At 41.1% G+C, this 72,089-nt stretch overlaps 1 protein-coding gene across 1 annotated transcript; it reads right to left on the reverse strand.

Annotated features, from left to right (window-relative positions):
• Window positions 1-27,753: 27,753 nt before the first annotated feature.
• On the reverse strand, window positions 27,754-53,752 carry LOC145391421 (uncharacterized). Its single transcript, XM_080266033.1, has 3 exons — window positions 53,744-53,752; window positions 36,138-36,314; window positions 27,754-29,915 (listed from the first exon to the last, which is right to left on the reverse strand). Exons 1-3 carry the CDS (start codon window positions 53,750-53,752, stop codon window positions 28,044-28,046), a joined length of 2,058 nt encoding a protein of 685 aa, XP_080122159.1. The 3' UTR covers window positions 27,754-28,043.
• Between the last annotated feature and the right edge of the window lie 18,337 nt (window positions 53,753-72,089).

Below are 72,089 nucleotides of genomic sequence, written 5' to 3' on the forward strand. Positions count from 1 at the left end.
TCCCGTGTATACGTACCAAAAATCACTTGTGAAATTTGAAAAGTGTGCAAATGACAGACCTTGCAATTGTGGCGCATTTATATACATCAATCGGAGTCACAGTGATAAAACGTTCGGACATATATATACGTCAATGGGACGCGGCGGATTAACCCACATGCCAAGATTTTTGAACCAGAATCGGAATTAAAACGGTCACAGGCATCAGGTAAGCATGATACACTGTTGGTCAGTGGACATGAATATACTAAAAAGTGTGGTAGATATTTTGTCATCCAAAAACACAAGTGAATTGCCTCGCCCAGAGCCAGAGATTTTCAAAAGAGATTATTAGAGTTTCCATCCTGGATAAAGAATTTTGAAATATAGAGTCGCAATTAGTCACCAATCCAGCAGAGAAACTTTTTTTTACCTAGGAAGGTACACTGATGGGGAAGCCAAAGAAGCTATTAGAAGACTGTTGTGTATCCATAATGAAGAAGCTTTCAGTAAGGCTAAAAGTATACTGAAAGACAGATTTGGCAATGAATTCATAGTGGCAAATGCTTATAGAAGAAAACTGAGTGAGTGGCCAAAAATCTCAAATAATGATGGTCAAGCACTACAGAAATTATCTGACTTCTTGCAGAACTGTTTGACTATAATGAACTCAACAAATTTCCTTAATGCTTTTTAAATGATCCTCAAGAAAATAACAAAATCTTACAAAGTTACCCTCACCTTTAATTGATAGATGGAATTCAGTAATCCACACCTGGTTCTCCACACACGTAGAATACCCTCCATTTTATGCCCTTTGTCAATTCATTGCAGATGAGGCAAAGAAAGCTTGTCATCCAGTCTCATCCTATAGTGCAGTAATGGCAGTGAGTCAAAAGGATAACACAGCTGCTTCAAAGGGAAAGAAGATAAAGCAGAAACTAACAGATTTGGGGTAAAAAGTCTTGTAGCCAACACAACTGGAGTGAAGGAAACAGAGACACAAAAGAATCAAAGGGACAATGGTGACAAGAAACAAAGGAATCAAAAGGACAAGGATGACATTAATCAAAACATCACAAGGCCACAGTGTATCTACTGCAAAGAACATGAACTGGACACTTGTAAAAGGTTCAATGAGCTTAGTAATAAGGATAAGGTAGAATATGTACAAAAGTAATTTATCTGTTCAGGGGTTGTTTAAAGTATGGACATATCATGCAAAACTGCAAAAGAAGGAAAGTATGTACAGTATGTAAGAGACGTCATCCAACATCTCTTCATGAAGCCATACTTGAAAGAATCAAAGAGAAGGAAACTGAGAAATCACAACAATCCAAGACAACAGAGGACAGTGCTGTCTCAAATAGAATTAAAATCAACAGGTCGTTCGTAGGAGATACACACAGCATGATTGTTCAGGTGTAGCTGTACCACAGCAGTGATACATCAAACAGTCTTGGTTTATGGTTTATTAGATGATCAGTCTGACGTTTGCATTATTAAAGGGACTACTCTAGACAATGCTAAAGTAACTGGAGCGCAGGTACATCTGCAGTTAGCTACAGTGATGGGAGATGATACTGTGCTTTGTACCAAAGTACAAGGGCTTGTGGTAAAGGGAGTTTATGAACAGAAAGAAGTGTTCCTTATACATACTCTATAGAATATATACCAGCCAGACGAGATCAGATACCAAGACTTGAGACTGCAAACAACTGGCCACATTTGAAAGGAATAGCAGACAAACTGATGCCATATGACTCTAATGCAGAAATTGGTCTCATCATAGGACTCAGCTGTACTAAAGCACTGAAGCCAAAGGAGAATATCCCAGGAAATGAAAACGATCTTTTTGCTAGAAGGACAGAGTTAGGATGGGGTATAATAGGAAAAGTCTGTGGCGACAGAAGCACAGAAGATAACATTGTACAGGTACACAGAACTATGGCCCAAGAAGTCGTCATCAATAATGAAAGGAAAGTTAGCTTCCTAGTTGTTCCAACTCAAGTAAAGGAGGTTGTCAACCCACAGCAAATCAAGAAAATGTTTCATCTGGACTTTAATGACAGACAGACAGATGAGGTTCCTATTTCATATGACGACAAACTTTTCATAAAAATGAAAGAGGGAATATACAAGCCAGAAGAAGAACATTATGAGATGCCACTTCCTTTCAAGAATGAAAATGTCAAGTTTGAAAACAAAAACTTAGCTGTTTACAGACTAGATAAAATGAAAAGAAAGCTAAAAAATGACAAGAAATATTATCAAGATTATGTGAAGTCTGTGCAAGACATGATAACACATGGGTACGCAGAAGCGGTTCCAGCCAAGGAGTTAGCAAGAGCAGATAGGTTTGTGTGGTACGTACATCATGGGGTGTATCATCCAAAGAAACCAGGCAAGTTAAGAGTAGTATTTGACTGCAGTGCAAGCCACAAGAAACAGTCACTAAATAGTCACTTATTACAAGGACCAGACCTCACAGTCTCATTGGAGTGTTATCCAGATTTCGTCAAGAAGAGGTAGCATTTGTATGTGATATTTCTGCAATGTATCATCAGATGCATGTGTCTCCTGAACACAAGGACTTGCTACGCTTTTTGTGGTGGAAAAATGGAGATTTGGACAAAGAAGTGATTGAATATAGAATGACTGTGCACTTGTTTGGAGCTACTTCATTGCCAACTGTTGCAATTTTTACATTAATGAAAACAGCTGATGATAATGAGCTTGAGTTTGGAAATGATGCAGCTAAGTTTGTCAAACATGATTTTTATGTAGATGATAGGTTAAAGTCTACCTACTGCAGCTGAAGCTATCCAACTGATTAATAGCAGTAAGGCAATGTGCTTGAAAGGAGGCTTCAAGCTTCGTAAGTTCTTGTCCAACAGCAAGGAGGTATTGGCAGCCATCAGTCCAGAAGAAATGGCAAGAAGCATCAAGAGCTTAAATCTCAGCAAGGACTAACTGCCTATTGAGAGAACACTAGGAGTAGAGTGGTGTGTTGAATCTGACTCATTTCAGTTTAGAATCAATTTTAAGTAGTAAGCCTGTAACAAGATGAGGCATTTTGTCAACTGTAAGCTCCATATTTGATCCCCTAGGTTTAGTATCTCCCTTCATTCTAAATGGAAAAAGAATACTCCAGGATCTTTGTAAAGATGGGGTAAGTTGGGATGATGCTGTACCAGAAAACATGAAGTCTGTGTGGGAACAGTGGAGAAATAAGCTGCACTTGTTGCAGCAAGTGAAAATACCAAGATGTTACAAGCCTGAAGCATTTGTTGAAATTAAAGCAGTTGAGTTTCATCATTTCTCAGATGCTAGTCAGGAAGGCAATGGACAGTGCTCTTACATTAGATTTGATTAATGACAAAGTTCAGATGCATTGTGCACTTGTAATGGCAAAATCAAGAGTAGCACCCCTTAAAGCGATCACTATTCCTAGGTTAGAGCTGGCAGCAGCAGTTGTGTCAGTAAGAGTTCACACAATACTGAGAAGACAGCTGAATTACCAAGATGTCAAAGAAGTATTTTGGACTGATAGCAAAGTAGTGCTAGGCTATGTCTGTAATGATGCTAAGAAATTCCATGTGTAAGTAGCAAACAGAGTTCAACAGATACGAGATGAAACATCACCAGCACATTGGAAGTATATAAAACAGAAAATACCCCAGCTGACTACGCATCACGAGGCATGCTGGTACAAGCCATGATTCACAATTCTAAGTTGTGGAATGGACCAGACTTTCTTTGGCAATCGCTTGACACACCTCAAGCATCAGTAGAAGAGATCGTTGTTGCGGAAGATGACCCTGAAGTGAAGAAAGTTGTATCATGTCTCACAGAAGCTCAAGAGCCATCATCATTCCTAGACAGACTGAAGTATTTCTCAGATTGGCATCGTGCAACCAGAGCTACTTCAGTATGCCTCAGACTTCAGAAAAAATTCAAAGGCAAAGAGCAAAGTAAGCAATTTGTAAAAACAGCTAAACAAAACTTTGTAAAGTCGAGTACATTCCTGTGACTGCAGCAGAACTGAGAGAAGCTGGAAATGAGATACTAAAACAACTTCAGGCACAAGCATTCCCAGAAGAAAAGGGGGCACTGATGAACAAGTAATCAAGGAAGAGATCATTTGTGGATTTGGAAGAAACAAGAAAAATGTCTTAAAGAAATCAAGTCAGATGTATAAGCTTGATCCATTCATGGATGATGGGATCATCATAGTAGGTGGAAGGATCAGAAGAGCAAATATGCACAAAGACAGAAAGCACCCAGCCATATTACCAAAGAAATCTCACAACTGATTTGTTGATTTGTCACTACCATAAAAAGGTACAACATCAAGGTAGAGGGATCACACTAAATGAGATTAGAGGGTCTGGGTATTGGATTATAGGAGGATCTTCTTTAGTAACTAAGCACATTTCCAGGTGTACCATTTGTAGAAAAAAAAATGGGAGAAATGGAGTTCCCCCGAGCTAAGCCCTGTATTGGACTATATAGCCCCGCTAGGGCTACAGGAGGGAGCTACCCCTCCCGGCACGGCAGCCCGGGCGAGGCTCGAACTTGCAATCCCCCGATCAGAAGTCCAGCGCGCTACCACTGTGCTGCCGTGTCCCCCACCATTTGTAGAAAGGTTAGAGGAAGTACACAGGAACAAAACATGGCGGATCTTCCTACAGATAGGTTAGAACCTACTGCTCCTTTTACTTATTCTGCTGTTGATTTCTTTGGACCCTTTTTTTGATTAAGGAAGGACGTAAGGAACAATGGCGTATTGTTTACTTGCATGACTTCGCATGCAGTTCACTTAGAAACAGCCAACACTATGAACACAGACTCATTCATCAATGGCTACCGTCGCTTCATAGGACGGAGGGGACCTGTACTTCAGTTATCTGATCAGGGTACAAACTTTGTAGGTGCTAGGAATGAGTTGTTGATATGTTTAAAAGAAATGGATCAAGAGAAAATAAGGACAGAACTACTGAAAGATCATTGTGACTGGATAGAATTTAAAATGAATACCAAATGCAAATCATATGGGTGGCGTATGGGAAAGACAAATATGTACAGTGAGAAATGTACTTTCAATATTGCTTGATCAGCATGGGTCACAGGTAGATGATGAATCTTTAAGAACTTTCATGATAGAAACTGAGTCTATAGTAAATGGTTGTCCTCTAACTGTAGACACATTGAACTCTCCTAAGCACATAGAACCACTGACACCCAATATGTTATTGACCATGAAATCTAAAGTTGTACCACCTCCTCCAGGCAGTGACAGGGTAGCTGTGTATTCAAGGACGTGCTGGCGTAGGGTGCAGTACTTAGCAAATGAGTTTTGGTCAAGATGGAAAAGGGAGTTCTTGCAGTCTCTCCAATTGAGAAATAAATGGGTAAAGCCACATAGAAATTTGCAAGTAAATGACATAGTGATTGTAAAAGAAGAGACTTTGGCAAGAAATAATTGGAAGTTAGGAAAAATAGTAGAAGTAAGGTGACCAGATTTATTGGAGCTAAAAGCGGGATCATATTGTCTCGTGTACTGTATATACTGTATATATATATTGTTACATAGCCTATGATTTCATCATCCTTTGTGTAATTCTAACGTACAGTATGCTGCATGTTTGATCACGAGCGTGTTCTACCTCACTCCCCCCTTCTACCCTTATGGTGGAGTAAGTCGTTCTTTCTGTTGTTCAGAGCAGGAGTGTCAACTCTTTGTCCCCTATGGCTTCATTTGCGCGTCCTACTTACAAGTTGTATCAAGCTCTGCCGGCCCCTATATAATGAGCTCAGTGTCTGCATTAATTGCCACTTAGATCTACTCCTCATTTTATTCACATCTCTGTCCTCCCCTGTACAGTTGTTATTATTGTGAGTGCTCAGGAAGTCTCCAGCCATCTAGCAGCTGTGTAATTTGAGTATAAGTGTTATTACATTTTGTTCTTGTACTGTATAGCATAAGGTGTTGATTCGTAGGCCTAGTAAAGTTTTTGTGACATAATTGTCAGCCAGTGGTAATAATATTTTGTATCTGTAATAATATAACTTGCATTCACTGAGCATTAGCCGGTTTTCTCGTTTTATCAGGGCTGACTTAGATAAATTTAAACTTGCTAATTTCGTGTTAATAGAGGCTATTGCAGTTACCCATATATTTAACCTGTTTTTTGCCATTACATTATCCTTATGAGTCCTCAATGTTTTGTTGTTAGTTTGAGCATTAAACTTTAACTTGTAATTTTACCTAACTCTTTTGTTTTGAACCTGGAACTTTACGGGACAGTAGTGATTTTTAGTATTCTCACTTAAAGTGTACATTATCTTTCTCTGTTCTGTAACATAAATTTGGCGACCTCTTATCAGGATATTCAGGATATTATCATAAGGATATTGCTTGATATTTTGTGACTATGATTTATTCATGATGTCTGCTATTACTACACTTGATGAAGCCAAAGATTTTTTGTCAAATATGCAAACAGTGTGTGATGTAGAAAACAGAACAAAGAATGAACTTAAGCTTGTTGCTCAACAATTGGGAATTGCAGTTCACTCTCATCATTCTAAAGATCAAATTGTTGGCATGATTAATAAAAGCTTGTTTAATGTAACTCCTCCAAATGAGCAAACGCAGATTGAAATAGCTGTTACAGCTAGCTCTGCAGGAGGCTCGTGTTAAGGAGGCTGAGTTTCAGGCACGTGCTAAGGAGGCCGAGTCTCAGGCTAAGGAGGTGGAGTCTCAGGCTCGTATTCAGGAGGCTGAATTTCAGGCAAATGCTAAGGAGGCTGAATCTCAGGCTCGTATTCAGGAGGCACAGATACAGGCTCAGGCACAAATTGAACTTGCTAGGATGCAGGCAGACCATGAGTATCGCATGAAACAAGGTGGAACTGGATCATCTAGCTCTGATGATTTTGATGTGGCTAAAAATGTTAAACTTGTCCCTCCTTTTAATGAATCTGATTTAACAAAGTATTTTCAGTTGTTTGAGAGGGTAACTACAGGTTTTAATTGGCCCAAAAAGTATTGGCCAGTACTCCTTCAAACTGTTCTCACCGGTAAAGCTCAAGTAACTTATGCATCTTTGCCTCAGGATCAATCTGATAATTATGATGTAGTTAAGAGCTTGATTCTTAAGGCCTATGAGCTTGTTCCTGAAGCCTATAGAGTAAAATTTAGGACAACTTATAAGCAAGATAAGCAATCCCATGTTGAGTATGCAAAAATCAAAGAAGATCTGTTAGAGCAGTGGTTAAATTCTAAGAATGTGGATTCTGATTTTGACAAATTTAAGCAGATGATTTTGCTGGAGGATTTCAAAAGGTGTATTAATAATGATGTAAGCCTATATCTTGATGAGAAAAGAATAGATAATTTGTCTGATGCTGCAGTCTTAGCTGATGAATATGTTCTCACTCACAAGAGATATTCTAGAGAAAAAAGGAAAGCTGAGAGTAAGTACGTTGCCTCTACTCAGAGTACAGGTAATAGGAAAGAGAATAAAGATGATGTTTCTCAGGAAGTAAATACCAGCTTCACCTCTAGATTTCAGAAAAGTAAATGTACTTATTGTAGTAAGCTTGGTCATACTATGGAGAAATGTTTCAGGAGACAGCGTGATGTGAACAAAAAGGAGTCTTTAAATATTCAGTCAATTGGTCTAGTGTCCACCCTTGAGAGTTCCCAGAATTCTTTAACTGAGTTAACTGAACCTGCTTTGAGGGGTAAATTAAATCCTCATGATGAAGCTCCTCTTTTGAGCAGTAACGTGGGTGACACTCTCAAGAGTTCATATGCTATTTTCCTGTCTGATGGTTTTGTCAGTCCTCTGGACAGTAATAACAGGAAATCAGTTAAAATATATCGTGATACAGGTGCTTGTCAATCCCTTATGCTGACCAGTGTTCTAGGCTCTAATGTTAATTCCTCTGATGAAACTGTAATCTTACAAGGTGTAGGGAATAATTACTTCTCTGTCCCTCTGTGCAGAGTGAATTTAGAGTCTGGTTTTGTTAATGGTTCCGTTATGGTTGGGTTGGTTGAGACACTCCCAATGTCAGGTGTAACTTTCTAACTTGGAAATGATATTGGCGGAAGTCAAGTGTGTCCAGCTCCTCAGTTGTCTAGTGAACCAGTGACTGCGACCCTGGATTGTGATGTCCCTGATGTGTTCTCTGCATGTGCTGTCACTAGGGCTTAGTCTAAAGTTACTGGTGACTTAGAGGATAATGATGATGATGATGTTATCCTAGATGACACTTTTCTTGCTAATTTGTACCACTCACCAGATGAGGCAGTACCCCGTAGTGTTGATAATTTGTCTCGTCAAGAGTTGGTTGAGTTGCAGGTTGCTGACCCTGAGTTGAAAGGTCTAGCTAACTCTGCTTGCAGTGAGGAAGAGTCAGCTGGTGCTTCTACTTGTTATTATACAAAGTCAGGAGTACTTATGAGGAAGTGGAGACCCCCAACAGCATCAGCCGACTGTGAATGGGAGGTTGTACATCAAGTTGTCATCCCTCGTGTTTGTAGGCAGGATATCATTAGAGTGGCTCATGATTCCAGTTTGGCAGGACACCTTGCAGTGAGGAAGACTGTGGCACGCATTTTGAAACATTTCTACTGGCCAGGTATCTTCAGGGATGTTTCCTGGTATTGTAAGTCTTGTCACACCTGTCAAGTTGTGGGGAAGTGTAATCAGACCGAAGAGGTTGCACCTCTAGTTCCCATTCCTTCTTTTGAGGCGCCATTCACCCGTGTGTTGGTGGATATTGTGGGCCCTCTTCCTAAGACTTCTTCAGGATTTTCTTATGTGTTGACCCTGATTGATATGGCTACTCGTTATCCTGAAGCCATTCCACTTAGAAATATCTCAGCAAAGAACGTGGTTAAGGATATGCTAGGGTTCTTCGCAAAGTTTGGTCTGCCCAAGGAGGTACAGTCAGACCGGGGAAGCAATTTCATGTCAAATGTTTTCAAGCAGTCTCTGAAAGAGTTGGGCATCACCCAGATCACGTCTTCAGCTTACCATCCCCAGACCCAAGGAGCGTTGGAGAGATATCATCAAACATTCAAGTCGATGCTCAAGAAATACTGTTTGGAACATCAGAAAGACTGGGATAAAGGTCTTCCATTCGTTGTATTTGCCACAAGAGAATCTCCAAATGAATCACTGGGCTTCTCACCCTTTGAACTACTGTTTGGCCATGAAGTAAGAGGACCCCTTAAGCTACTCAAGGAATGCTGGCTGTCGGAGGAAGATGACGTCAACCTGCTGGAGTATGTGATGAAGTTCAAAGAACGGCTGTCCACTGCTTTACAGCTGGCGAGAGAGAATTTAGGAGCTGCTCAGGAGAAGATGAAGACTTGGTATGATAAGAAGTCCAGGTTACACCACTTTCAGCCAGGAGATCAGGTTTTGATTCTGCTACCGGTGCATGGGCAACCTCTTCAAGCCAAGTTTAGTGGTCCTTATTTCGTGGAGAAGAAACTCAGTGATGTCAACTATGTCATCGCCACACCAGATCGTAGAAAGAACAAGCTACTTTGTCACATCAACATGCTAAATTTATATCACAGGCGGGACGAAAATAACCCAGTCTGCACTGTAGCTGTTCCACCCGAGTCTGCAAGTGAAGTTCTCCCATGCAGCATGAGCCTGAGTGATAGTTTGGGGAAGAATCCTGATATCATGAATGATCTCCAGACTAAGCTTTCTCATCTACCTCCCGAGGAAAGGCAGGAGTTTTCGGCATTACTGCGGGAGTACCCGCAAGTGTTCCGTGCCACTCCAGGAAGAACCACTGTGTTGATGCATGATGTCGATGTTGGAGACGCAAAGCCAATTAAACTGCCTCCTTACCGTGTGGACCCAGTGAAAGGTCCTCTCATCCAGAAGGAGCTTGGCTACCTGTTGGACCACAAGATGAATGAGCCCTGTCAGAGCGAGTGGAGTTCTCCTGTCACTCTAGTCCCTAAGCCAGGTGGGTCACAGCGGCTTTGCATCGACTACAGACGTGTTAATCAGATAACCAAAACAGACACTTACCCTCTCCCTCGCGTGGAAGATTGCATAGACAAGATCGGAAAGGCTAGGTACATAAGTAAGTTTGATTTGTTAAAGGGATACTGGCAAGTACCTATGACTGAACGTGCTAGGGAGATCTCATGTTTTGTAACACTAGGAAAGACTTTTGCATGTTCTGTAATGCCATATGGTATGAAGAATGCACCAGCCACTTTTCAGAAGCTCATGAATGTTGTAACAGAGGGTTTGGCAGGGTGTGTTGTTTATATTGATGATGTATTAATCTTCAGTGACAACTGGAAAGATCACCTATGTCATGTCAGTAAATTTCTTGAGCGTTTGGTTCAGGCTAATCTTGTAGCTAATTTATCAAAGTGTGAGTTTGGTCAAGCTAAAGTTCAGTACCTTGGGTACGTAATTGGTGATGGACACGTTGCACCACCAGGAGCTAAGGTTCAGGTTATAAGTGATCTTCCCAGACCTAAAAGTAGGAAAGAGCTACAAAGATTTTTGGGAATGGTAGGTTATTACAGGAGATTTGTTCTTAACTTTTCAATTCTTGTATCACCACTTACAGACCTACTGAAAAAGGGAGTTAAATTTGTCTGGACCGATAGCTGTGAATCCTCTTTCAGCAAGCTTAAAGCTATCCTATTAAGTCAGCCAGTGGTCGCTACTCCAAATTTTGCTAAGCCTTTTAAGATGGCTGTTGATGCAAGTGATACAGGAGCTGGGGCTGTTTTGCTGCAAGAGGATGATCAGGGTATCGAACACCCTGTATCTTATTACAGTAAGAAGTTCACTCCACCTCAAAAGAACTACTCAACTATTGAGAAAGAGCTTTTGGCCTTGATTTTGGGTTTACAGCATTTTTCATTTTATTTGTGTTCTGGTTTTGACCCCATAGTCATTTATACCGATCATAACCCACTGAAATTCCTTAGTAAGTTTAAAGATAAAAATCAGAGATTGACAAAATGGAGCCTACTTCTTCAGGAGTATTCATTAGACATACAACATGTCAAGGGGAAAGAAAATGTTATTGCAGATTGCTTATCTAGACTTTAGACAGATTGTTTTAGAGTAATAAGAAATTTCCTTTGTAAATTTCTTTTTTCTTTGTGGGGAGGTGTTACATAGCCTATGATTTCATCATCCTTTGTGTAATTCCAACATACAGTATGCTGCATGTTTGATCACGAGCGTGTTCTACCTCACTCCCCCCTTCTACCCTTATAGTGGAGTAAGTCGTTCTTTCTGTTGTTCAGAGCAGGAGTGTCAACTCTTTGTCCCCTACGGTTTCATTTGCGCGTCCTTCTTACAAGTTGTATCAAGCTCTGCCGGCCCCTATATAATGAGCTCAGTCTCTGCATTAATTGCCACTTAGATCTACTCCTCATTTTATTCACATCTCTGTCCTCCCCTGTACAGTTGTTATTATTGTGAGTGCTCAGGAAGTCTCCAGCCATCTAGCAGCTGTGTAATTTGAGTATAAGTGTTATTACATTTTGTTCTTGTACTGTATAGCATAAGGTGTTGATTCGTAGGCCTAGTAAAGTTTTTGTGACATAATTGTCAGCCAGTGGTAATAATATTTTGTATCTGTAATAATATGTCTTGCATTCACTGAGCATTAGCCGGTTTTCTCATTTTATCAGGGCTGACTTAGATAAATTTACACTTGCTAATTTCGTGTTAATAGAGGCTATTGCAGTTACCCATATATTTAACCTGTTTTTTGCCATTACATTATCCTTATGAGTCCTCAATGTTTTGTTGTTAGTTTGAGCATTAAACTTTAACTTGTAATTTTACCTCTTTTGTTTTGAACCTGGAACTTTACGGGACAGTAGTGATTTTTAGTATTCTCACTTAAAGTGTACATTATCTTTCTCTGTTCCGTATCAAAATATATATATATATATATATATATATATATATATATATATATATATATATATATATATATATATATATTGTCACGTACTGTATATATATATATATATATATATATATATATATATATATATATATATATATATATATTGTCACGTACTGTATATATATATATATATATATATATATATATATATATATATATATATTGTCACGTGTACTGTATATATATATATATATATATATATATATATATATATATATATATATATATATATATATATATATATATATGTATATATATATATATCGACAGGCAAGTGACAGTGACTGCTGCTGTGGTGCACCTCACCTTGAGACTGCTGATGAAACACTAAAGTCTCAAACGAACTTCCAAAATACCGTACGGTACGGTGAACGGGCCAATCACAGTTACCAGTTAATGAGTACAGTATTAGGCATTTTATATTAACATTTCAGTATCTCATTTGGTTCGGATTGTGCATAATTTTACTAATTGATCATAATTTCATAAAACAAGGTTATATCTAACGTAATAGTAATAGTGTAAAAGCGGGACATTTAGGATAATTTGCTGCAAAAGCGAGACATTTTAGTCACAATTTAACAAGTGGGACAGACGTAAAAAAAGCGAGACTCTGGTCACCTTATGTATAGACAGTCTGAAAAAATTGTTTAATACCATAGTGGCATCTCAGCAGTATGGCATGACCTTTTTGCTAACTTGGTCAGGACCATCTTGAACTGTTTTTTTTTTTTTTTGGAAAGTTGTGTAGACTTGGAGGATGTAATAACCCAACTGCTAGGGAGTTCAAGTCTGCATATAAGAGAATATTAATATGTAATAATATACAACATAAATTATACTTCGAGGAAACTCTCTTCTACTGCAGACTGTTCCAATTTTAACTGTTTCTAGTTGCTGCTTTGATGAAAAGAATGTTGATTCAGAACCACCGCCAATTCAAGCAATAAATTCATCATCGGGAAGAAATAGAATACTCGGTGATTGTCTCAGAATCTGCCCTTCAGGATCATGATTATTTTTATGTATCCAACTCTAACCATTTATCACTGTGTTCACAGAAAATTGTTGCTTATATAGGTGGATTTGTGGTATTTAAGTTGAAACAGTTTTTGCAATGCGAGACCTGTCTAGATGCTTTAGTGAGCACTAGTTACACTCCTATTAATTCTCTAGTCTTGCTGAAGAGTAAAGGTGCTTTGATTTTTCCCTCGGATGATGTAACTGATGTATGCATGACATGTGAACGGGCTTGTAGAGTACATGAATCTTCTTTTGTGAACTCAGGGGAAAGTCTTTCCAAAGTAACTTGTAATAGTCTTATGCAGTCAGTGGTGCAAACTTACTTGGGGGAGGCGGTGGCTGAATCGGTAGAGAGGTGGCCTGCAGTCCTAATGGACCCAGGATCGGATCCCGGCTGGGGCAGGGAACAGTTTAAGGATTTGAATTTCCTAAAAGCAGACTTTCCTGGTCTACCACATGACCCGCCGACATGTCGTAAAAATACCCCCGCTAATACCAGTACACCAGTTCTGTATGAGACAGCCCTATGGTCCTTTCGCAGCAAGAAGTCCGTTCAGAGTGTGGCAGAATTTGGAATTCCCCTGAGTGCGACGTTGCCAATTTGACCACCAATTATCGGATTATCACTCTGTCTCCCTACCTACCCCCATCACACCTGTTTCTCTCTCTCTCTCTTTATATATATATATATATATATATATATATATATATATATATATATATATATATATACACATATACATATATGTATATATATTATTTATTTCCAATTTTTTTTCCACACCATTTATGAGGTAAAAGTCTAGGCGCGTTTTATTTTTAAGAGGTTTCCCCTGTAGGCCTAATCCTCTCTCTGATCTTTAATCATAATTTTCTTCGTCATCAGAACTTTGTTATTTTGACGAGAGAGAGAGAGAGAGAGAGAGAGAGAGAGAGAGAGAGAGAGAGAGAGAGAGAGGGAGAGAGAAACAGGTGGGATGGGGGTAGGTGATAATCCGATAATTGGTGGTCAAATTGGCAACTCTACGGCGTGGCAACATGGGAAAAAAGCCCTGCCACGTGTCATAGAATTCATTCAAATCGTTGTTATAATTCTAAAGAGTGATACTCAATGTACTATATAGCTTCCTTTACTATATACAGAATATAAAAAACAATTTCAAATAGCACATAGATGGGAAATAAGAGAGAGAGAGGCATGTAACGTGATTTGGCAGCATCGCTAGAGGTGATTCACCAGGTGGGCCCCACCCTGAACGGACTTCTTGCGGTGAAAGGACCATAGCATGTATTTAGTATGGATGGTGGGTGTTAGCGCCGAAGTGGTGACAGGTGGAGGTGTAGGAGGACTACTGGGCCTTGGAATAGGTCACTGCCCCCCAAGAATTAGGCCCTGAAGCCTTTGCCCAGAGTCGGACACGTAAAAAAAAAAAAAAAAAAAAGCCTATATTCACAGACCTTGACAGTCACATGAAAGAATGTGGACCAGTAGAAAATCACCTCATTTTTCTGATTAAAGCCATTACGGAAAAGTACATCCAAGTCAGATGCCATTATGTTGGGAGACGTTATTCAGAAAATTTAGTGAAAAGGGTACCTAGAAGTCACCAGGAATATACTAAACTTGTGTTATTCTCAGGTATGTAAAACGATAAGGCAACCAATTTCAAAAATGTAATTTTCAGTTGTATTATTTGTATTGTATTCCTTGAGAATAATTGTTCTATAATATTCTTTAAATATATATATATATATATATATATATATATATATATATATATATATATATATATATATATATATATATATATATACAGTATTTCATATTCAGATGTTTCACTAGAGAATGTGTTGCTGTAACATTATTATTATTATTATTATTATTATTATTATTATTAGTGTGTGGTGGAATAAGTTTCATGTCATATTTAGTTCTGTTTAGCCTAGGTTTGGTTAGGTTGTGGTAATCATAATATTAGTAAGGTTGTAATTTTATGCAGCCTTATTTAGAATTGATTGAGTTGGGTAAGGTTTCGGTGTAAGTTGTTTCCAATCAGATGATTACAGAAACCGTGAAGTATCTAGAGATAAAAAACAAAATTAATATATAGTAGTACCATTTATGATTATTATTGACATAATATGGACTTATATTTATTTACAGCGTTTTGTAATGTGAAAGAAAAACAAGTCTTAATATTTCATATTCAGATTATTTCTGTGTATTTGTGGGGTGAACAAAATAAGAACTAAACATTTTCACAAGACAGAGAGGTAACTGGTGTTTTTCTGTAATCTAGATCATTAACAAAGAATGTCGGTGTCTCTATTTGTAACGTGTATATAAAATAACATTTCAAAGAAGTTTTGTGTGTTTGAACTCCAGAAACAATAAAATGCAATAAATCGCCTTGAGAAACTGCAATGTTTCGAGTCAATTCCTCTCCATCGCAGATGATTTGTGATTATTATTGGCCTACATGGCTGATTTATATTTATCTATAGACACTACAGTATAATATGAAGTCAAAACAACACGTTGTTAGCGTTTCTTATAATGAACATTAATGATTATCTGTGGAGCGAACAAATCAAGAACTTTACATTTTCTAAGTATAGTGTGGTGTCTGGCGGGTTTTTCAGGGATTTACATAATTGACAATGAATGTCTTTATATATATCTTGCATATCATATAATATTTCTCCAAAACTGTGTGTGTAATAAGTCTCCTTGCTAAACCGCAATGTTTTGAGTCAATTTCCCCCCACCCCCCTGGGCCATAAGCCCCGCCCACCGGCTTCACTCGCGCGGATAGAGGAAGACCCAAGGTAAATAGATATTAAAGGTAGTTTCAGGAGGGAGGAGCCTTGATTCAAAATAAGAGAGGAGTGCATCGGGAGTGACGTGGCGTCACAGGGTAGAGAGACGGGGGGGTTAGTACAAGGGGGGGGGTGTCTCTCGGCAGCAGTCCACATATGTCTTCGGAACTGCAGATCGCTCCGTTGTTTTTTTTTTTCTTTAATATGCCTAACTGTATTGTTTGGGGTTGTAAATCTCTTCATTTTAAAGGAAGTACCATGCAGTTTCATAAGCTCCCAAGAGATGAAGAACTCAGAGAAAAATGGCTTCGTTTGTGACGCCACAAGTAACGGTAACTGGGGTCGTGGAAATGATCTAGAAACAGCACACCGTTTGTCTCCTAACCATATAAATCTTCAAGGTGCCAGAAAAATGAATGTTAAACTTGCTGCTCAATTAATGTCAGAAACCACTGCTAAATCCATAAAATTTTTCAGAAAGCAAGGACTCCTTTGTAGCAAAAACTAGGATGAGACCAGTAAGTTCATAGAATTAGTTGATTCTTGGTTTGATACATTTAATTCTAGAGTACCTGTAGACAAAAAGAAATCCAGAGCAGCGTTTGGCATTCACTTATCAAAAACAACCTAATATCTTGCAGTCAATGATGAACAGAATGCAAAATATGAAAGTAGGGAAAAATAACAGTTTGCTTCCATTTCAAAGAGGAATACTTGTCTTATGCCAGTCTTTGTTGAAGCTGTATGAATTCTTGACCACAAAATTTGGATTAAAGTATATTATAACATACGGATTAAATCAAGATGGCCTTCAACATTTTTTTGGTTACATCAGACAAATGTGAGCCTCATATCAGCATCCAAGTCCAGTTCAAGTAAAATTCAGACTCAGATCATATCTTCTTGGTAAGAACTGTGAGTTGGTGGGAAGCAAGTAAAACACAGAAAAAGAAACTAATGAGGGCTCTCTGTCAGAAATGTCTTTTTCTAAAAATGCTGCTGCTCACTCTGTTTCTAAAAATGATGCTGCTCATTCAGAACTCCCAGAAACTGAATCACTTGAGTCAGAACTTACGCTTTCATTTATGCTTTTTTCTTCTGATCCAAATTTTGAAATTGAAAATAAGGAAAATTCTCTGCTATCAAACAGTAATGAAGAAGTATGCTTAGAAGCTTGTGTGGAGGCAGAGGGATTGAGATATGTTGGTGGTTTTATTGCCCACAAGTTTCCAAATTATGGCTTTCTTGAAACAAAAGTAACAGCAGAAAAAACACCTGGGTAGGAGAAATTAGCAGGAAGGAGGGAAAACTGAAGACACCATCAGATGATTTCTATGAAAAGCTAAAGGTAATGGAGAACTTGTTTATGTGTTACCATGGCAAAAAATCATTAAAACCAGGAAAACATTGTATGAGTACTTCAAGTAAAATAGTAAGTAGACAAGTAAGTTTGCCTGAAGAGGTTGTAAGATATTTTGTAAGGTGCAGAGTATTCTTTAGAATGAGAAATTTGAATAGAGATATTGCAGACACCTCAAAGAAGATACAGAATAAAATAAAAAAAACTAATAACAAAAAAGGCGAATATAAAATGAAATAAATTGCTGTGCATTTGCTATCTGCACGTTATTTGCATCCTTGAACTACTTACAATATGTATCATAGTCAAAATGAAAATACATGACATAAGAGGCTCCTCATAAAAGGTGGCATTAGTTATACAAACTATAAAGGAAAATTTGCAGGGCACCAAAGGGTATCAGTGAAAGGAGAAAGGAGGAGAGACTGAATGGGAAAAAGACAAGAGACAGTAAACTTACACAGATACACAGACCTTACGGTCCTTACTAGGTGGTCCGGCCTTAATATTAATCACAGGAGTTAAAGAACAGGATAACAAAGCAAAAGGATCTCCCCCACCTACCTACCCTCCGGCATCAGCCATACAAGAAAAAAGGCAAAAGTAACACCTTGCAGGAATGAAAAAACCTGAAGGAAGTTTTATAGGAAAGGCAGACAGTAGTTATAAATACGAAAAAAAGGTCATTATAAAAGGCTAACACTTAAACTACATCTTTTAGCGGGTTTTCGTTTCCCCCCCCCCCACATTACTGATAACAATACAAAGACACGTAATTATATTCACACCTACGTACATTATACGCCGACATGTACATGCATTCCATCTCACATGACACCCACTGAGAGCAGCAAGGTAAATAGATAAAATAGGTTACCTTGTAATTTTAATTTCTTTTATCTTTCTACTCTCCACCCCCTCTCTCTCTATGCTTGAACTAACTACAGTATATACATTATACTTACTAAATAGTAGAGACACATAAAACCAACAGAAACCATAGGACAACCCTACTAAACACAATGCAAGAAGAGGTTGTGGGTCACTATTTAACTTTTGGGTCTACCTTAAAAGCCGTTTTCTATAGTAGAGTCTCTCCCTCTCTCTCTCTCTCACCACAGTTTGACGTCACAGCCTACCACGCCTCCTTGCGCGAAGAGGAGGGGCCGTAACTACCTTTAGTTTTATTTACCTTGGGAAGACCGACGTGCCGCCTCCTCCCTATTGTACCTCCATAGTGCTGGCTGACTGCAAATTCGTCTAAAACAGTGGTTCTTAAACTTTCTCGTGCAGCGGACCCTTTTTATTAAAACTAATCATGTGGTGGACCGTTAATTATGAGTAGATTTCTCTCCTACCCTACCTCTGAGTTTAAAGGTGTTTGTAGGCTAGTCACCTACCGCTTGAGTTTAAAGGTGTTTGTAGGCTAGTCGCCTATCTCTTGAGTTTAAAGGTGTTTGTAGGGTAGTCACTGTGGCATGTGGCGGGCTCGCGGCCAGGCAGCAGCCAGTGCAGAGTTGCCAAGTCACAAATATTACTGCATTTTACAAAGTCGTTGAATTGTTTCCAGATACTATTATATGTTTTATCTGATACTCAAATTAGCCTGCGGACCCCTTGGAACGTTCCATGGACCCTTGGGGGTCCACGGACCACACTTTAAGAAACACTGGTCTAAAAATACATCTCATCGCTTACTGCGATGCATGATTGGTTGATAAATAAGATGTGTTATAACTGAAGTATAGTTTATTAATTTGAGCTACTGAAGATTTTTTTTTTTTAATATTCATCTCTACCTATGGATTTTACTTCAGAGCATACAGAAAAGCGGAAATAATCACCGAATTGTAATGTTAACAAACCTGACTGTTGGAAGCCGCTGAACCGGGGTGAAGTATTTCTTTTACTGGTGCTTTTATGTCCTAGTTAATGTTTGGTTGTGCTGCATGTGGATGCAGTAACACTCATGGACCTTCTGTGCATCTTTTCCGACTACATGTGATCTTCTAAGAAGGAAATTATGGGAAATTTAGGTGAAGAAAGCAAACTGGTCTACAAAATAGCATCATCGGCTTTGCCAGGTAAGTTTTTATTACTTCTGCCAACGAAGTTAGAGGAGGTTAAGTATTCACCTGTGTTTGTTGCTTGCCGGAATCGAAAGATTAGTAGGACTCGCGTACGTTTGCGGCTGTGGTGTGGCCCGCACCTGTGTACAGTGTTGCCACGTTTTCTATACCGTTATCTCTCTCTCTCTCTCCTGGCGGGAAATGTGAGCCACCCTGAGTACTTTTGATTCTTTTATAAGTTATTTATAATTGTGCTTTCATTTGTTAATTTGGTTTTGTTATATTTAGTGATGCCGACAATGCATTCAATGCATGCCCCTCTCCTGCCTCTCTCTCTCTCTCTCTCTCTCTCTCTCTCACCGACTGGGTGTGGAAGTGTTGCCGCTCGCGAGTGAATTTTTTTTTTTTTTTTACTTCGGTATTGGCATATGCCTACTATTTTGTCCTACATATTAGCTTATGATTATAAATGTGATTATTCCTCGCCCTTAAAATTATGGTAAAAGCCAGTAAATGTGAGCATTTTTCCCTAGCAACACCTGTACAAGCTATGGTTGGGTCTACGGAGGTACGTACTTTACCTTAGGCCAGACTGGGTGTGTAAGTGTTGCCACTCACAAGAATTACATGAATTATTTCTTTTACTTTGGATATTGGCATATTTCTTCTTTTTTCAGGCTCATTATCTTATATCCATAACTGTGATATTATTACCCACCCTAAAACTATGCTAAAAACCATTAAAAGTGACTACAATTTCTTTTAGCAACACTGTACAATATGTATGCCATGTTTCTGTGTTACTGTATAAATATTTTATGCATAATAAGATTACTGTTGATTCATCCATCAAAATACACAAGTGTAAGTTTTATTCATCTGAATTTATCGAATTTGTGATGCCTTGTACATAAATAGCTTCCGTTTCACATCGCAAGTTGGGGAAACGTGGCACCATTGTACACAGGTGTGGGCCACACCACAGCCGCAAACGTACGCGAGTCCTACTATAGTATGTTGATCAGTTCTGTATGTTTGTTTATTTGTCTGTACTCTATACATCCAAATCGGTCATAGGCGTTTGGGTGGGTGGGGGGTTGAAACCCGTCAGTGGCTGTGGGTCCTGAAATCATCAGAACCCAGTGGCCAGCCAGCTTCAGTGCCATTTTTTCAAATCTGAATAATCGGCAGTGGATGCACTAACACATCCCCGAAAGGTTACCGAAAGGTCGCCGCTGCATAGCATCGGGCACGATCACAAAAATCTTTGCTCTTTTTCTGACACTCTCTGGACTTACCTCGACCTAGTGCAAAAAGAATTAGGCCGATATCTATTACCGTTCTCGTGAGCGAAACGAACAAACGTAGACAGACACACACAGCTTGACTTTATTATATACTAGTGAATGCCCCCCAAATTTGTGGGAGTCTTCTGCGTCCCAATTTGCGACAATTTCGCGCAATCGCTTCGCGTGCGATCGCCAGAATTGTATTTTTCTGACACTCGGGCATCATGGCGACCCAGTGCAAAAGAAATTAGGTAATTTTATATTATCGTTCTCGTGAAAGAAACGAACAAATGCTCAGACAGACACATACACAGCTTGATTATTATATATATATATATATATATATATATATATATATATATATATATATATATATTACAGTCAGTCAACCCATAGCTCATTATAGCCATTGAGCAAGTATTACTATTATATGGCAACTTACAATTGGGAAATAAACGGAAATTTGTAGCCTGCAAAAATGTTAATGGTGGGTTACTAGCGCTATATTTTCCTTTGAGAAAATTGCCACAGATTGCAGTATGCATCTGTAAGGTGTGTACAGTCATCAACACTCCATATTTGCACCCGGAATTCGCAATTATGTCAGTAACTTGTAGTGCATCTTTGGCCTCATCACTTAAAATCCACGACAGTGCACGATAACATCAAGATAATGGTGATATGATTGGTAAAGTATTCAGATTGTGAAATATGGTGGGGGATGCGCAGCGGTTCGGGTCCCTGACTCAGATTTTTTTTTTTTTTAGATGCTACCAGAGGTAGCCTAGCTTCAGACTCCTACGCTGGGAGGTGTGTAATTTAACTTGGCATTTTGGGCAACTCAGAATTTGGTTTATTACCAAGTTTGTTGCAAGTTCGATTCTGTTTAGTGGCTAACGGTTCGTTTAATGTTGCACACTGAAGAAAAAAATTCCTTCACACTTTAAAAAACATTTATTGAAAATCATAGACCAGCGTTAGCCCTAGTTTAATGACAACATTAATCCAACTATGAGACAACATTTTTTTGCTATGGGGGTCTGGAACAGCCGGAAGAATCGGGCAAATAAAAAGAGCGAGCCGCTCACACAGAGTGTTTTAGATTCACACACTGGGGCAGTGGCAAGGGAAGGCAAAGAGGAGTCGGGGCAAGGGGAAGTATAAGTGAGTCCAAGCAGGGCCGGGGCAGCTCTGTCTGGCCCAAGCCAGCGTGGGCCAGACTGCCCTAGCCACTGGCTCATCTTGTACGGACACAGCTTGCCGTGACCCCCAAATTTTTAATTTTGAAAACCTTAGCAAAACTGTTGAATTTTATGTGACCAAGGCACTGTTAACCCGGAATCTAATTAAAATTGGTTGCAATAAGAATAAAATACAAATATAATACCAATTCCTCGGCACCCTTGGTTCCATAGCCTTGCCGGATTGACCATTTTGATGAACTAACCGAGACTACATATTTCTATCTGTCTATAAATCTATTGCCAGATGCAATAACCCCGTAAGGGGTGGCCGTTTAACTTTTAGTGTTCACATATAATTATTCAACTGGGACGAACGGGAAGTCTCATATATTAATTGAACTGGGACCAGCGGGAAGTCTCATATCATATTTCAACAGGGACCAACGGGAAGTCTCATATAATATTTCAACAGGGACCAACGGGAAGTCTCATATAATATTTCAACAGGGACCAACGGGAAGTCTCATATAATATTTCAACAGGGACCAACGGGAAGTCTCATATAATATTTCAACAGGGACCAACGGGAAGTCTTATATAATAATTTAACACAACACCTGGGACCCAGTATCCAGCGTAATGGCATTCATGTTCTAATATAAGTTCTTTATGGAGTAAATGATTCGGGTTCATTATGAAGCTACCCGAGAAGTCCACTTCATTCAGTGGTGTCGAAACCATTCCATCATCACTCAGTCATGTCCAGTATTCTTACTATTTTTTGTTGTTTGTCTAATGTTCATTTACTTCATTGAAGTACTGTCTGCTTAGAATTTCAGCAATTTTTCCCCTTCTTTATATCAGAAGTAGTTACCGGACCAGTGCCGTGTGTGTCAAACAACAACCACACGGGAACACCACGGTCCATTTTTTTATTCTTTAGCAACACTACCTTACCATGCTTCAATGTTTTTGTTTTTAGCATAATGAAAACGTCTTACTGCCTTCAGTCCACTAAAATAGCTACTAACACACTATAGTCACGGCGCTTGATTCTGAGGTTGTCATTGTACCCTGGCAACCCATCCATCAACAGCGCTTCCAATTTCGTGTATAATACGTGTGGGATTCGTGTATAATATGTTCTTGTATAATAATATTCGTGTATAATATATTCGTGTATAATAATATTCGTGTATGATACGAAATCGGATGCACTGTGGACAGGTAGTTTGGTAGGGTACGATAATGTCAACCTCAAAATCGTGCACCATGACTATAGACTTTTTCCAGTGATGTCACAGAAATCACATGGTTTTGTTTACGACTCCATATTGGACGACAAACTCCTCGCAGTAATGGTTGTCCAGACAGGGCTGTCAGAGATTGAACTTTATGATATATGCAGAAATGTGGATCAATGCCACCACAATATGAACAGGAACAAGATAAAATGTTTGAGGCTGGACGCTTACACCATATCTAGGGAGAAATTCACCCGTTTCAAGTATGGGAGACCGAAACCAGATCTCAGATATGGCGATCTCTATCACTGTTTGGTGAACATCCCGTGGAAGTTCACCGGGGCATCCTTCAAGGTAAGTATGTGTAATATATCTAGCTGGAACTGACATACAGTACATGTAAATCGTCTTTGTAGTTAGTAAATTATTGACGTGGGGCCAAGGGGGGAGGGATTGTATACACTGACTGGGAATCGAGTGAATGAGTGCAGGGTGGGGGCGTGGGAGTGGGGGAAGGAGGTAGAGTGAGAGTGGGGGCTTTGAATGGCAGTGGGGGATGGGATTAAGGTTGGTTTAGGGGGCGTGGGGTGTGGGGGGTGGGGGGTTTGAAAGTGGGAGGTAGGGCGTTGTTAGGGGGTGGGAGTGAGGGGTGGTGGGGAACGATGGTGGGGTGAGGGTGGCGGTGGGGGAGTTGGGGTGGCAGCGGGAGGGTGGTGGGGGTGTGTAGGTGGGGTGGGGGTGTGTGTGAGGTGGTTGGGTGGCGGTGCGGGGGGATGGGGGTCGGGTTGGAGGGGGTGGGGGGTGGCTCACCTGACATGAAATGCCTGCTACAGAGTCGGGTGTTAGCCGTCGGCTGCCAATTCTCCCTCTTCACAGCAGCTATCCACTTCTGTTGCCTTTCCTCATTGGCTGGAAACCGGCAGTTTACTCCACTTCCACTTTTCTGCCATGTCTTACAGCCGAAGGCACAACAATGGAATACCATTGTGGAATCCGCAATTCTCTCTCTCTAGACGTCCGACAATTTGCCGTCCAGTATGGCGTCTTAAACAAAAGTCACGTCACCCGTGATGTCACGTGGAAAAGATCTATAGTGTGGAGACAGGTGAGTGAAAATATAAAGATATGGGTGGCCAGTGCGATAGGTCACAGGGTAGCAACGTATCGGTTAGTTGGATAATGGCGTGCCTCATAGCAACTGGCTTCCACACACAAACAACTCCGAAACGTAATAACATTTTACGCCAGTGATTCCCAAAGTGTGTGCCGCGCATCATCTCCTTAGTGTGCCTCGAAAAATGTAATGTAATAATATCAGACTATTATAAATTGTAAAATTACTTATGTAGGACAAAATTTATATAGTCAGATAGGCTAATGAACTAATGATAATGTAAGCACCGCTATATATGACTGCTTATGCCAGGATAATATTTTTGACATATAATACTTGACATCTTGCATCGAAATACTATAATTTACGTAAGTTCGAGAATGCCTCCTTGGATCGGCGAGAGTGATCCTTGCACTGCATATGATAGACACGTCCGGTACAGTTCTGTCGACGTAGCTCGCTCCCGCCTGCCTCCAGCTGTAATTGCCAGATTCTGCAAATTTTGGCATTTCTTGCCAAAAATTACGCAACATATTTTGAAATCTGCCAGAAATATTAGTCAATTTAGTTTCATTTCATTATATCTATGATGAAAGATTGAATATGATGAAAAATTGAATATGATGAAAATTTGAATATGCCAAAAAGGTAATGTGTGAATGCCAAAAGTATTTTTGTGCACTTGCCAACTCTGTGACCAGCTGATTCTCACAGCCGTAATCAGTGTGGCCTTGGCCTGGACTGGTGAAAGATACTGTATTAATGCCAGTTTCCAAAAGCAGCTTAAAAAATGGATAAGTTCGTCATCAAGAAGCGTAAATGTGTTGAGGAGGCTAGTGGAAGTGAGGTGATGGTTGATGATGAGCCGAATTCTGCAGGTCTGGTGTATGCTCGAAAACGACACTGGCAGGGGCTGGCAAAAGTAAGCCTCGTCGCTCATACCAGGACAGTTACCTGGCACTAGGGTTCACATGGTGTGACGATGAGCTTGGTCCTAAGCCAAAATGTGTTGTTTGCGGTACTGAACTATCGAATGAAGCCATGGTCCCTAGTAAAATGAAGAGACATTTAACAACATAACACAGTCACCTTTCTGATAAACCTCTGGACTACTTTAAAAGACTTTTAAATGAAAACAAACAGCAAAGGTTAAGATTTGAGAAAAAAGTTTAAGTAGCAGAGAAGGCTCAAGAAGCAAGCTATTTAGTGGCAGAATTAATTGCAAAAAATATGAAAGCCCATACAATTGCTGAATCTCTCATTCTTCCGTCATGCTGTCCTATAGTAAGAACAATGTTTGGAGCTGAAGCTGAAACGGAAGTGAAGAAAATTCCTCTCTCTGATAATACCATTAGTAGGCGAATCCAGGAGATGTCATGTGATATTGAAAAAAGTGTCTGTGATGTAAAAGAAAAAGGAATGTATGCTTTACAAGTAGATGAGTCGACAGACGTTGGGGGAAAAGCACAGTTACTGGTGTTCATCAGGTATATTGCTGGCAACCAAATAATTGAACAGTTTTTATGCTGCATTGAATTAGTTCAAACAACAGGACAGGATGTATTTTCTGCAGTGAGTAACTACTTGCAGAGTGTTGATTTGACATGGAAGTCATGTGTAGGAATATGTACTGATGCTGCTCCTTCAATGGTAGGATCAGTAAAAGGTTTTGTATCATTAGTGAAAAAAGAAAACCTAGACCTGATTACTACCCACTGCATTTTGCACCGTGAAGCACTTGTTGCTAAAACACTGGGAAATGAATTGAAATCAGTTCTTGATGACGTTGTAAAGATGGTGAACTTTATCAAAAGCAGACCAATAAAGTCACCCTTGTTTTCCCTGCTTTGTGAAGAAATGGAGTCTCCTCATGTATCCCTTATCTTGCATACTGAGGTCAGATGGTTATCAAGAGGCAAGGTGCTGTCTCGGGTGCATGAGCTAAAGGAAGAAATGCTTACCTTTACTCTTGAGGGAAAACTTGAATTTTGTGAAATATTAGCAGACGAAACTTGGTGTGGAAAGTTATGCTACTTAGCAGATATTTTTGAAATTCTGAACAATGTCAATACATCTATGCAAGGAAGACGTGAAAATCTGTTATCTTCTTCAGACAAAATGAAAACTCTGGCAGAAAAAATGAGGCTCTGGCATGTTAAAGTGAAAGAAGGCAACTTGGATATGTAAAAAAAACTGCTGATACAAAAAACAAAGGCATTATTCCACTGATATGTGAGCATCTTGAATACCTAGAAAGGAACATTGAAAGGTATTTTCCAAATATATGTGTGGAAAATTACGACTGGCTGAGAAATCCATTCATACTTGATGCATCACACGAATAGAAACTTAGTGAGGAAGAAGAGCTAACAGACATCCGTAATGACCGAACTCTTAAACTCAAGCACATGGAAATGTCACTTGAAACTTTCTGGATTCATATTGAGGACGAATTCCCACATTTAGCCAAAAAAGCTCAGAAAGTTCTTCTGCAGTTTTCAATCTCTTATTTGTGTGAACTGGGGTTCTCTACCCTCACTAACATAAAAAGTAAGAAAAGGTCAAGACTGCTAAGTGTTGATGAAGAAATGAGGGTGTGCCTCTCCAGCGTTCCTCCCAATATACCACGGATATGTAAATCGAAGCAAGCTCATGTGTCTTACTAATAAGGTACGTGTTCATATCAGTAATGAAAAAAATAAATAGTCTAATTTCGTATGGAGGCTGCATGAAAAAAAGGCAGGTGTGCCTCAAAAATATATATATTTTTTCTTAGTGTGCCGTCATACTAAATAGTTTGAAAACCACTGCTTTACGCATTCACAATCACTTGTAAAGTGTCTCAGTAGATATCAGTGATCGAAATATGTTTCTTATTTGATTGTAGTAGTAATGGTTGAGCAACATGGGTTATTGTACCGTGTTCGTAGCTTCTTCACTGATGAGCAGTTGGCTCTAGTTTATAAGTCTTGTGCGTTCTCAGCTGGAATATTCCTCACCCTTGTGGAGTGGATGTGGGGAGGTTGCACGAAAGCAACTAGACAAAATTCAGAACAAAGCTGTTAGAATTATTAATAACCCTGCTGGTACAAATAAACTACCTCCCCTACAGGTAAGAAGGAATGTTGCCTTCCTTGCATTATTTTAGAGATACCTTTATGGCAAATGTTCAATCGAAGTTGCATCCATTGCGCCACCTCTCCATGCTTTCCCCTGTGCTACACGGGCATCTTGTAGTGCTCATGTCTGGAATGTCACACTGGCATATTTCAGACTTCTGCCTATCAGAATTCTTTTATTCCCGAACTGCATGTCTTTGGAGCTCGCTTCCTCAGAGTGGTTTCTCCCAAGACTTCAACCTACAGCTGTTCAAGTCCACCTGTCACTTTTTTTTTTTTTTTTTTTTAATGAATGGAGGACATCTGTAATCTGGTGTTTGGATTATATTTTTATTCATATTGTCCTTCCTCTGTTCATCATCCGTATAAAAAAGAAAAAAAAAAGGAAAAGGGATCAGTAAGGATCTGTATAAATTCTCTAGTTAAAAAGTCCTGTTCAGCTGGAGAATAGAAAGAATGAAGAGAAAAATGCGTTATCGGACAGAGGTGGTTATACTTGTGCGACATAAAATACGGTTCTGTTGTACATTTTATTATTAGATAAGGTAAGCCATTCATACAAATCCACATTTTGAACAGGTTTAAGTTTGCTTGTGAGAGTTTGTATTACATGTACATTGTACTGTCACGATGAAAAGTTTGCTGACCATTCCCTACCTGCGTCGTCGGTGGATGCTGTCACATGAAATATTTTTATGTAATAGCAATATGAAGCACATAACAAAACGGTATGAAAAGGAAGAATACTCGTTAACGTTCGGGGAGGAATGAGGAATATGGAAGGCAGGACACAATGTTAGCAGGGGACTGTCAGCTAACTTTTTCTTGTGATAGTAACTTATCATTCATTATTGTTGTCTGCTTGATCTCCTGGCTCCTCGGTTATTCGGCCTCCCTTGTGCCCTCTCGCCATTTCCTGACCTTGTTTGTCCTCTTGTAGTAGACCTACTCCTCTCCTGCCCTCTGTTGGCTCCATTTCTAGTCTGTGATCCCCGTCTGCCTGTATTCTGATTCTGCTGCGCCACTGTCCCTTGGCTTCCTGTTCTTGTCCGTGCTGAAGTCCTTGATGCTGTCCTTGCCTGGGAAGCTTCTGCTGTACCTGATCTTTCCCTCGTTTGTGACCTTCCATCTGACCTTGTTTGGGAACTTGTGGTCGCCTCTGATCCCCTGCCTGGCTGACTGGCTATAGCTTGTTTAACTACGTCCTTTATCATGTCTTGTGTTAACAATGGAAACCCTTGATTATCAGTCAGTGCTGCTTGATTTATTGCTTTCTCTATGCCTGCCTCTGACTCTTCTGGTATTTTCTCTACGTTTCTTGGTTCTGTAACAGTTATATCCTCTGTTATCTGATGAGGTTCAGCCATTTCGTCTCGATTTTGGTCACCCTTTTCTGTTTCCAGTTTTGTCATATGAAGAACTTCCTCCATATTGAATTCTGATATCGGAGTTGGTTCCGCCACGGTGTGCTGCGTATGCTCGTCAATGTCACTGTGTTTGCTTTCGATCATCGGATTTGCCTCATGAGAACCAAATAGGCCTACATGTATTTCTGGAAGTTCAGGTACCTTAATTTGGGCTGTATTAACTAGTTTTTCAACCGCCACTGGAATCGAATCAACTGCCAACTCTCCTGTTGCCTGAATTCTACTAGATTGGTCGTCTAATATAAATCGAGGTAAATCAGGTGCACTTTCTTGTTGTAGATTAACTGGTTTGATATCTGCTGTTCTTTGTGCATGATCCACCAGTGCTGAATTAGGAAGCAGAGGTCTTCCAGCACTTTGTGCATCACTAACCTGTGCTCTCTGTCCTCCCAGTCCACTGACAGCTTGCTGACTTGGTCTCTGCCTCACTCCTTGCCCTGGTCTTTCTCTGGCATTTTGCTGACCAGATCTCTCTCTGGGTTCTTGTTGCGGTGTTCTGGTCCTTCCTTCTGCTGGTCGTCGCCTTCCCCCTTGTGCAGGTCTTTTCCTGTTCCGTGGCCTATGATCATGCTCGGTTCTGACCATGACTGGTCCTCCTCCTTGAACAGGTCGTCTCAATCTCTTGGCCACCTTAGGACGACGGGGTTCAGACGCTTCATCTTGTTCTTCTTCTCTTGTAAATAATTGTCCTGTTGAAGACACTGGCCTCCTGGGTCCCAGAGATTCTTTGGGTCCATCTCTTGTTTCCTCCTGTACCTTAAGTGCAGCCAAACCTGGTGGTATCTTTGGCCTGTTCTTTGGTTTCTTGATTTCAATAATTAACGTGTCTCTCGTTTCATCATCAGCTGGTACTTTCTTTAGATCCTGCAGATCATCTCTAACTAAGTGTTTGCCTCCAGAGGATTGATTTAGCTCTGCAGCATCATCTGTCTTTGATAATGCCTGAGGACTTTCTGGCCTGTTCAGTTTTTTGGGACGGAAGAGACTTGGCCTTTTTGGAGTTGGTCTTTGTTGTGGAAGGTCTGTTAACTCACTTTCGACCGTTTCAGGTGGTTGTGTAGGTTGTCTTCTTTTGGTACTGGTGCCAAAACCTGGCTGTTGTGTCCGTGGCGCTCCAGTATGGAAACGATGAATAATGGGAAAACTCACAGGCCCTTCCTTCTCAGCCTTATGGGGGGAGGCTACACGGAATGTCTCCCTGAAACAGCATAGGTTATAAAGGGCACAACACAGTCCAGGACGCTCCTCCACAACACTGACATCTCCAGTGTGCACACGGGGCAGACAGTCATGCTGAAAAGACGAAGGAAAAATGCACTGAGTGAGCAGAATCAGGATTTTAAATTGCTGGGGGAGGGGGGGAGGACAATATCAGTGGCCGTGCAGGACATAATTTTGGTCGAGTTTTTAACCAGAACAATTTTGGTTTAGACAGCATTTATATTCTGCTGAAGACAAATAAGAGAAAATAGTTTGTAGCTAAAAAACTGGAAAAATAGGCATTGTGCTCTTATATTTATATGAACTCATATAATTTTATGTTCACAGTTCATTGCTGTACTATTGACAGAAATAAATAACCTATACTAATAGATTACATCATGAAAATTTTATTTGACTGTCTGAAGTATTTAAGAGCAATATATTTTAATTAGTACATCATTGCTATGTAAATTAGAGCCCATATTGCGGTTTTTCCTCCAGAAAAATACTTTAATATTTTGGAGGGGAGGGGGATAGTCCCAGGCCTTTTCACGCTGTTCATGTTCATGAACTTCCGTAGCTTATAGTTGCAGAATAATCTATGACAATTTTTATATATGATGTGATTATAAATTTCTGATACAGAATGGTCATCCATGAATTTAAAAAAGGCATTGGTCACTTGCCTTTAACAATGCTGGATTCCCCAGCATCAGGAACCTGTTTATCCTTTTCTGTACATCGCTCCCGTGAACCAGTCATCCGCACTCCCGATTTAACCACTTTATTTGCATGACATTTGTTTTGTATGCTTGCTGCCACTAACCGATTTTTTTTAATTCTCTCTCTCTCTCTCTCTCTCTCTCTCTCTCTCTCTCTCTCTCTCTCAGCTGAACATAATCGTGTGGCATAGCATCAGCATTACTGAATATCGCCACACGTCATTGTAGTGAAGGAGTAATGCTGTACACTGTCCTGTCTGTTAACATGCAGGGATCAGATTTACAAACAAACTTACGCAACTTTGACTTTTTTTTTTTTTTTTTTTTTTTTTTTTTTGAGAAGGACAAGGAAAGCATCAGAGCCGGACCGCAATAACCAAGACGTTGATCCATAAATAAACGTTCGAAAAAAAAGTTCATGATAATTTTTTCTCGTCAATAATTATTGTGTCTGCAGAAAGAATATGAGACACTGGAAGATTCTGCAGTTTCCTTGTATTTCCTGTCAAAATCAAATCGCAGTTACGAGGAGGAAGTTGACTGTCAGAGTTACTCGCCCTGCCCAAATCCACATTCTTTCCTGTTTGGTTAACACTCGACACCATTTTTACCTCGCCTGCACGGAGTCCGTGGAGGTATTGTTTTTGGTCGAGTTTGAGTGTTTGTTTGTTTCTTTGTTAGCAACATTACGGAAAAACGGCCGAATGAAAGTACATGAATCTTTCAGGATATGTGGACACTGGTCCCCAAAGAAAGTGATTAGCCTATATTTTGGAGGTAATCGAGTGACCTTGAAAGGTCAAAATCAAGGTCACTGATTTTCAGAGGATTATAACTTCAAAACGGTTGAAGATAGAGATAGAGATATTAGGAACATACAGGAACTTGTAATATGGGTTTTGATTTCACCAATACCGTTGACTTTTAATGACCTTGAAAGGTCAAACTCAGGGTCACGGATATTCAGGGGACTATAACTCGAAACTGGCTGGTGATAGATATTTACTATTACCAAGATATAGGAAGTCTCACATGGGCTTTCATTTGGCAACATGACCTTTGACCCTGAGTGACCCTGAATAGTCAAATGCAAGATCACGGATTTCCAGAGGGCGTAACTTGAAAACATTTGTGCCATTACCTTAGACTTTAATTGTGCACTGACACTGAATGGCAGAAAAGAGTCAGTATTTAATAGCAATAAAATAACTGCTGTTGGGCGAGGTTTGTTGTGCCTGGCACCACTTCTCTCTAAAATTCCTTCCCTCAATCCTGTTGTCTTCCTCTCTCCCAACTCTTCCCTTCACCCATATTTTCTCTGTATGTCAATATCACTGATTCAGGCACTGATGAAAGTAGTGGTGGTGTCCATCTATACAGTATAATGCTTCACTGCTATCATACAACCAAGTCAAGCTTTCTTTATGTTGCTCTTGTGGCCCCAGCGTCACCTGGATATGAGCCCGATGGACTGTAGGCTGAAGTTGTCGTTCTCTTGCAGTTCACCAGCCACTTTTCTGGGATAGGGAGGGAGTGAGGGACTTTTCTATGACAAGGTAGCAGATCTGTCTTGCTATATCAGTGCCACCACATGAAGGCTTCCCTCTCCAGCCATGTCCAGCCTTACACACACATATATAACACTGTTTAACTCCTTCGGTACGCCGTCATGTTAGCTAATCGGCATCGTCTTGCTGTTTCCAATGACTTTATTAGGCTTCGGAGAGATCTTCTGTACTGACGGGGTAAACGAAGGGTCTAACGAAGAGAAAATTCATTCCCAAGCTGAATAAAATCGTCTGGTAGAATGGATAAAAAAAGTCACGAGGTGAAGGGGCCAGAGACATCCAACACACACGGTGCAGTGACTTGTAAGGACAACGTTGGCCCAACAGCATTACATCTTTCAATATGATGATGTACTGTAATTATAATTCTTTATTCTTGCTAATATCAGACGATTTAATCACCTTAGGAATGTCTTTTTGAATTGAAAGATTAAGCTTGGTATTTATTAATTCTTTCATTGTAAGTGTTCTCTCCTTAAGCATAGTAAAATCACTTGGCGGTAGCAAGAATAAAATATGTAGTACGTAATTTAATTGAGGGGGGTTAATGAATCAATGCATAGACCGGAATTAGTAAACAGTTTATCATAGCAATGTCTGTTAAATGATGTAGCTCAGAACTAAATATGTCTCCAAAAAATTTATTACGAGCGAGGGCGAAGCCCTCGCGAGTCTCTCGTCAAATGCTGGCATTTTCTCACATATGAGCTGCTCAGCCCGGCCCGGCCCAACCAGGCCCGACCGTAACGCTTTTGAAAACCTTATATCTCAGCAGCCACAGGGCTGATCACTGCGTGGTTTGTACCATATGATAGCCTAATTCTTTAAGATTTGTTTTTGACAGGTTTTATCACACCCAGGCTGTGCACGTGGCACGTGACGCGCGCCATGTGAAGCATGTCGAAAATCTTCAAAAGAGGGCCACAGGCCAGGACAGTTTGTCGTAAAGGCATGAGATTTGGTAGGTAGATAGCCATCAATATACTCTAGGCATCCTCGTGATGTAAGGCCACATTTCAATGCTTTTTTATTTAAATGGCCTCGCTCGGACCTCGCCGACAAAGATGTATTATTGGTATTGTACTGATACTGAAACAAATTACGAAAATTACTTCCTTGTCAGACACGAATTAATTTCTAAATCTTATAATCAGCCTTACTTCTTGCCTTTCCAGACAGTTTAGATGAGAACAGAGAAGTGAAGCCACACCCCAACCCCGTGACCTTCCCAGACCCACAACAGAAGGTCAGTGTGGGCAGCCAGTTTGCGGTGTGATTGCATTCACCATGTATGGACTCAGATGTAGGGAAGTTAAGTACTCCTTATTATTTACCTAGACTTTGTAAAAGTAAGTTTTATATAATATTCACCATGAGTAGTGTGTAACTCCAGCTATAAGAGTGCAGTTAATATACGGTAGGTGGGACCTGACGGTAATCGTCATGAAGAGACAAACCATTGTTTGCTTACATCCTAGACAACAGTTTTCTTTAACATTTTTGTGCTGGTGGTGCACATGGTTAGTTTATTCATACTAACACTAGCATTTTGTTCAACTGAGAGGAATCCTACTGCCAATACCTTCAAAATTGTCGCAAATATCTCTTTATCTTTTACTGGTTCATCTAGAAATTTTTATTTTTGCCAACATCAGGCAATTTGGTTCAGTCGAGGGAAATCCTGGCAGTCAAAGAATTAAATGAGGCATGGAAGAGTGAGGGATATTGGCCTTTCGTGTGAACAATACGTTATGCCTTTATGATGTGTTAGTGCCACAATGTCCATCCATAATTACTAAACGTATTCTCACCAGCTCTCTAGTGTAGATTTATTTGTCATTCACAGTCTTTATGTAGTCGGGGACAAAAGTACGCCAATATCTGACCTCTTTCCTCTGCTGTCAAATTATCCCAAGCTGATAGAGGTTTGGTATGTTATCTCTCAATAAATGATTCTCTATGATATGGTGCATAAATGAATTTGACGGACATACCCTAAATGTGAGGCTGACGTTGTGAAATAGTATGCAACATTTTGTCCCTGAATGTACACATTACTTAACCAGGCATCTCTGGAACAGTCTTCCTTTGCCTACGAACTCCAGTCTTTCACATGCAAAGCATACTAGCATATCTAAATGAAAGGACCCTGAATCTGGCCCTCTTGTTCGACTTTCTTTGGAAGGGACAGATTTTGCTGGCAATGAGCTTTCGATCCTGTCGCATGCATCAAAAAGTATAGGAAATTGATCTCAGTACTGTTTGGCATCACTGTTACATTAAAATATATATATATATATATATATATATATATATATATATATATATATATATATATATATATATATATATATATATATATATATATATATATATATATATATATATATATATATATATATATATATATATATATATATATATATATATATATATATATTTATTTATTTCAGTTTTAATATGCTCCGACGTAGTTTTGGCATTGTAAGTTACTTGTGCTGCTTTATGGTAGATGAACGGTTAGTCAAGAGTCAATAGATCATTTGTAACCTTTTGGGTATCCACCGTCCACCCACTCCGTGCAGTGCTATCTTAAGGTGACTCTACACCCAGTGACAAGCTAAATGGTTACTTGTTGTTATTGTTGTTGATCACCCCCAGTCTGTCTGACCGAGCAGACCCATCAACCACAGGCATGCAACCTCCCGTGCAGGACTGCCCCGTGCAATGAACCAATGCTATTTATCAGCTGACAGCGTCTCGCCAGAGCAAGGCGCGGGGAAAAGTGTGGAAGTTTAGTTCCTGAGTAGATACCGCATTAATTTGCGTCTCCACCCAGCTCACAGGGGAACCATAGTAGGCTTCATTTCACCCCGTTATCTTGTTATATGGTTACCACCCAGCGTTGTAAAAGGTTTCTCCGGTTACAGGAAACCATTAGATTTGTCGCTAAGTGCACAGCCACCTGAAGTGGATAGAAGAGCAGTAAAAGTGACAAGAAGAAAAAGGAAGAAGAAGGAAGAGAGGAGGGTAGACACAGCAACAGAATGATAAAGATGACGGTGAAGCAGGCAGCACTACATCAAGTGAGTGGATGGTAGTCGCCATTACCTACCATTAATGGTTACCTGTAATCCAAGAAGACATTTATTAAGTTGGTTGGTAACTATTTAACCAACAAATATATGCTTGTTGGTCTAGTGGTTTAAAGTGTATGACGACTGAAGTCTGAGGTAAGGTTAGGCTTATTTCTGTTCCTCTTTCATTTCCTCTTCCTCTTCTTCTTTCTTCCTTCTTCCTCTTGCCGCAGTCCTAGTTTCAGTCTCACATACGTAAACCTCCAGCCTCGCATACACCCTGTCTTAGTCTGTCTTTCTTCCCTTCCCTCTTTTCCATTACCTCTTGCTCCCCTTCTCTACTCCCGTCATCTCTACCCTCATTCCTCCCCCTCCACTCTCTCATGCCTCCTTTTTGTTTTGCTATTAATGTCTTATACTAACAGAATACTTAGGTACCTTAGTTACAGTGTGTCCTACTACAGGAAACAGTCCCGAAAGGACCAATTGGTCTGTTGCTTTCCCTTGTACTCCTTTGTAATCCTCCTTCATCCTGCGCACATTTTCCTTCTTTCTCTACCTCACCCTCTCCTTTCTTTCCTTTCCTCTCCCTCTCCTCCTTTCTTTTCACCATCCTCTCCCGCTTTCCTTCCTTCCTCCCCCCACGTACCTCCTTCCTGATTTTGCTGTCCTTGTCACTGACTTACGAATAGTTATCTTATAAAAAAAAACTATCCTATAGCAATCATCCTAGAAAGGATCAGTAAGTCTGTTTCTGCTTACATTTCCTTGTACCCTTTTGTACTCCCCCTCCACCCTGACATACCTTTCCCTCCACCCTCTCCTCTTTTTCCCTTTCTCCTCTCCCCTCACCCCATTATTACCTTTTGTCTTTCCTTAATTCCATCTTTCCCCCATCCTCAGTATACCTCCTCGTCCACCGTTCCTCGTCTCCCTACAACTCACCATGCAGGAATTGGCAAACTCCTGGCAGCATGTGTTATGGCTCTCACAGCAGTATGGCCACAGGTCCTCGGGCACGGCAGAACAGCTACTCTTGCACCTGTCCATACCCACCACGCCCGTGCCCGTGCCCACATTCAAGCAGGCGCACACCATCAACGCCCACACCACCCATCTGACCTGTACAGAGTAAACAGATTAGAGAATCGTATCCTAGGTGCCATTACCGGATACAGGAGACGATATAAGTGACGATACAGGAGGATATTAGAGAGGATATAGGAAAGGGTATACAGGATGGTTCATGTATTACGTATACCAGCTCTCACGTACTGCTGGGACGGCTTACCCAGCGTTATCAGCGTTATCACCCTGCAACATTTTCTGTTTTCCATAACCGTTTTCATGCTTTACAGTATCTGCCTTTTTTTTTTTTTTTTTTTTTTTAACGTCCATTAAGTGGGTGGTTGATTAGTAACGTCACGAGGCAGTAAAAATGTCTTTGCTCCTCACAAGAGCAGAGTGAGCCGTCCCTGCAGCACACAAGACCAAAAAGTGTAATATTCGGACCGCTCTGCTGTACATGAGGGGATAGGACCGTAGGCTTGCTGGCAGAGGATGATTTACAAGAGGATAAAGAAGCAGGAGAGGGGACTGGAGAGTATATAGAAGGGAGGGGCGAGGGTATAGGAGAGAAATAGGACAGTATATAGTACCGTATTCTAGGTGTTATAGGAACCTTCGTAGCGCCTTTAATTTAGTGATTATTTTTGCATATTAAATCTTAGGCTTCCGTTTTGTACTATATATCTTCCTAGTTCGCATCAGTATCATAAAAGGGGATACTGAGGTGAACTGGGCATAGTACTAAGGGTGATGCGTTGCGAAATCTACAGAGCCACATACAGTACAATATTCGGACGCGGCTGTGGCGATGGCCTGACCGCGTTGGTTGGCAAGGTAAAAGTGTGTGCCTTTGATATTTAATTCTGTCCACTCTCCGTTCACAAGCAAGGTCGTACTCCACATTCGCGCTGCACTCTGTCCACTTTGACCCTTCAGTCCTTTGGTGTATTTTTAGTCTCATTCTATGCAGTACACTTTCAAAAGTATTTTAAGTCTCATTTTATCCACTTTCAAAAGATTTCATTCAGCTTACTGAGAAAAATTGTGTAGTGCGTAGGGAGTAAGTGCACTGTTTCTAACCTCGTCACTACAGCTGGTTTCTAGAACGGTAGCAAAATACTCAGGAAGAACTAAAAGAAAAAAGAAAAATCGGATTCAAAAGGTTAACTTGGCCTAAAACTGCCGCATCTCCATCTTGAATACTGAACTGAAATAAGAGGGTTACACTAGAATATGGGGCCAGTTATGAAGTAGTGCCGTGGAAAGGGTATAGAGGTTTAGTAGGCTACCGTCTTATGCTGCATAAGCGCAAAACGAAAATTTGCGCTAAGTTAAGATGCACCAACCATAACACTGGTTTACAAAAACAAAAAAAAATCTGAGGCAAGCATGTGAATAGGTGTTTTTGACTAATTTTGATATGCTTAATTCAAATTTCTGAACAGTTTTGCTCTATCACCTCTAGTTTTTTTGCTTTCACATATACCTTTTTTCATTATTATGCATATATTTATAATATAATGAGTTTATTTCATATATTAAAATGGCATATTACAGAACGAAACAAGACAGACACAGAACACTGACAGAACTAAATATTACCATTACTTGGATATAAGCATATATACACACCATAGTACTACAGACAGTCAGAAGTGAGTTTTTTTGGACGATCTGGTGTACTTTGCCTCCGGGATGTCGCGCAGGAGCATCCAGCAGAAGTCCCCCATCATGCTGGGGTTCCACTTGCCTTGGTAGTTGCTCTCCATCTTAGTAATATCTAGGTGGAACCTTTCCCCATGTTCGTCACTTACTGCTCCGAGGTTCTGGGGGAAGAAGTTGAGGTGGGAGTGGAGAAAGTGAATCTTGAGAGACATTCGGCACCCCATATCCTGATAAGCCTGCAACAACTTCTCGACACGCTCTTGGTAATCTAGTGCCTGTGTATTACCAAGGAAGCCATGGCAGACTACCTTAAATGCTTCCCATGCTCTCAATTCCTTCAAGGTGAGCTTCCCCTCGAATACCTCATCCTTCAGCACCTCCCGGATCTGAGGTCCGATGAAGATGCCCTCCTGGAGCCTAGCAGAACTGAGAGCTGGGAACAGAGTGCACAGGTGTTGGAAGGCAGCGCCATCCTTGCCCATGGCCTTCATGAAATTCTTCATAAGGCAAAGCTTGATATGAAGAGGGGGAAGAAGCATCTTGTTCATGTCCACCAGAGGATTTTCTTGGGCACTGTGTTTCCCAGGCACGAAAGTGCTCCTAGACCCCCAGTCCTTCTGCGTGTAGTGCTTGACATGTTTGAGCTTGTTGTGGCGCGCGTTTTAAACCAAGTTCCAAGAAAATAGGACGGTAAATGGATTTTTGACGAATATTTTGCGTCTAGGCCTATAGGCTATGTATACAAGTACATACATGTATACATGTATATCTCAAAAACTAGAGGTGATGAGTGAAAACGGATTTCGAATCTGAAATCAGCACCCCAAAATTAGGTTAGAACACCTATTTTCATGCTTGCCTCAAATTTTTTGTAAACCAGTGTAATTACGGCAGCTGCAGCACTGATATGGGAGAATGTTTAATACCCAGGCTCCTAAGACTCATTCTCAGGTTAGTGGTGAAATAAAAAACTGGATCTATCCCGACCACAATAAGGGTTAATAATGATGCTAGTGTTAACACTTTCAGACTCCTGTGGCTCGCTCTGTAATAGAATGTACTAGGTTAATATAGGCCTATATTGGCTGAACCGTTCTTTTTGCCAGTATCGTTTGTGGTCAACAGGTTAACGTATGTAGGTAAATTTCCCTCGTTAGGTAAGTTGACGGGATTTTTTCCACATCGTCTCGACGGGTCTTAGAATAAGAAGTTTTGGCGTATTATTTTAGCAGGTTAGAAGTATTCATAAAGGATCTGAGCCAATTCATACGCTTTGCAAATCTTCATAAGTTAATGATTATCAAATTATGTTTTGTTTTTCCCGTTTTTGTCACTTAAATTTCACTCTAATTAAACATGAAATGTTTAATGCTGCATACGTGTGAGTGAAGATAAAAGTGCAGGTTTGTAAAGCAATCGTATGCAAAGCTTTAGCCTAAGTGAGTATGTAAATACGGCTCTTGTTCTCTTGCGTGGTAGTGTTCAGAGCAGCAGCATAAAACCAGGTTTTAAATGTCACTTGCTGGCACCACCAGTTACGGATACTTTCGGCCGTAGTATTGACACTGAGTGAACGAAGATGGAAACAAACTCCTTATTTCTTACAATTTTGCAACACCTGTGAAGATAGGAAACGATAACCACTGCATTCGACTGTAGTTAGGTAATTAATAACGAGAGAAATTGACCAGAGTCGATTTATGGTTAATAATGTTTCAGTAATATGAAAACAAAGTGCCTGCCTTCACATTTGCGATCTCAGATTTAATACTTTCACTACGATGACGTACAGCCAGGAGCAAGAGTTCGCTGACACTTCCCTAACGGCTGTGACAAGGGAAGGTACTGTACGAAACGTATTTATGTGACAGCAGTATCAAGAACACAAAAGATTATGGGAAGGAAGGATACTGTCTGACGCTCAGGAGGGAATGAGAAGTACGGAAGGCAGAACACTGTGCTGGCAGGGGACTGTCGATGAAGTTTTGCGTTCTTAAGGAGCTGTTAATGAAATCAGGGAACATCTGTACTGAAGTGGTAACTGAAAGCTACATGTAACCGCACCAGTCTGAAAGTCTCTCTTGAGTACAAAGAGTAAACCACAAGAGACGTCATCGGAATAAAGAGGTTAACCCCGTCACCTTGTGACTCATTTTTATAGTTCATTCTTGAAACAAACAAAAAACAAGCGGTGCCAAGGCACAGCAAACCTATCCCCGGCAGTCATTTTAGTGCTGACGTATAAACACAACAGGATATCTAGTCAAATATGTTACATATCAGATTTGGAGTAAATCGAGTGAAAATTGGCAATTTTATGCCCAATTGAAATTTTAGGCCAACTGGGGGTGACCCCTCTGATGTAATGAGGCATGTTATAGGATGCAGATTTGAAAGATGCACATTTAGGTTTTGGTTTCATGTCGATATGACGAATCTGAAAGGAGTTATGGCGAAAAAACGATTTTTTTTTTTTTTTTACATTTTTTGGGCCTACAGCCTGAGCTTTGGCCCAATTTGGCCCAAAATTTAATCAGGTGATCAGAAGGTCATAGCCCATCATCCCTGTAATTTTAGTCAAAATGGCACCAGTAGTTTTCGCCTAAAGGTGTTATTAGACAGACAGACAGACAGACAAACAGACAAATCGAGTTAAAACAATAGCCATCCCCGAGACCTCCGAGGCGGGGACGGGTAAAAAATCGGTAGAGGTAAGCCCTTGGTGGTAGAAGGGCTTAACAACCTCGCAGATAAAACTTCCAGTTCACGAAAAGAAAATCCATTGACGGCATGAATATAATATCGTCGTCCGTGGATCAGATGATGTATTCTTTAGATTATTTTTGCTATCACCGGACGATTTACTCATTTTAGGAGAAACTTTGATCTGACGTGGATATATAGTGGAGGGATAGATATATGGGGTGGATAGACATATTGGGTGGATAGATATATTGGAGGGATAGATATACTGGAGGGATAGATGTATTGGAGGGATAGATATATTGGAGGGGATAGATAAATCGGAGGGATAGTTATATTGGAGGGATAGATATATTGGAGGGAAAGATATATTGGAGGGGATTTATATATTGGAGGGATTAATATATTGGAGGGGTAGATATATTGGAGAGAATAGATGGAGGGATTGATATATTGGAGGGAATAGATAGGAATAGATATATTGGAGGGGATAGATATATTGGAGGCGACAGATATATTGAAGGGATAGATGTATTGGAGGGGATAGATATAGCCTTCATTAACTACTTTCACAAATGGTTGGTGGTGGGTGGTGGCGACCATCATCCACTCACGTGATGTAGTGCTGTCTGCTTCTTTCTTCACCTTTATTATTGATTTTCTATGCCTGCCCTTCTCTCTTCCTATTTTTATGATTCTTCATGTCACTTTTCATTACACCTCTTTCCACTTCAGAAGGCTCTGCACTGAATGACAAGGTTACAGTAATGGTCTTCTGTAACCTTGGATACTATTACAACGCTGGGTGGTAATCATATAACCAAACTAGATTGGCACTCAGTAGAGAGCATACCTCCGTCAACGCCCTATCTCGCAGTGTTAAGAAAGTGAAAAGAACTTCCTGGATCCGCGGCTTTATCCGGATCCACACCAAAATTTAATGTAGTATATTCTGGGCCAAGGCCCATTCTTCTACCAAGTTTCATGGAAATCCGTCCTGTAGTTTTTGTGTAATCTTGCTCACAAACCAACCAACCAACCAACAAATACATGGACAGGGATGAAAACTTAACCTCCTTGGCGGAGGTAATAACAGGGTGATGTGGAGCCTACTATGTTACCCTTGTTAACTGGGTGGAGAGACGAAAATAGTGTCCATATGGGAGTCAAACCTCCACATTCCCCTGCACCTCGCTGTGGCAAGATGTCTACCACAAGGAAACATCAGTTCACTGCACGAGACTCAGGTCAATTTCAAAATCAGTTTCTTTTATTTGGCAGAGTAACATACAGACATAGGCTATACTGTACATACATAGAAGAAACTATACCGGCCAGGTGTGTTGAGCCAATGGCTCTTTTACAAACCTGTAGGGGAGGGGCAGTTGCTTTCTTGCGATTGATAGATCTGCTGGGCCAGGCAGATCGAGATTGCGCAACAACAACATGTAGTCTTTCCTACGTAGAATATAAGATTTTGGAAATAATATGCTCAAACTAAAAAAAAAATATTAAAGTTATTATAGACCGTTTGAATCTGGGCGTCATATTTATGTGTGGTGGCAGGTGTGGGTGACGTAACAGGTTGTGGAGGCTGGCAAGTTTTTTTTTACCACAAGCACACACACGTCTTAGCCAAACGTGTTTCCTTCACTTCGGCCAAGAGGAAACGAGTTAGGGCTATAATTTGTTTTTGTAGCTTGTGTGTGTGTGTGTGTGTGTGTGTGTGTGTGTGTGTGTGAGAGAGAGAGAGAGAGAGAGAGAGAGAGAGAGAGAGAGAGAGAGAGAGAATTTTTTATCCGTCCTCGTCCCGGAAGGGCTCGGGGACGGGTACCATACTGTTTTCACTCGGTTTGTTTGCTTGTTTGTTTGTCTGTAAACAACTTGGCGTGATAACTACTGGTGCGATTTTGACTAAAATTACAGAGATAATGGGCTATAACCTTCTGATCACCTGTTTAATTTCGGGCCAAATGGGGCCAAGGCCCAGGCTGAAAAAAAAAAAAAAAAAAAAAGTGAAAATCGTTTTTTTTTTTTTTTTTTTCGCAATAACTCCTTTCAAATTATTCCTATCGACATGAAACCAAAACCAAAAGGTGCAACTTTCAAATCTGCATCCTATAACATGCCTCATTACATCAGGGGGGTCACTCCCCAGTTGGCGGTAGGGGGGTCAGTGTCAGGTGGGTCGGGCCTAAAATTTCAAATGGGCATGAAATCGTCAGTTTCACCCGATTTACTCCCACAGTTGATATGTCACATTTTTGACTAGATATCCTGTTGTGTTTACACGTCAGAATTTAATTGACTGCTGGGGACGGGTTTGCTGTGCCTTGGCACCGCTTCTTGTTTGTTTTGTAAAGATGGAAGAATCTTACACTATCACGCTACTGCATGAAATGATGCAGGGAAGCGATAAATACTGCATAAGGAATATGTAATTATTCACACACACACACACACACACACACACATCGCTCGCTGGCTCAGAGGTAACGTTCTCGCATGCCAACTGGTAGACGGGAGTTCGCTCCTCGTTCGGATTGCGAAAAGTTTCACTGACGAAACGAATGGTTACTGTCCCCTTTGAGCAAGGGGATGGGTGTGTGCATGTGTGAAGGTCACAGCCTTAGATCGGACTATATGAACTCTCAACTCTCTTCCGGGAGCGTAAAAGGTGACGATCACGCCCCCATCATATCATCCTGACCGACCCGGTGAATTACACACACACACACACACACACACACACACACACACACACACACACACACACACACACACACACACATATACCATATAGTATTATGATCAGGGATGTAAATAAGCGACAATAACAGCGACATAATTACTACTACTACTGTTACTACAACTACTACTACTATTAATAATGATAATAATAGCAGCAGCAGCAGCAGCAGCAGTAGTAGTAGTAGTAGTAGTAGTAGTAGTAGTAGTAGTAGCAGCAGCAGCAGTAGTAGCAGCAGCAGTAGTAGTAGTAGTAGTAGAAATAATAATGATGATGGTGATAATCATCATCATCATCATCATCCAATCCTATGTTGACCCATAAGGAGCGTAGAAGTCCGGGGCTAGGCAAGTTAGTCCTGACATTTAAGATGAGAGTGACCAGCCTCACTCATCCCTGAGTGGCATTACGTGAGCAATAAACCCCAACCACCCCTTGGGATATAAACCTTCACCGGCTCAATCCGATTGGAGTGTCCTAGTTACCCACTAAACCACCAGGCGCCAAAATTTGGTTATATGGTTACCGCCCACCATAGTAAATGGTTTCCTGGTTTACAGGAAACCATTTGGCTTGTCACTAATTGTAGAGTCACCCACAGGCAGAAGGAAGAGGAAAGAATGGAGGAAAGAAAGACAAGAGGGAGTGTAAAGTCACCAGTAGGCAGCATGACGAGGAAAGAATGAAGGAAAGAAAAGACAGAAGAGGATGGAAGGAAAGAAGGATGGAGGATGAGGCAGACACCCGAGAGCAGCACTACATCGAGTGAGTGGATGGTGAGCGTCCCTACCTACCACAGATAATAATAATAATAACTGTGTGTGTAATTGCCGTTTGGTGGGCGGATGGTGGTGACGTCCCTTGTATTTTTCCTTGGTATCTCATCATGAGTATCTGCAACCCAGGAGAGAGTTCTCCAGCTTGGTAGGTCATGTGTAGTTACTCCTTCAGCACAAGAGGCCTCTCCTGACTGAAACAGTTTTTTTTTTTTTTTTTTTTTATAATGTGAAATGTCTAACTCTCTATTTATCTATCAATCTATGTATTACTAATATAAATAAATGATAATATATCTATATCTATATCTATAGCTATATCTATCTATCTATCTATCGATAGATAGATAGATAGATAGATACAGTATGTTCTATAAAATTATGTGTAATACAATACATTATGTATGTAATATATTTAATATAAAATATGTATAACTATATATCTATCCATCTCTATCTATCTCTATCTGTCTATCTGTCTGTCTATCCGTCTATACCTCTGAGAACCCAGGTTCAGTAGAATAGAGAGAAAGAGGCATTTTCGAAAGTTCATAAAAGGAGGAAGCCCAGGGTTTGGACCTGTGAACTTCGCGACTATAAGCCGATATGCCGAGGGTGGTATACTGGTATACTATGTAGCTTTCCAGCAATGCCCTACCCACAGCAACTCTGGGACTCCATAATATTATCTATTTATCTATCTGTCTATCTACCTATCTCGCCTTATTTTTCACTTCTGCGTCTTCCGTCCTCTGCTGACTGATATTCTTAAATGGAGAAACACTTGGTACGTTTCCCTTCCTATTTATATTTCTCTGTAACGTAATGCGTCAGGGTTTCCCCCTAACTGTGCCGTAAAGGAAAGTGTAAAAAAAAAAAAAATGGATAAGTGATACAGGCGGCTGTGGTTCATGAGTGCAGAGCAAGGCCAGCCAGCCATACAGTAATATGATGTGATGCCGAAAAAAAAAAAAAAAAAAACGTCGGTCCAAGAGGGCGGGTGAAAGAGGTCACCTAAAAGCATCCCTCTATATAGTTGCCAAGTCGCTGCTAAATTCTCAAAAGATGTTAGAGTGTCGTTAAGCACAAAACTCTCCAGGGAAGTCGCAAGTTTAAGTTGCTAAAATAATGGTAAAATTTGGTAGAGATCTCTAATATCCTGTCACGGAATGGAAAGAAATATCTCAGATCTGGCTCTGACGGGGCAACCCTAGTCCACGACCCTCTTTCTGCCATAGCACTCACGATCTAGTTCCGGTTCACACAACAGTGTTTATGTTCGCCTCGCTCCTTTTTTTTTTTTTTATCTTTCTCATTTCTCCGTTTTATTGCTCATTTATCTCATTCTCGCCGTCTTTCTCCACACTATATTCCTGTTTTATTAACTTTTGTAGTTCCTCCGATTTTTTTTTTTTTTTCACTTTTCAAGTTTCCTCACGTTTTTGTCATTTTGTGAATCGGCCACCACTCATCACGTCTTCGTTTTTTGCTTTCCCTGCGTGGTGACCTTCGACCACCTCTTACATTTGGTTGGTAAGCACCTGCCGTGGCGAGGGTGATGGTGGCTTACTAACACCTTTTCCTTGGCGATTTGTTTTGCTTAATATAACTTAATATTCTCTGGCACAGTTATGAGCTATGCCTTTTAGCATGTTAGACGAAAATATAAATGAGTCAGTTGCAGAAATAAACGAATAAGGTAGAGATTTTTGAGATTCCTAACCTCACGAGAGTACGGCAAGAATGATGAAGGCGAGTAACTGTTCGTCAAAAGGAGGCCATAAAAGGATGGACGTAAAAAATGCAAATTGCGTTGGCATCACCTTGGATCCTAGTCATAATGGATCTTAGCCGACCTTTCGTAATAAACAAGTCTCCATGGCTAGGAAACACTGTCTGCGGTAGTTCGTATTGTTTCACGTTATTATCAGCTGTAGTTTAATCTAGAATTGTTTGATTGTTGTATGAGTTAAAAGCACAAAATAAACGATCTTTATACGCAACTTAAGCTCAAGAAATTTGATGAATCTGCTTGTCACCTGCTGCTGCAAAAATGATGGAGGTGAGTAACTGTTCTTGAAAGTGAGGTTATAAAAATGGATGGAGGAGAAAGAAAAATGTAAACAGCGTTGACAACTCCTGGGGGTCGTTTTCACTGAAGGCCAAGGGTAGTATTTACAAACTCATTTATGCAAAAGATTGCTTGTTTCTACTTTTATCTTCTTTCATATGACCACCAAGTACTTTTCAGCTATAGCCTACTCAAACGAATGATACGGCGCCTTGTTTATCCTGGAAATTGGTCAAGATCTTTTATAAATACTTCCCCTCAGGACAGGTTTTACAGCTGACGAGCAAGGAGCCAGGTGCATATGAACACCTGGGGACGCGTTTTATTTATAATTTTTTATTTCTGTCCAGCGTATGATTGACAACGTCCCCGGCACCTGACAGAAGGCCTTAACAAAACAGTGATGGTCCCCGACGTAAATTTGTGGTTGTTCCAGACACCTGGCCTCGGCGGAAAGCACGTCCTACTAAATGATAACCACCACACACACGGCTGTATTCTTAGTGGCACTGGAGGTCACGTTGCACATGTAACTCAGCAATTTATTTTCCATATTGCACCTTAACATTCTCTCGTATGTCATTTATATACTTTTCAATCTTGTTATAGCTGCCATCAATAGCATGCAAGAAGACACTAAGCTTGTAATGTGCAAAATAAATTTCTAAGGAAGAGGTGTTACGAAATCTCCAGAGGCAATCGGTGTACTGCCCTAAAGATACGGGTCATTTACAGTTTAATAGTTTTTTTTGGCAATAGACATTTAATACTTTTAACTACAAGTTATTTTTTAGATCCACATCAAAAATGTTTGCAGTGAATTATACTCAGTACTTCATAAAGAAACTTTAGATTTTCATCATCGTGGCCTGTTACCTGCACGTTTAATGTTGATAAGTTGTTTGAACACTTTCGACTTTGCTTAAGCTTCTTATCCATTTTTCATGTTTACCTTCACAGTAATAATTATACACTTCATGCTACTTACCCGCACCCTATAGGGCGTGTTAATAGCCAAACTTTATTAGGAAAAGTTTTCGCCTCTCTGTCTGTCTGTCTGTCTGTCTGTCTCTCTCTCTCTCTCTCTCTCTCTCTCTCTCCACAGACACGGACACGCATATCTATGTGTGTGTGTATATATATATATATATATATATATATATATATATATATATATATATATATATATATACCGTATATGTATAGACTGTATAGACTGCTGAAGGACCAAATATATTTAAAACATTGTGAAGCCAGTTTTCTAACTGTAAATATTTGAGTAATTACAGTGATGCTGGAGTTTGTTGGTAGGTCTCATATTTTTTTTTTTTTTTTTTTTTTATGTAAAGGTGCTCTTCAGCGACGCAGGTACCTGATCGCAGAAAGTTCATGTATGACTGGCCGACGATCGAGACAAATTTTGCAGCTGCCAGCGGTATATATTAGTTGAATATATTGATATATACTGGTTGAATATATTGATATATATTAGTTGAATATTTTGATACCTAGGAAAAAAAAAATTCATTTGCGTACTTTCTGACCACACTTATTAGCTCGTCAAATCTGGTGACGTCTTTTAACTGTAAGGTACTGTATTCTTGCCACAACAAGACCTTTTCATTCACATTATTAAAATTTTAAATACCGAAGATGCCGGTGTACGCTGTGCCTAACACATCTAGTTTAAGGTCCACCAATCGTCAGTACATCGCATGTAGATAGAACGAATAAAAGAGATACAACGTTCATGGGCTTTGGGGGAAAAAACTCGCCTATTAAAAAGGGACTGCGACGTGTTATTATTATCTTTATTATTATTATTATTATTATTATTATTATTATTATTATCTTCTAACTGACCGTTGGTTCAATTTACAGTCGAATTCTCGGTGGCTTTGGAATTTTCGTGAGACTTCTTCCTCAGCGATTTACTTTTGCCTATTACACTTCCTTATCGTGTTGTACGTTCTCAGGCAAACTATGTGGTTACAAAGAGAATTCTATAAATAACCTAAAGGAGTATAACAGATCGCCAACGAAAATGTGCTACGAAAATTCCATGGCTAACAGGAATACGACCCTTAACGCTGTATTGTAGGTTGCATAGGAGGCCTTGCAGCACATTTTCCTAAGGGATTTATTTTGCATTGGGTATCATAACATCCTCTTGTATTGTTTATGTCGTTTATATATAGACACAGTTTGCATTAGTAACACGCAAGAGGATAGTAATGTCTAATGCGATGAAGAAATCGCAAAGGAAGAGGTGTTGCTACATTCAAAGCCACATAAAATACAAGTCCCTTGGTGTGAGCGTTGTGCAGTCAGCCCGAGACACTGAGGGAGACTGAGGCACGTTCCCAGCATTCCCATGCAGTGTTGCCAACCCAAAAATTGATTTTTGGTCCAAATATCCCTACAGATGTCACAAAAAGTCCCTACGTGTCCCTACATACAAACTTATTTTTTAACAAGAAATGCAGATTTTAATTAAGGAGTGATTAATAATGTAAGCTCCATGGATTAATATTTATTCTCATCTCCTTTTAAACAAATTATGACACTTCCGTTTTTCCTAAACAGATTACCTTCATTATAATAATGAACACAAAAGTATAACTAAAGGCCTGAATGGACAGAAAACAAAGCTTTACTCTTTTTGGTCATACATCTGTTGGTTATGAAGTGTCAAATGCCTCTCTTCAGTCCCCTTTGCAAAATCAAGACAGTTTTATCCTTTAACTTAATGTTTATTAATTGAAAGTAGGTTATTTGCTTTAATTTTTTTTTCTCATCTCTTTTGAAACAAATTATAACACTTTCATCATTCACAAACAGATCACCTTCATTATAATAATGAATACAAAAGTATAACTAAAGGCCTGAATGGACAGAAAACAACGCTTCACTGTTTTTAGTCATACATATGTTGGTTATGAAGTGCCAAATACCTCTCTTTAATCTGCTTTGCAAAATCAAGACAGTTTTTATCCTTTGATTTCATATTAGAATTGATAAAGAGTAAGGAGTCCAATCACTCAGGTCCCATCCTATTCCTCTTTTTTTGTCTTTGCATCCGCCAGTAGATAGAAAATCCTCTCAGCTTCTGCACTGGAATGTGGCAAAGTTAGGATAAGCTTAGCTAGAGAGGCAAGGTTCCCAAAAACATACTTGTCTGATTAATACTGTAACTTGGAAAGATACACTCAAAGTTCTTCACAGCTTTTCTTAAGAAGTAGGCTGCGTTCATCAGCACTGAAATATGCTGGAAGATCCTCCCACTCTTGCTGAATATCACTCTGAGATTCTAACAGATATCCATATTTCATCATTAAGTTGTCTAGATTAGGTAGTGAAATACCTGCCGCCACCAGATCGGCCACCCCACCACCCCCCACCCCACCACCAAACCGCCGCCTCACCACCACCCCAGGAGGACACCACAGAGGGCCGGGTCACCGAGAGGTCAACCCGGGGCAAGAAGGACATCGGTGCCCCCCTGTCCTGATTCCATCTAACCCTCAACCGCCTTGACGGAAACTACGCCGGCGGAAGACACGACCCTGCGGGCGGGACAGCACTCACCAGGTTCGGGGTGGGACTGATCCAGAGTCAGTCCCAAGCAACACCGCGGTACTGCCTCAGTGCGTACCGGGGAGGGTTTGGCCACTGTACGCCCCTCAGTTGTTTTACTCTTGTAGCACCGCCACATCAGCCACTGTATGTTTGGGGGAAGGTTTGGCCACTGTACGCCCTTCAGCTACAGCCACCTCTGGAGAAGGCCTCGAAGTGTCAGCTATTGAGCGCACTCTAACTGGCAGAGAAAGCCACGGAGTGTCAGCTATTGAGTGCACTCCGATTGGCAAGGGCCTTGGAGTGTCAGCTATTGAGCGCACTCCGACTGGCAGAGAGAGGAGTGGAGCCGCGATATCGGCCACTGTACGTGTCAGGGAGGGTTCGGCCACTGTACGCCCCTCATCCATTACCTCCTCCTCCTACGGGAGTACTACCTCCGGAGTTTCAGCTATTGAGCCCACTCCGGTTGGAAAAGGAAGCAGGAGTGGAACCGTGATATCGGCCACTGTACGTATCGGGGAGGGTTCGGCCACTGTACGCCCCTCATCCACTACCTCTTCCTACTACGGGAGTAACACCGCCACATCGGCCACTCTACGTGTGGGGGAAGGATCGGCCACTGTACGTCCTTCTGTTACTTTCCGTGGGGCAGGCAGAACCGCTGTATCGGCCACTGTATGTGCCGGGGACGGTGTAGCCATTGTGTGCCCCTCATCTGCCTCTTCCTCCTTCGGGAGCAGCACTGCCACATCGGCCACTGTGCATGTGGGGGAAGGATCGGCCACTGTACGTCCTTCAGCTGTAGGCCCCGGGGATCATGGAACCGCAACATTGGCCACTGTACATGTGGGGGAAGGATTGGCCACTGTACATCCTTCATCTGTGATCTCTGAGATCTTCCCGGAGAAGGAGGTCCCTTGCGCAACTGGCCTTTCACCTCTTGGCTGCGTAGGACGCCCCTCTCTTACTCCCTCCAGGTGTGGTTCCCCCGAGGTACTACTGGAGTGGTGGCGTGGCCCTGTGTCGGCCCTGCCGCCTACCCCTGGTCAGTCCTGGTCTCTGACGGATGCCGGAAAGAAGAGGTGCCGCAGTCTGCCCCTGACGGCGCCCTTCACTAAAGGCGACCGCAGCACCCAGGCTCCCAGACTGGGCCGGCAGGCCCCAGAGTCAAGCCACTTGAGCTCTACTCCCCCACAACTCTCTGCCCAGAAGAAGAGGCGACAGGCCCGCCTCCTGCAGCTGTTCGGCCCCAGTCCAGAGGGCCGCCCTTCAAGTCGAGGCCCCCAGTCCAGAGGGCCTCCCTGCACCCCACCGACGAGGCTCCACCACGAGGGCCTCTCAGGTCGAGGCCCCCAAACGGGAGAGCCTCCCTGCACTCCCCTGATGAAGGAACCCTGGGCAGTGACACCCTTACGGGCAGTCCACTGTCTCCTGCAGGAGGGCTCCCAAGCAGAGCCCCCTCCCATGCCCAGGTGCCACTTGTGTTAAGCCCAGGAAACAAGGGCCAGTAGTGACTTAAGTGTATCTCCTGTGTCAGAGATAAACCACGGAGACGGGAGTGAACAGTGACAGTGAAAGAGTGAGGCCAGAATAATATTAGTAACACAGTGAATTAAAATACCCAGGCAAAACAGAAAAGATCAGTGAACCCGGAGATAGAACCTGAGCACAGAGAAAAGCCAAAAGATGGTGAACAGTGTCCCCGCGACTAAGGAACTTCCTCGAGTGTCGCGACTCGTGCTATAATCTATTTTAGTAATACTCACTCTCTCGACCCTTGGCCCACTCCACCCATAGTGCATCAGGTCGAGATTATTAAATACACATTTTGCCTATAGACACAATACGGGTATATTGAACTTACGATCCACCATCGAGATATAATTACAGAACTCTACCCTCTGCCTGTGCTATGTGTGCTATATGTTATTGTGAAGTTAACTCTGTAACCCTGTCCCTATCATATCTTGTAACTCTTTGTTGGTATTGTCACAGTGTATTGAAATAAGCTAATAGATGTGTTAAGGTGTACTGCCTAGTTTTTATGCCCCGTTCCTTTGTGAGGGTTTAATTCCGGTCCGGAAAGAGGACCCCGCTCAGTCGCGAGTGTTTTTGGTTCGAGAAGTCGAGCTAAAAACACCTCGCATAACAGGTAGATTTTTTCTAGCATCAAAATCCAACGCAATCTTAGGAGATATGAATTTCATTTCCTTAAACAGGGGATCAAAGAGAGGCAACCTTTTTTTGAGCTCAGCAAATGCAGTTTGATAAAAGGAGAGGCACCTCCTCTTGAAATGATTATTACTTTCATCATCCTCAAGAGCAGACAAAATTGACTTTAGAATTGTATGAACTTCACAAAATTTCATTTTTTTTTTTACAGAAAAATATACTAAATATAAATGAATGTCCGAAATCCCTACATTTTTAGGAATTTTGTCTGGGCGTCCCTACGTCCCTACGCCTTTGAAAATCAGTCAAAAGTCCCTACGTTTAGGGACATGTCCCTACAGTTGGCAACACTGTTCCCATGGTTTTTCTCATCGAAGGTCACAAAATGGCGCTGTGGTTATACCGTTTCTGTCCGATTGACGGCCTTGTGATGCCATCCCCAAGACGTGACTGGAGGTTATTCGATCATGTAATGCCACCAAGGGAAGTACGCTGGTCGTCTACCCATAACTGGGCAGCGTAGCCTCGGAACATTACTGTACGCTCTGAAGTGTATAAAAAGGGACTGGATATTAACGTTTTTACGGACGTCGCGAGGTTACCCATGGCACCACACCGAGATCACAAGTATTTTGTCCTCGCTGGTTTATATATATATATATATATATATATAATGCTGTGGTGAGAGTGGGTTTTTAACCGTCTAATGGTCGAGACATTCCCAGTCCTAGTCTCCCACTAAAGCCAGAATGTTAATACTGTTACCATTAACACCCATGGTTGGAACAGCCACTTTCCTGTATTCCATCAACTGGACAATTTTATACAGCTGATATTGAATCACAGGAGCCTGAGTGTCAGTGCTGTAATTAACTACCGTGGTCGGGACAACTCAGGTGTTTCCAGGTGACACCAGATGGCTGCACGGTGTGACTGGAGCCTGCCAGTATTCGTGTGGATGGTGTAGTGTTTTGCTGGTGTGTGTGTGTGTGTGTGTGTGTGTGTGTGTGTGTGTGTGTGTGTGTGTGTGTGTGTGTGTGTGAATAGGATGACAAAGTTTTGATTCAGTTTTAAGTGATCTTCGTGGTTATGATAGGATACGGTAATGTAATTCAGTTTTCAAAATAATCAGTCAAAGGTCACGGTCATATGCCATGGTCAAAGTTTCGACCCTATTACTCATACAGTTTTTAAAAATCTAATTTTAACCCAACCTGGTGGAATGACTTGGGGTCAGCAAAGTGGTTGACTTATTATTATTATTATTATTTGTAAAACAAATGCTCAAAAATCAATTCAAACAGTTTGGATCCGATTTTTGACCAGACTTGGTGAAGTGACTGAGGCTCCGGCAAGGATGAAGTCGTTTGTTTTTAGAGCAATCGGTCGAAGGTCAAGGGGTAAAGTTAAATGTTGAGCCCTTACACCAGTTACAGGGAGAGGGTATTGCACTTTCTGAGTCCTCCTGCCTACCAACATTACTACAGGAGGGCTCATTACCGCTGTCCACTGTCTAAAAATCCGACTGGCGTTCAGTGAGCAGATGACACTAGAAATCCACTGGTATAATAGAGTACAGTTTACCTGACGGAACTGGGTCACTCCCACAACTTGAACACGAAGTCGTGGTCGCGGTGAACCTTGTTTAAGGTAGGAATGAGTCTCCTTGATTACTAATCAAGTCGACGCTCTAACATGACTACATTTGGCTATCAACTTGGCTAAAAGAGAGTGGTTAGGGATCGTCGTCAGGCTGGCGGTTACTGACCTTATTCATGCTGGCATAGGAGGTTTCATAGTGCCTCTTCCTTAGCGATATATTTCCGATCTTACAGTTTACTAACGCTCCTCTTTAGAAAGCAAAGCGATAATGTTTTTGCCTGGCTGTGTGTGTGTGTGTGTGTGTGTGTGTGTGTGTGTGTGTGTGTGTGTGTGTGTGTACATTACATCTCATGAACGTCTTGAGCTGTTAACATGAAACCTTCAGGGTATCGAGATATGGCCAAAATCTTGGCCGAGTTTGAAATTGGGCGCCCGGGGTCAAGGTCAAGGTCACCAAAATGGCTGTCAAAGGTCAACTAGTTTATATCGCCCGCCTTTAGCACCATTATATCTCATGAACGGCTTGATCTATCAGCACGAAACCTTCAGGGTATCAAGATATGGCCCATATATTGGACGTGGCCAACAGCATATTCTAGCGGGCGATTAGCATTCGGCTCCCAAATGCTTTTCTTTCATTGGTCTGTTTCATATTGACTGGCATCAAAGAAGATTATTCAAGTGTTATACACATAATATTTCCCTGAGGATGACGCGTTACGAAATCTCCGAGACTAACTATAAGTATGGCCCCAAAAGACAGTGGGATAACGGGGTAAGAATGTACGTTACCTGAACTGACACTGCACTGCGCCAGCCACGTAGCAGAGAGAGAGAGAGAGAAAGAGAGAGAGAGAGAGAGAGAGAGAGAGAGATCACATTGGAAGTGTTCACCTCTTACACTCATTTCCACACGAAGGACGTCAAGTAAGGGTGGCAAAAAGCGGCAGACTCAGCTTCAGGTTAGAGTGAATGGGATCGAAATTTGGTGGACAACTAGGGACAAAATTTCGTCTACTATTCTAATGCGTCTCTTCAGAATTACCTGTCATATCCGTCAGTTTTTTTTTTTTTTTTTTTAAATTCGCCGAGTCGTTTATCTCTGGGCGGAGAAACATACCAAGCCTCTCTTAACGCAGGAGCACAGAAATAATAGCCAGCAGAGGAAAGCGAGAAGTAGGAACGGAGAAATATTGGGCGAATCCCGACCGTACCGATCCCGTTGCAGTGTTTAGAATTGCTTGTCTGTATATTTGCCTTCACTTACACAGCTGCCAGACACTTCACGATCATATCACACTGAACACTGGACAAAAAAACAAAAAAATAAATAAATAAAAATAATAAAAACACTAAAAAAAAAAAAAATGTGTTGATAGTTAAATGTTGTAGACTCGTTTCCCATAATAGCTGGATAAGAACCTTTTTATATTATCATCCCTACGTCAAGTGGGGTTGGTGGAGGATTAGTGCCCCTCCCTGTAAAACAATTAACTCTAAGCCCTTGGCCACCCTGTCTGGGATACATGGCGTCTGGCAATGGATGGATGGATGGACTTTAATATTCACTCTAATTTGATTGTGAAGTGTTCGATAGTTGTACTAGTGAAGGCACACGTATATACATGCAGTCGTGCGCACAACTTGAGCTTGGGATCATTTATACGCATTATCCCTGATACATCAACACATTCAGCCAGACGACGTCATATTCATTGTATTCTTGTTGGCACTAGACGATTTCATTCACCTCAGGAACAGCCCCCTGGTAGTAACGACATTGATGAGGATATTATCTAGCAGTTATAACCCTTTCAGTTGGGCTAGTCTCTCTCTCTTCAGCTTAATAAATGCCCAAAGTAGCAGGAACATAATAAAAAAGGGTCATGGCATTCAAGGTGTTAGTAGACTTTATCATAGTTCATAATGGTCAGAGATGTACAGTCAGGGACAAAAGCATGTCTTTTACTCACCTCCCTGTCGCATCGTATCAAAGAGAATCCATTGCTGGCAGCAGATCAAACCAAACTCTCTCAGCTAGAGGTATATTAGCCAACAGAGGAAAGTGAAACGTAGAAGAGGTGAAATATTAGGCGGACTTGTGTCCCCGACACTTCAGAATCCATAAGTAAACTAGAGTGCTTTGTTTTAATGCTTAGAAATGTTTTCCAAGCTCTTATTTCATTCGTCATATTATCGGCGCGTTCACTGCCTAATCACACTCGCATTAAACGTCAACACTAAGCAGACTAACCCCGGACGTCTACTGTACACTCCTGATGGGGCAATAATGAATTGGATGGTAGTTTGTTAGATAGATCTACGTGCTCATTATATGATTATGAGGTAAACATCTCTGTGTGGAAGTTTTTAAGTGTGTGTGTGTGTGTGTGTGTGTGTGTGTGTGTGTGTGTGTGTGTGTGTGTGTGTGTGTGTGTGTGTGTGCAGCATTGCAGTTATCGAGACATGTACATGATATCAGTGGTAGTTTTCGGCCAGGGGAAGTATTTATGAAGCATCGTGACCAACTATCACGATAACCAAGTTTCCATACCAATAAATTATTACTGCATCAAATGTCATATTGTTGGGTCATGTTTTCTACTTTAATGTTCCTTCCAGTTTGGCTGTGAAGTGTTTGGCAGCTGTACGAGTCAAGGGAAAAGTATAAACAAGCAAACTTACAACGAGTATACGTAGGAAGGTTTATGTATACCTGCCAAGAACACGACTGCATAGTTTACCGCCGCACCTTACCTAAAATTGCTAAAGTTGCTGGTGGTTAGGGCGAATTAACCACTTTACTACAATGACTTAAAGTTTGCTTTGTTCTTGCTACCTCTGTGAGATTTTATTTAGCTCAGGGAAGGATTTTTGTGGTGAAGGGGTAAATGATGGTTATATCTTATGTCCATCATTTTGAAAAGTCTCTCTGAAGCTGAATGATATTGTTTTTGGATGACTTGAATAACATCAAACATACATCATCGAAATGAGGGGGATAAAGGAAACGAAACCTGTTTTTCAGGTCGGAATTTCATGAAGGTCACATCAAAGAGAGTAAGGTACAGTTGATTTCAGCACTACACAGTACAGAGGCTTCATGTATCAACTTTTTTACATTCAGAGGGAATGCTCTGTTAATACTATAGTCTGGTTAATTTAGGCACTTTCAGTTTTCTTGACTCATTCTCAGCTGAAAGATCGCGTAGTGTTGGTCATAAGAGAATATTAGAGTTGTTTCCACCACGAGAGGGTAAAGAGGTTGTTCCAGGAGGTTTATGTAAACATACCGTGATTTACAGAAACTCATAGCAGTTATGTTCATATACTTCCCACTATACCACGGACTAGTGAACTCAACTGCACCTCTCCTCCTCCCTGACACCTGCCTCATGTTTGGTGAACTTTCAATATGTGGCTGAACTGTTGCTCCACCTGCCAGCCTTCGGGATCCAGCGTTCTTCACCCACGTCACGAATTTCTGAGACACTGTTATTCTGACTGCAGCCTCACTTAATTATGTTCCCATGTCGAACACCCATTACGAAAGTCTGGTGAGTTTGCACTGAGGGCCGTATTTTGGGCGGTATAAGGATGATCCTCAGCACCTCATCCTTACCGATTTATTTTAGCACATCATACATTTATAGTCACTGTTATTCTCTTCGACAAGAAGAGTATGTTTTCGCCCATGTTTGTATGTTAGCAGGGTTACTCGAAAACTAAAAGAGAGTTTTGGACCAACTTTGGTGTGTAGATAACCTATGTCCCAGGGAACAACTGATTAACTTTTGGGACCGATCCGGATCGTATTACAGATTCTGGATCCGGAAAACATTTTTTGTGAAACCCTAATCAGTGATGAGAAAACCTAACCCATTATGAAGAGTGGTTTGGAAATTACGTTGCCCTTGTCGGAGAGATGCACTCCACTGACTGTCCCTCTAGTTTATGTAAAGTCTGTCAGTATTTCGTAAATAAAAGATAACAAGAGAACATTATGGCGTAATGCCACAATTAATCGCCCAAGAAAAATATACTGGAAAGCCTGCTACGCTGACGAGAATACGGGCGTTGGTGCAGAGCCAGTTCCATCCATCAGAAGTCTTGCGTAGTGTTGTCAACAACAGACGCAGTACTTGATGTCAGTTAATTATCCGGCCTATAGTAATGGCCTTATTGCTAATTTGTGTCAATTTTCTCCCAGTCGTGTCGTTGTTTTTCTTATTTTTGCAGTGGGTTCACCTTCATTCTTAAACCCTTCGCTACAATTATTTTTAGACGCGGGAACAACTTTGACTGGCCCTGTCCGTCAGTCACTCCCTCAAGTTTTTCGCACGTGAGGTGCTTCACTCCTAGAGATTTTAGCAAAGTTCTGTATTACAGCCCTGATGGTCCTGCATCCATACTCGTAGTTATGTACTTGTTGTATGGAAATATTTTTCCCACAAAAACATATTATTCAGCACAGGACACACCTCTCGTAGTGAATGGGTTAACGGGATCGTTGGTGAGACCATAATCATCATCTGGGCGGTTTTTAAGTGCCTTTCGAGAATTCGTAAGACCACTTCCTTAGTTATTTATTTTGTGTATTATACCCCAATATACTCTTCTATGTTATTGATATAAAGCACGTCAGCACTACAACGAAAGAAACAGCATACACGTGAATGTTAAACTGTGATATGCAAAATGAATCGCTTAAGAAAGAGATGCTACGCGGCCTACTGTGCCGCCTTGAATTCAGTTCTGTCTTGCCGTCTTCCTTGCGTCCGCGTAATTGATATCAGAAGCACCCACGACTCCTTAACTACGAGGAGTTTTCTATTTAATTCAGATAGGTTTATTCACCTTAGGGAAGATTTTTTTAGACGGAAAGGTTCGACACCGCTTCATTAACTCCTCCATTGGGGGCTCACCTGATCTAGATAGTCGTCTGGCGGCAGCAGCAATATATAAAAAGTCCTCTGGCTGAAAGGGTTAAAATATTGTGGGGTTTATGACTAACTCCAGTAAAGGGAAGAGAAGACGGAGCACACGGCGAAGAAGTAATTTGTAGTTTATTGTTGCTGCGACCAATCAATTATATTCACCTCAAGAGAAACGTTTCGAACCGGAAGGGTTAGTTAACCTTTACAGCCTTCATCAACCCCCTCACCACCATAGCTTTCACGTAAGCCGAATAAAATAACCTGCAGTAGCAAGAATGTAATAAAAATGGCATCCTAGGGCGAAAGGTGTTAACATGCCGGGACAGTATATTGTAGGTTGGGGACACACACACACACACACACACACACACACACACACACACACACACACACACACACACACACACACACACACACACACACACACACACACACACACACACACCTCGCACTAACATCCACTATCCATACTGAATACGTGCTAGGGCTGTCTTAGTCCGGGCTGGTGTAATAGTATTAGCAGGTGTGTTCTTACGACGTGTCGAGTCAGTCGACGAGTCCGGAAGACCAGTAAGGTCTGTTTTAAACAAATTCAAATAATCAAACTGATCTCCACAGCCTGAGATCAAACTGCCGTCCTTTCAAACAACACACCACTTTTTAAACCACTCTCCCACCATGTCTCTTCCCTTCGTTTGGTGTTTTGGTTCTCCGGAACTTCGCTTGCCCTGGTTGGTAGTGGTAGTATTAGTCGTTGCAACCCCAGGCCCAACTGTAGATGAACCCGGTGGACCGCAGGCTGATGTTGCCCTCCTGCAGCCATCATCCTCCATTAGGAGGATAGGGAGGGAACTAAGAGACTCCCATATAACGGGTAGTGGAGCCGTCCGGTTGTATATCGGTGTCACCACGAGAAGGCGTTCTTCTCCAGCACCTGCCCTGGTGGGTGATGATTTTGCAACAGTCCCACCTGTACTACCTCACTTCACTGTCACACACAAACACATCCACTCCACTAACAAATATCCACATGGCACTGGTGGTCCAGTGGTTAGAGGATCCAGTTTGGAGTGACGGCCATGTATAAGTTGGATCCCCAAGAGGTGACTGGAGGTATTTCAGTCACGTTATGCAATTAAAGGTGGTAATTAAGGGCGGTAGGCTGGTTATCTCCCCTTCACTGTGCTTGACTGCCGGTAGCCTAGCGTCGGACCCCCACGCCTCGAAGGGGGTAAAATGAGATTACTTGTTACTTCTACCCATGCGTGACGCATTGGATACAGGTGGGTCATTTCTCTGGTAACAAGACTTCAGGGCTTGTAAAACACGACTTCAGTGTATTCAGTGGAGCGGTTCAGCTCTGGTCCATAGAACTGAGAGTTTGTTTCTTGAGGCCCAGCAACCCTTTTAGGTACACCACACGCCTTTGTATGTCATCTCTTCGCTAGTAATACCCACCGCCTATATTGATTACAGGCTAGAGTTGTATCATTCTGGACTCTTCACCCTGACAAGCTTTTTGCAGATTCATAAATGCCATAAACACATTACAGTCTTCCTCGCATGCTTTCTCCACGAATTGTTGCACTGCTGATATTTGGTCCACACATGCCCAAGCACTAAACCACCTGGTTCGTCCTATATCAGGCATTTTTAAATATTGACTATTTTTGCATTCAGTTCAACCACGTGTACTTTTGTACAAAGGTAGACACAGCTTTCTTTCATTCTACGGATCCACTGCCACTTATACAAAAGTTCTTGCATATCTCTTTCCATTATACTTATTCACCTCTGCATACACCCCATCAATACCCACAGTTTTCCTGTTCTTCATCCTCTTCACAGCATTCTTGACTTCAGCCAGTGTCAGTTATTCAGGCACTACATTCCTTCACTGCACACCACCAGAACCAATTCTGTTTACTAATGCTTTGCTCTCATCATTACCATTCATCAGTTTTCAAATTATTCATATCCATTTCCTACTAATTTCACTTCCATATGTTAGTATTCTTTCACTCTCGTCCCTTGCACCTTACACCTTTCCACCCTCATTTGTGCATTTCCACACCTCTTTCCAGAATAGCTGGAGGCCATTAGAATTTTAGTACACAAAAGGAAGATTTACAAGTGTAATATGAATAATAAAAATAATGTTTCTGCGTAAACTTTGTCTTAAAAGTATATCGGAATGTAAAAGATGAAGGCTTAAGATTATACCTATCAGCTGCACGAGGGCCATTAAGGTAGATAATCAGTTTATACCAAGTCACAATCTTCTTTTAGCGTACACGCCACAATCAATCTTACATCCAGGTCGAAGGGGAACATAAAGGAAACAGGAATTTGGCGATTGCATCCATATTATAATGATCCGATTTCTGTATGTTTGTTTGTTTGTTACCATATGTTGTTGTTGGATATTAACAACAAAAACGGCGCAACGTAGCGCATTTTTTTTTTTTTTTTTTTTTTAGAGCAAGGTACCGTTAAAATGCTCTAACTTGAAGAATAAAACAAGTTCCAGTCCAATCGGGCCACTGGTTCCCGAGTTTGACTCATTTCTGGCCTTTTGCTTCAAATTTAGTATTTGCTTTTTGAGGAAGAGGATGGATTCGTCCTTGGTCCGGCATTGAAATTACCAGCATGCTGTCTTATCACTTGCTTCTCCCTTCTCCCTACTGGTACTCCTAAAATTGTATACTATAATGCTATAGTTTAATAGCAAACAACTATCCTGCCCCCCCCCTCTCTCTATCTCTCTATCTCTCTCTCCTCAACGGGTGTCCCAGCAGGATAAAAAGGAGGGAAAACTCCTCGCTCCGTCTCGCTCACGACAGGAGTAATTCAAATTTCTGTTGCCCTTCGACTGAAAATAGGAATTAACTTGACATCGAGCGAGGCAAGCGAATATCCATTAAACAGAAATCTGAATTCCACTGAAGTACTTTGGTTATATGCTGTCACCGATCAATGGAGCAGTGAGTTGTGCAAAGACGCATACAAGAAGTGTTAAAAGTAAGGTAAACGGTTAGTAATTCGTAAAGACAGGGAGGGATTCATAATCTACAATCGATTCACTGTCATAATTTGGCTTTGTTTTCTGCAGGAATAACTTATGACACGGGGAAAAGCTGCAGTCACCATCCTTTGTTTTTCCTGGAATAACAAATCTTAGTTATGAGTCATTTGATCGTAATTCTGTTGGTGAACCAAAACCCAGAATTATCAGTACTACAATTCGTCCACCTTAACTTGGCGGAGATTACTGTCCTTTTGCAACTTAACTCCTGTAGCTCAGTGGCTGAATAAGACACTGCTCTGGCTCTACATCATTTCATAACACTTTCATGAGTAGCACCGTAGTTTAATCTCTTGCTACTGCACGACATTCAGCATGGATGAATGGAAGTTTTAGGCCAATTTAAGGTGGACGGAGTATTGGTAGTGTAGCTTACGATGAGTTCACCCAGAAACAGTACGGCACTCACCACCATGTTGCCACAAGCTACGCCACTTCCTAAATGATGTCAAACTCACATGCCCTCTCACTTTTATCAGTTCCCTTCACCCTCCATTATCTCCAGCCCCCTCCTCTTTTTCCTCACCGTTTCCCTCCCTACCTCCCTCAACCCTCCTCACCTCCCTCTCGGCTCTCGTTCCCTCTCTCCCTTCCGTAACTTACCCCATGCTTGCCTTCGTCCCAATATCGGTTGGGGAAATTCTCTGCAAATATTTAGTGTTAGGGTTAATATACTGTATTAGGCTCATTGTAGTGTCATTGCATTAATTAATTATGGTTATGGAATTTCAGGATCAAATATTGTTTTGTGGAGGTAGAATGAGTACTGTGAAAGAACATAAACAGAGTAAATGCAATGATAAGATGGCTGTGATGTCTGACAACTACGCTAGGGTGTCCCGCGCCAGGGAGGGAAGTTTGAAAGTAAAGTTCTGGTCGACCTTGGTATTTCTCCTCCTCCTGCCCCTCAGCCTTCTCTTTCTCTCCTCCTCCTCCGTTTAAGTCTTTTATTATTCTTTGGACTGATTAATTATTTTTTCTTTTTCCTCGTTTATTGTTCAATTTGATCCCACCTCCCCCTCACAAACGTCTCACATATCCACATAGAATTGTTCTCACTTGTAGCCTACTTCTCTCTCTCTCTCTCTCTCTCTCTCTCTCTCTCTCTCTCTTATTCACATTTTTTCCTCTTGTACTTTCACCCTCTCTCTCTCTCTCTCTCTCTCTCTCTCTCTCTCTCTCTCATTTTTTCTCTTATACTTTCTCTCTTTCTTTCCCTTCATTTCTGTCTGTCTGTCTGTCTGTCAGTCAGTCTGTCTGTCTGTCTGTCTGTCTGTCTGTCTGTCTCTCTCATTCACATTTTTTCCCCTTGTACTCTCTCTCTCTCTCTCTCTCTCTCTCTCTCTCTCTCTCTCACACACACACACACAAACACACACACACACACACACACACACACGGATTATCACTCATTTTTTCTTCCCCCAATTTTTCATTACTGCTGAGGTCTCAGTTTATATCCATATTATTTTCATCTCATCTCTTTTTTCTTGCATTCACTTCCTTTGCCTTCCTTTCCTTCCTCTCCGACTTCCCCTCGCTCCTTCGGACTTTCTATCTCTCTCTTTCATTTCTTTCATTGCCTATATTTTTCTCATTCGCCCTCCTCTCTGCCCTCTTTTCATTCCTTCCAAGTTTGCCTCTTCCTTCTTGCGTGTTATTTCCGTTCATATTTCATGTGTCCTTTCTTTTTTCTTTCCTCCCTCTCCTTCCCTTATTCGTTCTTTTGCCCTACCTCCAAAATTGCCCCTTCCTTCTTACTATTCTCTCCCCGCTTCTTCCTCATCTTCGTGTCCTTAATTCCCATCTCCTCCTGGCCTACGACCACATTTACAAACATTCTTGAGAGTAACTTGTTCCTTAATATGCTTGTTTATTCTTCTGACTTTATTTTTTTAGCTTCACATCCAGGCTAGATTGAAACGATATTGAACAGACTAGGAAAGCAAAAAGATTTTTGCTGATACTGCACTGCACGACAACTTGTGTATTGTTGATATTGGCTGAATTCCTGAAGAATCCGATCCTTGTTTCCCACCGACGCTGTCCTTCCTCCCTCCCACCTCGACACTGCCCCGTTTCTCTCTCTCTCTCTCTCTCTCTCTCTCTCTCTCTCTCTCTCAGCAATTTTTTTCAGTTAATTTCGAAAATAGCCTGCACAAACGTCTAGCATGTGATGTCCCGTAGTGACTAATCTCTTCAGTCGATGGCGTTTTGGGGGTTTAATCTCAACACTCTCAGACGATTTTGTCAAGTTTTGGAGAAATGTTTTTATACCTAGCAAAACAAAATCGTCCGAAAGCATCAAAAATAGAATACAAACTATAAAATATGTCAGACTTATTTCAAACTTGTCTGTGGATGCTGCTGCAGTAAAATCAGTCCTTGCTCGAGTGTTGATATCACAGCGTCGTGAACTGCACAGGTCGAAGAAATATACCAACTTTTGGAACAGTTATTTTTAACGGGAAGGTACAACATTTTCATCCTGATTTACACCTCTTCTGGCAAGAATGGAGACTGAACTTTTGTGTGTAGCATATATATATATATATATATATATATATATATATATATATATATATATATATATATATATAACCTCATCTCATCAGCCGTTTGAGTGTCCACTGCAGAACCGGCCTATCCGACCGAAGTGAGGATGATACAGCCAATGTATCTCTACAAAGTGGCTTAGGTTGTCTAGTAGAGATTGTATGTACGGTGAGAAGTGCTTGTAAGTGTAACTGTAGTGTTGGAGCGGCTTTGGATGTGTGTGTAGTCTGTGAACGAAGTGTAATCGTCCCGCGCAAGCCGACTGGGTGCAAGCATACTTTATAGTATGCGACACAGGTTCAATCACAGCACCCTTGTGTCCGCCAATGTAGGACTTGGCCTGAAAAACGCTCCCAAAGTTTATCACGTTGGCGGGGCGCGAACCCTCGTTCTTCAGTGTACGAAAACGCACACTTTACCACTGAGGATATATATATATATATATATATATATATATATATATATATATATATATATATATATATACTCATTAATGTATATACAGTATATACTTATATATTGTGTATGTACTGAATGTACCATATATACGAGTATATACTGTGTGTGTGTGTATAATATTGTTACATAGCCTATGATTTCATCATCCTTTGTGTAATTTTAACGCACAGTATGCTGCATGTTTGATCACGAGCGTGTTCTGCCTCAGTCCCCCCCTTCTACCGTTATAGTAGAGTAAGTCGTTCTCTCTGTTATTCAGAGCGGGATTGCCAACTCTTTGTCCCCATGGCTTCATTTGCGCGTCCTTCTTACAAGTTGTATCAAGCTCTGCCGGCCCCTATATAATGAGCTCAGTCTCTGCATCATTGCCACTTAGATCTGCTCCTCATTTTGTTCACATCTCTGTCCTCCCCTGTACAGTTATTATTATTGTGAGTGCTCAAGAAATCTCCAAACATCTAGCAGCTGTGTGTAATTTGAGTATAACTGTTGTTGCATTTTTTCTTGTACTGTGTAGCATAAGGTTAATTCTTAGGCCTAGTGAAGTGTTTGTGATTAATGTGGGGTTTTATATCAGTCATTTTTGATAATATTTTGTATCTGTAATAATTTATCTTGCATTAACTGAGCATTACCCGGTGTATTTTCATTTTATCAGGGCTGATTTAGATAAATCTACTCTTGCTAATTTCGTGTTAATAGAGGCTATTGCAGTTAACCATATATTTAACCTGTTTATTTGCCATTACATTATCCTTATGAGTCCTGAATGTTTTGTTGTTAGTTTGAGCATTAACCCGCCCCATCCCGACGACGTATGGGTACGTCACCACGATTTGCATTTGCCAGTCCCGGCGACGTACCAGTACGTCGTGCAATTGCAAGGTACCTAATTTGCACAATTTTCAATTTTCGCACGTGATTTTTCGTATGTATACACGGGACACCTTCCTCTATTCCTGTACAAGATACCAAGCAGGGACAATGCCTTACACTGCATAACCTCCCCCCTCCCCCCCTCATGCCATTGTCTTGGCAAAGGACCTGTTACCAGTGACCTGGCTAGTAAAGTTATTCAGGGCCAGAGTGATTCCCCAATCGATGACAATGTGGAGGACAAGGTTTACATAGCATTAGAAGAAGAAACAGCCAGAAATAATGATCAGGTAGTGTGGCAAAAATAGGTCAGGTATGGTGATTTGTTAGTGAGTGAAACAATGCTTATAATGCCTTTATTACTGCTTGAAAACCAATATACTGTCATACTACATATACATTCGTACCAAGTAAATAAATAAATACCGTTTATGAGTGGATAAAATAGTTACCCTCCCATAGAACTCGTTTTCTTTGGTGCCAGCATGTTAGAAAACCCACTCAGGTAAGGAGGAACTCCTACCTGGATTGGGCACTTTAAACCTCAGGTGAGCGATTTCTCTATGAATTTTCGATGTTTCTCACCAAAAGCGAAGGTTTTAGCCAAAAAAAAAAAAATCGAAAATACCTCGGGACTGGGGGATGTCGGAGGTGCGGAAAACCTCGGGACGTGACGGGTTAAACTTTAACTTGTAATTTTACCTAACTCTTTTGTTTTGAACCTGGAACTTTACGGGACAGTAGTGACTCTTAGTATTCTCACTTAAAGTGTACGTTATCTTTCTCTGTTCCGTAACATAAATTTGGCGACCTCATATCAGGATAGTCAGGATATTATCATAAGGATATTGCTCGATATTTTGTGACTGTGATTTATTCATGATGTCTACTATTACTACACTTGATGAAGCCAAAGATTTTTTGTCAAATGTGCAAACAGTGTGTGATGTAGAAAACAGAACAAAGAATGAACTTAAGCTCGTTGCTCAATTGGGAATTGCTGTTCGCTCTCATCATTCTAAAGATCAAATTGTTGACATGATTAATGAAAGCTTGTTTAATGTAACTCCTCCAAATGAGCAATCGCAGATTGAATTAGCTAAGTTACAGCTAGCCCTGCAGGAGGCTAAGGCTAAGGAGGCGGAGTCTCGTGTTAAGGAGGCTGAATTTCAAGCACGTTCTAAGGAGGCTGAGGCACAAGTTGAAATTGCTAGGATTCAGGCAGACCATGAGTATCGCATGAAACAAGGTGGAACTGGATCATCTAGCTCTGATGATTTTGATGTGGCTAAAAATGTTAAACTTGTCCCTCCTTTTAATGAATCTGATTTAACAAAGTAATTTCAGTTGTTTGAGAGGGTAGCTACAGGTTTTAATTGACCCAAACAGTATTGGCCAGTACTCCTTCAAACTGTTCTCACCGGTAAAGCTCAAGTAACTTATGCATCTTTGCCTCAGGATCAATCTGATAATTATGATGTAGTTAAGAGCTTGATTCTTAACCCGCCCCGTCCCGGCCACTTTTCGACCACTGGTACCCCCCAATCCCGGGCAATTTTCGACCTTTTTTTTTTTTTTGCTAAAACTTTCGCTTTTGGTGAGAAACATCGAAAATTCATAGAGAAATCGCTCACCTGAGGTTTAAAATACTCATTACAGGTAGGAGAGCCTCCTTACTTTACTGGGTTTTCTATCAGGCTGGCACCAAAGAAAACGAGTTCTATGGGAGGATAACTATTTCACACCACTCATAAACGGTATTTATTTATTTACTGTTACGAATTTATATGTAGTACAAAAGTATATTGGTTTTCAAGCAGTAATATAGGCATTATAAGCATTGTTTCACTCACTAATACCTGACCTTTTTTTGCCACATTACCTAATCATCATTTCTAACTGTTTCTTCCTCTAATGCTATGTAAAGTTTGTCCTCCACATTGTCATTGATTGGGGAATCACTCTGGCCCTGAATTTCGTACCGTGGCATGACATGGCTATACTGGCCAGGTCACTGATAACAGGTGAATTGCTGAGAAAAGGGCATGCAGGGGGGGGGAGGAGGTCATGCTGGGTAAGGCATTGTCTCTGCCTGGCATCTTGTTGAGGCAGGTGTCCCGTGTATACGAACCAAAAATGACTCGCGAAAATTGAAAATTGTGGAAATTATGAACCTTGCAATTGCAGGACGTTGAAGTACGTCCTCGGGATTAGCTGTGACAAAACGTGAGGACGTGGAAGTACGTCCTCGGGACGGCGCGGGTTAAGGCCTATGAGCTTGTTCCTGAAGCTTATAGAGTAAAATTTAGGACAACTTACAAGCAAGATAAGCAATCCCATGTTGAGTATGCAAAAATCAAAGAAGATTTGTTAGAGCAGTGGTTAAATTCTAAGAATGTGGATTCTGATTTTGACAAATTTAAGCAGATGATTTTGCTGGAGGACTTCAAAAGGTGTATTAGTAAAGATGTAAGCCTATATCTTGATGAGAAAAGAATAGATAATTTGTCTGATGCTGCAGTTTTAGCTGATGAGTATGTTCTCACTCACAAGAGATATTCTAGAGAAAAAGGGAAAGCTGAGAGTAAGTACGTTGCCTCTACTCAGAGTACAGGTAACAGGAAAGAGAATAAAGATGATGTTTCTCAGGAAGTAAATACCAGCTTCACCTCTAGATTTCAGAAAAGTAAATGTACTTATTGTAGTAAGCTTGGTCGTACTACGGAGAGATGTTTCAGGAGACAGCGTGATGTGAACAAAAAGGAGTCTTTAAATATTCAGTCAATTGATCTAGTGTCCACTCTTGAGAGTTCCCAGAATTCTTTAACTGAGTTAACTGAACCTGCTTTGAGGGGTAACTTAAATTCTCATGATGGAGCTCCTCTTTTGAGCAGTAACGTGGGTGACACTCTCAAGAGTTCATGTGCTAATTTCCTGTCTGATGGTTTTGTCAGTCCTCTGGACAGTAATGACAGGAAATCAGTTAAAATATATCGTGATACAGGTGCTTGCCAATCCCTTATGCTGACCAGTGTTCTAGGCTCTAATGTTAATTCCTCTGATGAAACTGTAATCTTACAAGGTGTAGGGAATAATTACTTCTCTGTCCCTCTGTGCAGAGTGAATTTAGAGTCTGGTTTTGTTAATGGTTCCGTTATGGTTGGGTTGGTTGAGACACTCCCAATGTCAGGTGTAACTTTCTAACTTGGAAATGATATTGGTGGAAGTCAAGTGTGTCCAGCTCCTCAGTTGTCTAGTGAGCCAGTGGCTGCGGCCCAGGATTGTGATGTCCCTGATGTGTTCCCTGCATGTGCTGTCACTAGGGCTAAGTCTAAAGTTACTGGTGATTTAGAGGATAATGATGATGATGATGTTATCCTAGATGACACTTTTCTTGCTAATTTGGACCACTCACCAGATGAGGCAGTACCCCGTAGTGTTGATAATTTGTCTCGTCAAGAGTTGGTTGAGTTGCAGGTTGCTGACCCTGAGTTGAAAGGTCTAGCTAACTCTGCTTGCAGTGAAGAAGAGTCAGCTGGTGCTTCTACTTGTTATTATGTAAAGTCAGGAGTACTTATGAGGAAGTGGAGACCCCCAACAGCATCAGCCGACTGTGAATGGGAGGTTGTACATCAAGTTGTCATCCCTCGTGTTTGTAGGCAGGATATCATTAGAATGGCTCATGATTCCAGTTTGGCAGGACACCTTGGAGTGAGGAAGACTGTGGCACGCATTTTGAAACACTTCTACTGGCCAGGTATCTTCAGAGATGTTTCCTGGTATTGTAAGTCTTGTCACACCTGTCAAGTTGTGGGGAAGTGTAATCAGACCGAAAAGGTTGCACCTCTAGTTCCCATTCCTCCTTTTGAGGCGCCTTTCACCCGTGTGTTGGTGGATATTGTGGGCCCTCTTCCTAAGACTTCTTCAGGATTTCCTTATGTGTTGACCCTGACTGATATGGCTACTCGTTATCCTGAAGCCATTCCACTTAGAAATATCTCAGCAAAGAACGTGGTTAAGGAAGTGCTAGGGTTCTTCACAAAGTTTGGTCTGCCCAAGGAGGTACAGTCAGACCGGGGAAGTAATTTCATGTCAAATGTTTTCAAGCAGTCTCTGAAAGAGTTGGGCATCTCCCAGATCACGTCTTCAGCTTACCATCCCCAGACCCAAGGAGCGTTGGAGAGATATCATCAAACACTCAAATCGATGCTCAAGAGATACTGTTTGGAACATCAGAAAGACTGGGATAAAGGTCTTCCATTCGTTGTGTTTGCTGCAAGAGAATCTCCAAATGAATCACTGGGCTTCTCACCTTTTGAACTACCGTTTGGCCATGAAGTAAGAGGACCCCTTAAGTTACTCAAGGAATGCTGGCTGTCGGAGGAAGATGACGTCAACCTGCTGGAGTATGTGATGAATTTCAAAGAACGGCTGTCCACTGCTTTACAGCTGGCGAGAGAGAATTTAGGAGCTGCTCAGGAGAAGATGAAGACTTGGTATGATAAGAAGTCCAGGTTACGCCACTTTCAGCCAGGAGATCAGGTTTTGATTCTGCTACCAGTTCATGGGCAACCTCTTCAAGCCAAGTTTAGTGGCCCTTATTTCGTGGAGAAGAAACTCAGTGATGTCAACTATGTCATCGCCACACCAGATCGTAGAAAGAGCAAGCAACTATGTCACATCAACATGCTAAAGTTATATCACAGGCGGGACGAAAATAATCCAGTCTGCACTGTAGCTGTTCCACCCGAGTCTGCAAGTGAAGCTCTCCCATGCAGTATGAACCTGAGTGATAGTTTGGGGAAGAATCCTGATATCATGAATGATCTCCAGACTAAGCTTTCTCATCTACCTCCCAAGGAAAGGCAGGAGTTTTCGGCATTACTGCAGGAGTACCCGCAAGTGTTCCGTGCCACTCCAGGAGGAACCACTGTGTTGATGCATGATGTCGATGTTGGAGACGCAAAGCCAATTAAATTGCCTCCTTACCGTGTGAACCCAGTGAAAGTTCCTCTCATCCAGAAGGAGCTTGGCTACCTGTTGGACCACAAGATGATTGAGCCCTGTCAGAGCGAGTGGAGTTCTCCTGTCACTCTGGTCCCTAAGCCAGGTGGGTCACAGCGGCTTTGCATTGACTACAGACGTGTTAATCAGATAACCAAAACAGACACTTACCCTCTCCCTCGTGTGGAAGATTGCATAGACAAGATCGGAAAGGCTAGGTACATAAGTAAGTTTGATTTGTTAAAGGGATACTGGCAAGTACCTATGACTGAACGTTCTAGGGAGATCTCATGTTTTGTAACACTAGGAAAGACTTTTGCATGTTCAGTAATGCCATATGGTATGAAGAATGCACCAGCCACATTTCAGAAGCTCATGAATGTTGTAACAGAGGGTTTGGCAGGGTGTGTTGTTTATATTGATGATGTATTAATCTTCAGTGACAACTGGAAAAATCACCTATGCCATGTCAGTAAATTTCTTGAGCGTTTGGTTCATGCTAATCTTGTAGCTAATTTATCAAAGTGTGAGTTTGGTCAAGCTAAAGTTCAGTACCTTGGGTATGTAATTGGTGATGGACATGTTGCACCACCAGGAGCTAAGGTTCAGGTTATAAGTGATCTTCCCAGACCTAAAAGTAGGAAAGAGCTACAAAGATTTTTGGGAATGGTAGGTTATTACAGGAGATTTGTTCTTAACTTTTCTCTTCTTGTATCACCACTTACAGACCTACTGAAAAAGGGAGTTAAATTTGTCTGGACCGATAACTGTGAATCCTCTTTCAACAAACTTAAAGCTATTCTATTAAGTCAGCCAGTGCTCGCTACTCCAAATTTTGCTAAGCCTTTTAAGATGGCTGTTGATGCAAGTGATACAGGAGCTGGGGCTGTTTTGCTGCAAGAGGATGATCAGGGTATTGAACATCCTATATCTTATTACAGTAAGAAGTTCACTCCACCTCAAAAGAACTACTCAACTATTGAGAAAGAGATTTTGGCCTTGATTTTGGGTTTACAGCATTTTTCATTTTATTTGTGTTCTGGTTTTGACCCCATAGTCATTTATACCGATCATAACCCACTGAAATTCCTTAGTAAGTTTAAAGATAAAAATCAGAGATTGACAAGATGGAGTCTACTTCTTCAGGAGTATTCATTAGACATACAACATGTCAAGGGGAAAGAAAATGTTATTGCAGATTCCTTATCTAGACTTTAGACAGATTGTTTTAGAGTAATAAGAAATTTCCTTTGTAAATTTCTTTTTCTTTGTGGGGAGGTGTTACATAGCCTATGATTTCATCATCCTTTGTGTAATTTTAACGCACAGTGTGCTGCATGTTTGATCACGAGCGTGTTCTGCCTCAGTCCCCCCCTTCTACCGTTATAGTAGAGTAAGTCGTTCTCTCTGTTATTCAGAGCGGGATTGCCAACTCTTTGTCCCCATGGCTTCATTTGCGCGTCCTTCTTACAAGTTGTATCAAGCTCTGCCGGCCCCTATATAATGAGCTCAGTCTCTGCATCATTGCCACTTAGATCTGCTCCTCATTTTGTTCACATCTCTGTCCTCCCCTGTACAGTTATTATTATTGTGAG

The sequence above is a fragment of the Coenobita brevimanus genome, chromosome 18 (genome assembly GCF_032717465.1).
Source record: "Coenobita brevimanus isolate Jiangsu-jjx chromosome 18, ASM3271746v2, whole genome shotgun sequence".
Taxonomy (NCBI): Eukaryota; Metazoa; Arthropoda; class Malacostraca; order Decapoda; family Coenobitidae; genus Coenobita; species Coenobita brevimanus.

Bases quoted from the DNA above. Each gene is read 5' to 3' on its own strand.
- LOC145391421 (XM_080266033.1), bottom strand. The intron at 29,916-36,137 runs GTGAGTTGTAGG...TCGTCTTTTCAG, and splicing joins AGTTTGCCAATTCCTGCATG to CATGACTGTCTGCCCCGTGT.